The 72,089-nt window shown below is 39.4% G+C and overlaps 2 protein-coding genes across 3 annotated transcripts; both read right to left on the bottom strand.

Annotated features, from left to right (window-relative positions):
* Positions 1 to 2,891: 2,891 nt before the first annotated feature.
* Positions 2,892 to 41,786, bottom strand: sh3yl1 (SH3 and SYLF domain containing 1). 2 transcript variants are annotated; one of them, XM_036542840.1, is made up of 11 exons: positions 41,689 to 41,786; positions 26,622 to 26,732; positions 25,093 to 25,206; positions 21,898 to 21,962; positions 20,198 to 20,310; positions 18,696 to 18,824; positions 18,348 to 18,498; positions 15,926 to 15,992; positions 15,461 to 15,514; positions 4,701 to 4,772; positions 2,892 to 4,056 (listed from the first exon to the last, which is right to left on the bottom strand). In XM_036542840.1, coding segments are annotated over exons 1-11 (1,077 nt in total). In that variant the 5' UTR covers positions 41,690 to 41,786; the 3' UTR covers positions 2,892 to 3,856. The 2 variants fall into 2 exon arrangements, with proteins under 2 accessions (XP_036398733.1, XP_036398734.1); XM_036542841.1 differs by lacking the exon at positions 4,701 to 4,772.
* A 21,509-nt stretch (positions 41,787 to 63,295) lies between these two features.
* Positions 63,296 to 66,598, bottom strand: alkal2b (ALK and LTK ligand 2b). Its single transcript, XM_036541543.1, has 6 exons — positions 66,556 to 66,598; positions 65,723 to 66,039; positions 64,996 to 65,049; positions 64,836 to 64,916; positions 64,339 to 64,408; positions 63,296 to 63,311 (listed from the first exon to the last, which is right to left on the bottom strand). Exons 2-5 carry the CDS (start codon positions 65,982 to 65,984, stop codon positions 64,344 to 64,346), a joined length of 462 nt encoding a protein of 153 aa, XP_036397436.1. The 5' UTR covers positions 65,985 to 66,039; positions 66,556 to 66,598; the 3' UTR covers positions 63,296 to 63,311; positions 64,339 to 64,343.
* Between the last annotated feature and the right edge of the window lie 5,491 nt (positions 66,599 to 72,089).

The raw sequence follows: 72,089 nt of genomic DNA on the forward strand, positions 1-72,089 counted from the left end.
ATGGAAATTAATTATATCGAACATCTGTTATACACTATATGGACAAAAGTATTTGGCCACACCTGTTTTTCAGGGTTTGGGCTAGGCCCCTTATCTCCAATGAAGGGCAATCTTAATGCTTCAGCATACCAAGACATTTTGGACAATGCTATGCTTCCAACTTTGTGGCAACAGTTTGGGGAAGGCCCTTTTCTATTCCAACATGACTGTGCCCCAGTGCACAAAGCAAGGGCTATAAAGACCGGTTTGATGAGTTCGGTGTGGAAGAACTTGACTGGCCCGCACAAAGCCCTGACCTCAACTCCATCGAGCACCTTTGGGATGAACTGGAACAGAGATTGCTAGCCAGGCCTTCTCATCCAACAGTGCCTGACCTCATAAATGCTCTACAGAATGAACGGGCACAAATTCCCACAGAAACACTCCAAAATTTTGTGGAAAGCCTTCCAAGCAGAGTGGAAGCTGTTATAGCTGCAAAAGGGGGACCAACTCCATATTAAAGTATATGTATTTGACTACAATGTCATTACAGTCCCTGTTGGTGTAATGGTCAGGCGTCTGAATACTTTTGTCCATATAGTGTATTTCTATTTATCGTTTTTGTTATCGTTTTGTCGCCCAGCCCTACAACTATTAATTACAAAAGGGGATGGAAAAGTAAAAGCATTTTAATTGACTATTACAAGCAGGGCTTACGTTGGCTAACCAGACTAAGATGTCAATAAAAATGTATGCCTGGTTTCTTGAGGCAGACAGTGGATGGTTCATGCAGCACACTTAAAAAGTTTATTTCTCAAAATTATGTTGTAGGTTATTCCCCAAACACCTGAATAGTCTTTCCAACTTTCCCTAATGAATTTAAAGTGGGAGTAACACACGTTAACTCTGGCTATTTATTAAATTAGCGAATGTTAAATTAGCGAATGTTATCATCCAAAGTAGGGGTCGACCCATGGTTTTTTCAAGGCCGATACGATAATGATTATTGGTGACAAAAAGAGGACGATAACCGATATTTCAGGCCGATATTTGAATGCTTTTAACATTTTTTTTTTTCCGGTGTGAAAAGAAATAGGCTGTGACAACATGGACTTAATTACAAACCCTCTTTAATTAATCATATGTTTTCAGGCATAAAGTTAAATAAAGAGCAAAAAGACCAAATGAAAAACTAAAAATTGCAATAACTAAAATGACCACATTTGGCATTACAGGTTATCTGTGAGGGTTACATTTGAGCTGCAGAGTGTGTGTGTGAGGGTGTGTATGTTTGAATGAGAAGGTGTACTAGACTGGCCTACTAAAAGGGAGCTAATATTGACATTGTGGGTAAATTTCTCTATGATTATCTTATTTTGGCTACGCAATAGAATGCCTATTGTTATCTCAAAAGCATTCAGTTATCTGATCAAACGATGGCAATCATTGCATCAGTGTCAGGGCTCCGCCCCCTTAAGCCGTGGTGCTTTTGTTTTCCTTGTGTTCCCTCTCCGCCCTGCTCCCCGCCTGGTCCCCGCCCACCTGATTCCCTCATTGCCTGCACCTGCCTGCCTGCTCACCTGCTTCCCATCTCCTTGTTACCCCAGCCCTATATCTTCCCTGCGTGTCTCTGTCTTGTTGTTAGTTCGTTTCAGTGTGTTTCACCTGTCTCGTCCCCGCGCTTTATTTCCCGAGAGTTGTTGCTACATTGCCGATCCTGCCTGTTTCCTGACCTCGATTCCTGCCTGCCGTTTTGGATCTGATCGCTGCCTCTCACCTGCCTGATTCCTGACCCTGTTCTCCCTGACTCCCGATTTTGGATTTGCCCCCGGATTGCTTCTCTGTGTTTCGAACCCTGCCTGTCCCTGGATTTACGAACTGCCTGTCCCTTTCTATTATCGCCTGGAACCGGAACATCCTGCGGTCCGCGTTTGTGTCCCGATCTCCGGCGCTAACAATAAGAAATAAAACAAATTGATACATCATTTAGGCTGCATTTTCATCATAAAGTATAAAATATCCTATTTCCATTCCTTGAGTAAACAGGATAGTAACTTCACTCGGCTGAGTACATATTGTACTTTTTACCTTACATTTTTGGCATTTAGCAGGTGTTTATGTCCAGAGCGATTTACATCAGTTACAGTATAGTCTTTTTTTTTTTTTTTCTACAATGTTATGTATCGATTTATACAAGTGGATATTGTGGGTGAAGTACTTTGTCCAAGGGTAAAGCAGCAGTGCTCCAGTTGGGAATTGAACTGGCAACCTCTTGATTACTAGTCCTGCTCCTTAACCACTATGCTACACTGCTGCTCTGTCCTTCTATCCATTGAAAGTAAAACATTATTGTCATTTTGACTCTCAGCCAAATAATTTGATAGAGTGCTTGAGGAAACATGTTTTAACAAAGGGGCAGATGATAGATCCTGCTTTTCTTCAGATATTAAGTGAAACATTAGGTTTAATGGTTAATTATTGTGGCAGCCACACAGTCAATTTACAGAATGCAGCATATAGCAATGGTTTATACAGGAACACAAAATTAAAATGAAAACCTACACTATGACACCCAGGATATCTCTGATATCACCACCTGATGACTTGTGTTGTCAGAAATCTTCCATTTTATTGGTAATCTGTTTTCTGTAGTCTAGTCATATCACATAGAATAACAGAGGGAGGCAGGAAAGGTTTGGAATAAATGAAGTATCTTTATTTGAATGTCAAACACATACAGAACCCTTTCAAAATCAGAATTGATATGTAGATTAGTGCAAACAAATCACATCTCTTTCACAAAATAGATATTGACATAATAAAAACATTTTAATTACTGTCACTACTACTTTATAGTTTTTTAAACATATGGCACAAAACAACCCTTTTGGCCAAGAAACAAAGTCCTAATTGTTAACAATTTAATTTGCCAAGCAGTAGTTGCAGTGCATAGAGGGTAGAGGTGAGGGAATTTTATTCCTTTTTAATATTCGTCAATTTGGGAAGCAGATCCTCTTTTGGTGGATTAAATGAGATCTAGGGTTTCTCTCGCTAAATCTTCCTTAGCTTGACTGTTCAAAAGTTGCATATATAGGAGGCTGAGATCTGAGGAAGCCTTGCAGAAGTACTGTAAATATGTTTTTATCACATTACACCCTGGGAAGATGTTTGACTAGACTAGTCCAAACAAAATCATTCTGTGTTGATGCCTGTGGACAGCAATGCATGGCTCCATTTATAGATGCCATCATGAGCAGCTGCATAGCCAGGACTGAGTGCACTACTTTCACCTCTGTTCCCACTGGGAATGATCTGATCTGGGATTTTGATTTGATTAATCACAATTAATATAGTACTGGAGTTGCATCCACAAGCTATTTAATTAATTTAAGCTGTTACTTTTGGGCCATTGTCCATGACTCAGTGAGATGGATGCTAATACCACTGTACTGCTGTAGATAAGAACAGTATTAGCAATGAAAATGGAATGCCAAAAGTCAAGTTGGGCCATGTAATCAGACTCTTAAAATATTTGTCCCATTACAGCGTATTATTAATATCATTAAGTGTAAAACCAATCATATAAATACACATAGACTGAGCCCCAAATGGATAAACCACCATTAAAGGATAACATGCTGCTTAAATATTTAGAATGCGCTGAATATGTAAACATATTGATGCCATGTAAAACCAAAAAAGAAAAAATCATTAAAAACACCACAAATGATCAGAAGCTAACTCTGGTACACATCCCAAACCCATTACAAATTGCATATTGAGGATAACTGAAGACCCTGACCCAGGATCAGTGCTGCTTTCTCAGTTATAGGATATAAAGTGCTGGGCTGCCTGACCCAGGCTCAGTGTAACTGTCTCAGTTATAGGATACAAAGTTTGCAGGGAAGATGCCAACCTGCCCCTGCAGCTGACCCTCCCACCAATCATAGTGCGAGTCAGTCTTGGTGATCACCGTGATCCTGTCTCCAGCGTTGAAGCTCAAGTCTCCTGGCTGCTGGGCCACAAAAGGATGCACTGCCGTGACAACAAGTGGGCCACTCGCTCCTCTGCTCAAGACTACAGGGTGGTCATGTGACCATAGAGAGTGAAATATCAACAGGTTAGCCAGAGGATGTCATTCCTCAGAAAAAACTATTCAGTTTATGCTGCCATATTGGTACACCTGTTGCTAGACAAAAGTATGAAACTTACTATAAGAAAATTTCTGTAAATGTGTTGGAAGTTCCATTATGTAAGGGACAAGGATAATTAAACTCCCCTTTCCACTCTTTACACTTCTTTACTGCTCACTCACATATCTCCATACTAGCCATGAAACAACAATGATTGAACAACAATGATTTCTTATTGTTCAATATTTCTTAATATTTTTATTCTGTTTTGTTTAACAGTAGCGTGAACCAGAACCCAATGACTGAAAAAAACAAAATTTCATGAGATCAACAATACACCAATGAAACACTAGAGGGGAGCGCTGCTTATTTAAAACTTCAAATACATCATGAGAGGAGGAGTTAGAGGAACTCAACTGAAGGCCTAGCAGCCAGAGGTGGGGAAAGTCCAGGTGCAGAAAGTACTCCGGGTATTTGTTCCATTTACTTGGATTTTTAGCTGTACAGATCTTCAGCCAGAAGGGGAACTAATTAGTGAAATCAGTTGGATCAGTGCATTAAGTGGAACAAATACAAGCAAGAACTTACACTTTTGAGGACTGGAGTTTTCCACCTCTGCCAGCAGTCCAGCCTGAGAAGGCCATGCATGGTGTTTAACTCCTGCATTAAGACGTGCATGTAAAAGATGAATATTACGGTGGCTAGCTGATACCTGCCCACAATTGCAACTGCCATCCTTAGAGAGAGATTCTTCTGACAATTTCAAATGTCAATATGCATGAATACGCATATTGACATTTGAAACAACAAGAGGAATTAATTCCTCTTTCAATGAGCATTACATTTAAAGGTTGTGTCTTTGGGTTCCCATTTCTCTACATTTTCAAACCATCAATACCATTCATTCCTTCAATAATCAGTCCCTGCAACTCACCCTGCTGATAAAGGCAGACTTTGACATATACCTGCTTCTTTTTACTGAAAACGAACTGTTTTCGGTAAAAAGAGAGGGAAGAGTACAGGCTGTACCTCATTAAAACCGAATATACATACATAGGCACTTTATGCAAAGTATTGCATAGGATCATATAGCCATTCCCCCAGCCACACAGATACATGTGTTCAGAGCTGCTGAGACTGGTAGAAATGTGGCATCCTAAAGATTAAATGGGTGGCAATGGCAATCACTTAAAATTCTATCATCTGTGACAGAAAAACGTGGCATCAACACATACTATCACAAGAGCATGTTTCTGTGTAAGGACTGGTTACATTTCTTATTTTGTAGTTTTACAATTTACATTTCAAAAATCAACCTAGTCAATTATTTTCTACAGGTTTCTTTCTGTCTTTAGCTTGTTACATTGTTATGGTAGTTCAGAACAAAATTTGCAGAATTAATTTTACCAATACCAAAGCATACACTTGCCAAACGAATTATAATAACAATAATAATATAAAAGAACATTTTTTTCATTCAAAAGTAGTACCTCTGATACAGCCTCACAAAACCCAAGTATAAAATTCAGCAACAGAATTTCATTGACAAACCGCTTCATATTACTACAAACTTTAACTCACTCAAGTTACTGCTTTGTAGGCCACCAAGCCTCATTTGCAGTCATCCATTAACAAAGCAAGATTTGGCTCCCCACAAACCTTAACACAAGTGATACAGGCAATAATGGCCTTTGCCCCTCCTGTCTCACTGACCTCTCACACTCATTCTTGCTGTGTGTTCAATATGCATATCTATTTCTACTACTATTCCCTTATTGGCATTGAGCAGATGCTCTTATCCAGAGTGACTTACATAGGTTACAATTTTTATATGTTGCCCATAGCTGAATATTTACTGAGGCAATTCTCAGTTAAGTGCCTTGCCCAAGGGTACAACAGCAGTGCACAGGGTGGGGAATTGAACCAGCAACCTTTCGGTTACCACTCCTGCTCGTTACCACCATGCTGCACTGCCACTATTAAGGATAATTTTATTTGCAATATGTGCAGCTTAAATGCTGGCTTGAAAGAGAATGGTGAATTGGAAGCACACATCCATACCTTGCATGAAATCTGAGATAGCAAGATGTTTTTAGACTCTTTTGCAGTACCTGATTCATCAGTTAAGTCTTTCCCCTTGTAGAGGTCTGACAGCCTTCACAGCAAGGTGAGTGGGTTACGGACTGGAAATGTAATCAGAAATGTAAACGCCCTGTGCACCACCAATCCCCTGATTTACTTTTCCCAACAGCAACACACCTGCTAAGAAACCTATTAAAAGAGCTCTAATAATTAGTGACTATTTTGAGAGATGTAAAATTAGCACTCAAACGATCATAGTTGGATGTATTCCTGGGGCCAGAGCAACTAACATCGAAGCAAAGTGCTAGCTAAAGGTAATCAGTCAAAGTCTTCAAAAACTATTGTACATAAATGTACTAATGATATCCATGAGGCAATCAAAGATCAACAAAAATAATATTAAATTTGTATGCGAATTGGCCAAACAGATGTCTGAGTCAGTAATATGCTCGGGTCTAACCGCCACTTGGCAAGGTGATGACGTCTACAGTAGATTGACTGCACTTGATCATTGGCTGCTTGAGTGGTGCCCCCCTAACCAATTGGGCTATATAATAACTGGCATTCCTACTGTCCTACACAGATGTCTGCTAGTTCTCTTGAACCGCTGCCCAGGTTTCATTCTATTGAGACAGTGTCCGTTTCCTGATCCTCCAGAAAACAATTTCTCAAAGGTAATCAGGGGCATTTGTTTTGTTAATTGAATAAAAATTAGAAACTGTAAAACCTTATCTAATACATACAGCTAATTGAATCTAAACATTGGATTATTCAATATAGGATCACTAACACCTATGGCAGCATGTGTGAATGAACTAATTACCAATTACCCTTTTAAAATCCCTTGACTGATGCTTCACCAAGACCTGGTTAAACCCTGATGAACAGATTGCCTGAACCTGAACAGATTCAACCTCACCTGGCTGGTTAAGGGGATGGGGTTTCTGCTATACATGACTCTAGACCAGTGGAACTCAGACCACAGTTCGCAAGCCGCATGCGGCTCTTTGATGACTATATTGCCGCTCTTTTAAGTCTCCAATTCTGCGTGTGCTAATGCTTTTTTAACCAAGTATTTCACCAGATATTGACTGAGACACTTGCAGCAGTAACGTTAATAATCCAGTTTCCCAATAAGAGCAGCCTATGACCTCCACTCTCCTCCTCCTTCTGAATTTCCAATTAGAATTTAGCTCGGGGTTACGTAACGAGCCATGCACACAGCATGTCAGTGAGTGGAAAAATAGCTAACTTGCTAATGTGCAAAACATTGATCTAAAATGGCGAAAGTAACCAAAAAACGCAAATACGAAGAGGAGTACACGACATTCTAAGAGGAGTGGGAACTGGAATTTTTCTTTGTGTCCAGTGGTGTGGGCAAGTGCACTTGTCTCCTTTGTGATAAAAACAATTTTGCAGTTCAAAAGGTCCAATTTACAGCTGCATCACGAGACTAAACACCCAATGTTCAGTACTGATTTTCCTATGGGAGGGGGAGTAAGGACCAAAAAAATTTAAAAACTCAAGACTCAAAACAACAGCAATCTGTACAGAAAACGTTTTTTCAAACGTTTCAAACGAAAAGCCAACAGCAGCATCATTGAAAATCAACCATGAACTGATGAAAGGTTGAAACCATACACAGATGGAGAAGTGGTGAGGATAGGATCTGCAGCTGAAGTTATGACTGTAGCTGTATAAATTAGATAGTACTGTGCCCTCAAACAGACTTTTCTCTCAGCTGAGAACTACTGTCTCATTGTGGAACTGTACACATCCTGTCCCTGTACTGTCGCTATACTTACTGTATGCACTTTTGTACATCGCTTTGGACAAAAGCGTTTGCTAAATAAATAAATTTAAAATATAAATGTAAATGGTGATCACCAGTGAGCAGCAACAAGTATTATTGAAATAAAAATGTGAATTGCATAACACTGCACGATTATGATTTGTCATTCCATGTAAATTGGCTATTAGTAGCCTTATTATGTTAGCTTTGTTTAAAAGGTTGGGTGAGGGGGCATATTTTTGTAATGTGGGTCTTTCCAAAAAAAAAAAAAATTGTCAATGTGGCTTCTGAGTTGGCAAAGTCTGAGTATTGCTGCTCTAGACTGTGTGTTACCTGGCTATAATTTTATTTAATCTGTGGTTGGTTGGTTGTGCAGTTTTCCAACAGTATGTGCAGAACTGTTTATCCTTGCTGTAATTTATAGGCCACCTGGACCATATACTGGCTTTCTGAGTTTGCTGAATTATTTTCCAACTTGGTAGTAGGATAAAGCAGTGCTAGATTTTCTAGTGCAAAGACTGATCAGCAGCACACCTATGGTATCTCTTGATCAACTAGTGATCTGTGTAAATGCTACCTTACACAAAACATTGGACACTGTCACCTCTCAAAAAGTAGTCATTTTAATGTAAGAGGCTAGTGACCTGGTATATTGACTAGATTATGTCTTCATAAATATAACGCTTATGTCTTATATAAGCATGCTCTCTCTACTGCTAGATTATCATATTTCTCTACCCCGTTAGAAGATGATGAACATACCCACAAATACTTGTTCAATACTGTTACTAGACTAACAGAGACTCATGGATCAGTTGATGCCCTGCATTCCAGTAGTATGAACTAGTAATGATATTACAAATTTGTTTCACAGCAAAATTATTACAGTTTTCCCACTGACCATAATATAAGTTTGATCCCACTGGTCAAAGAAACACGGATTAAAAATGAAAAACTTTTTGGTTGCATAAGTCTGCACATCCTTAAATTAATACTTTGTGGAAGTACCTTTTGCTTTGATAACTGCAGTGCATCTGTTTGGATAAGTCTCTACCAACCAAAGATTAGACAATTTTCTCCTTCTCTTAGCAGTAGAGTCCAAGTTCACTTAAATTGTGAGGAGCCCGCTTAGGAACAGCTCTTACGAGGTCAGTCCCAAGATTTTCAACAGGGTTGAGGTCAGGGGTGTGACTGGGCCATTCCAGGACATTGATATTCCTTTTTTTCAGCCACTCCACTGTGGATCTGACTGTGTGCTTTGGGCCATTAACATGCTGAAAGGTGAAATTCTTCCCAAACATCAGCTTTTTTGCAGAGGGTAGCAGGGTTTTTTTTTTGGCATTTTATACTATTCCTTTTCCCCTCTATCCTCATCAAAGCTCCTGTGCCTGCTGATGAGAAACAGCCCCACAGCATGATGCTGCCACCACTAGGGATGCAATGGTACACAGTATTTTGTCGAACTGTTCGGTACGCCCCCTACGGCTCAATACGGGCCTGTCATTTCCCTATAATTTCCAAAACTTGCTTGGTACCGTACCGTACCACATTACTGGTTACTTCCGGTGCCGCGTGAGTGGCAGCCTGTTATGGCAGCTCGTACTCTTTTCTACTTTTTTCTTTAGTTCTTGGTGTGTTTTTGGTTTCACTTTGTGTAATTTATTGTTACAAACTGGTACATTTAGCAAGAACGTAATTATGGATGTACATTTGGCAACAATCGCAGTTTATCTCTTGCTCTTCTACGGACTTTTGGACACGGCGTCGGGGGAGCCATTCAACCACGGCTCCATTGTTTACACTCGTGATCAGCTGTTAGCTCTGAGCCACACACGACCTCTCTGCTCGGAGAGACCGGCGATCCCCGCAGAGATACGGTGAAGGAGAAGAGGCTGCAGAGCTGGAGTTAAGCGTTGGGAGTGGAAAAGACGATATAAACCACGTATACTGTCTGTCATTATGGGGAACGTAAGATGTCACCCTAACAAGATCGAAGAGCTAACGGCGCTTACGCGGCTGCAGAGGGAGTACCGCGAGTGCAGTCTCACGTGCTTCACTGAGACGTGGTTAAATGAACTTTCTCCCGACTCTCTGATTGCCCTGGATGGCTTTCAACTTGTGCGGGCGGACAGGAAAGCAACAGAGAGTGGTAAGAGGAAGGGCGGGGGTAGTGCTATGTTTATTAACGAGAGACGGTGCAACCCGGGACACATTAGTGTTAAAGAACAACGCTGCACTAGAGACATTGAACTGCTAGCTGTTAGCATTTGGCCATATTACCTCCCGAGGGAATTCTCGCATATCATTGCAATAACTGTGTACATCCCCCCCTCTGCCAATGCTGCTGCAGCCTGTGAGCTCATTCACTCTGTCGTCTCTCAGCTTCAGACAAGGCACCCCCAATCTCTCCTTCTCATCTCTGGTGACTTTAACCACGCTTCTCTGTCCTCAACTCTCCCAGATTTCACCCAGTACGTGAAATGCCACACCAGGGACAATAAAACTTTGGACTTACTGTATGCAAACATCAAGGATGCATACACCTCAACCCCCCTACCCCCGCTGGGTCGCTCAGACCACAGCCTTGTCTGTCTGCTTCCTGACTACACCCCTCTTGTGAATAAACAACCACCTGTAAAAAGGTCTGTGAGGGAGTGGTCTGTTGAGGCAAGGGAAAGACTGAGGGACTGTTTTGAAACAACAGACTGGGAAGCACTCTGCAGTCCTCATGAGGAGGACATTGACAGCCTGACTCACTGTATCACGGACTATATCAGTTCTGTGTGGATAACGCTGTGCCTTCCAAGGAGGTGCGGTGTTTTCCCAACAATAAACCCTGGGTGACCTCCGAGATAAAAGCTCTACTGAATGAAAAGAAGAGAGCTTTTAGATTGGGTGACAAAGAGCAGCTGAGGAAGGTCCAGAAGGAGCTCAGACAGGTCATCAGGAAGGGTAAGGACAGCTACAGGAGGAAACTGGAGGAGCAGCTGGAACAGAACAACATCAGGGACGTTTGGAGAGGACTGAAAAACATCTGGGCATGGAAAAGGAGAGGGGGGAGACCAACCCATTGGAGTTAAGGACTGGGCAAATGAACTGAATCTGTTTTTCAACAGATTTGATTCTGCCCCCACTGCCTCAACCCACTACCCTGCACCCTCTTCACACCGCCCCGGTGCCCCTCAGGGAATGGTGCTCTCTCCCTTCCTCTTCACACTCTACACTTCAGACTTCTGCCACAACACCAGCAACTGCTACATCCAGAAGTTCTCGGATGATACAGCCATCGTTGGATGTGTGTCTGAGGGGAATGAACTGGAATACAGGGAGGTCATCAAGGACTTTGTCAGTTGGTGGAGGTCAACCAGCTCCACAACATCATCAGCAAGACAAAGGAGATGCTCGTGGACTTTAGGAAGAAGAAATCAACAGACATCACGCCTGTGAACATCCAGGGTATGGACATCGCGGTGGTGGAGAATTACAAATACCTGGGTGTTCACCTTAATAACAAACTGGACTGGAGAGACAACACTCATGCCCTGTACAAGAAGGGTCAAAGCCGCCTCCACCTGCTGAGGAGGCTGAGGTCCTTCGGAGTGTGCAGGGCTCTCCTTAGGACCTTCTATGACACAGTGGTGGCCTAACCCATCTTTTACGCTGTGGTCTGTTGGAGAGGGGGCTGTACGGACAGGGACATGAAGAGACTGGACAAGCTGATCAGGAGAGCAAGCTCTGTCCTGGACTCTCCACTGGACTCTGTGGAGGAGGTGGGTGAGAGGAGGATGCTATCCAAACTGGTATCCATCATGGACAACACCTCCCACCCCCTGCGCGAGTCTGTAGTGGCCCTGAGCAGCTCCTTCAGTGAGAAACTGCTTCACCCACAGTGTAAGAAGGAGCACTAACGCAGGTCATTCATCCCGACTGTGGTCAGACTGTTTAATAATACCATTGGGCAATAAACCCCATCACTCAGTAAACCAATACTATGGTGTAGCTCTCAATTTTCTACTTCACTGATCATATATAGGTTGCACTCTACTTTTTTTACTTTTAATGTACATATATTTACTATTTTACTATTTCTACTATTAATTGATTCTGATTTCTTATATATATATATATATATATATATATATATATATATATCATTTCTTTGCTTCTTTTGTATTTTTGTATATTTTTTTTAACTTATTGCACATTGCCACTTTTGCCTTTCTACCTCTGTCTTAATGCTGCTGTGACAAGTGAATTTCCCCGCTGTGGGATCAATAAAGTTCTATCTTATCTTATCTGTTACCGTGACCCAAAAATAGGGATTGTGTTAGACTGATGGTCTGTGTTGGCTGTTTGGAATTAAGGCCAAAAATTTGTCTTGGCCGTGTTAGTCGAAAATATGGCATTAACTACCACTGTTACGTACTCAGAGCTAAAGAGGTTGGGCAACTCTGTCGGATAAAGATATTTTATTAAGACATGGATAAACCATAACTTCCTCCCCTACACATGGTAGTAAGCCCCATGTCCCTTAGAAGTAAACTATCAAATTATGTCTTAAACCTAGATGGTATCTCAATAGGTTCCTGTGCTACCATCAAAGACCTAGGTGTTACCATTGATCCAGACCTCTCACTTGAAAAGGATATAAAAATGTCTGCAGGTCATCACCTCTGGAACATTTGTGTGCTAAAACAAATTTTATTTGATACTGTGAGCTAGTAATCAAGCAAGTAATCTAAAATAAATGTGACTTTTTTCTTTGCTATAGCAAAATAAGCAATGCTTTCCTTGCCTGTCCTGACTACTTTTCTGTACAGGAAGTCAGGCTCTTTTTTGTTGCTAGAGCCATTGGATATTTTTCCTATGGCTATGCTAACGCCGATAGTACAGCACATGGTACAATGCATGGCATTGTCCATATGAATACCTACTGCAAGGCTCATGGTAACACGGGCAGCATGGGCAGCAGTGTAGCATAGTGGTTAAGGAGCAGGACTCGTAACCAAAAGGTTGCCGGTTCAATCCCCTGTGCTGCTGTACCCTTGGGCAAGGTACTTAACCCACAATTGCCTCAGTAAATATCCAGCTGTATAAATGGATAACATTGTATGGAACTGTAACCTATGTAAGTCGCTCTGGGTAAGAGCGTCTGCTAAATAATGTAATGTAAACACAGCACTAAGGCCTGAAAGGAGGTGTATGAAATTAAACAGTCAGGAATAATTATATTTAATTTGGAATGAAAATAAAGTCAAAAATAAATATGGAACTGTAATACCATTCTATTAAATATCAATAACAGAAACAGAAGAAATGAATGAAGCCAGGAAAGGATTCTTCAAAAAAAAAAAACACAAAACAAAAAGCCCTTGTGTTGCTATATGTGAGAGCAATTACGAGTTACTCAGATGCACATATTACTTTGACTGCTTCTGTAATCTAATCATAAAAGCTTTCAGAACATTGTGTGGAGTTTTGGTGTGCTTGGCCAGAAAAATACTTTGTGCTATGCAGATTTTTACAGTGCAAATAAAATTGCAATAATCCCTGTATTAATGATGTGCATGGCTGCGACAGTCTCTCTACATGGCTAGTCAGCATGGTCTTATTCAGGTACCCTACAGATGCAGTTATAGTTATTCACCTTAGACACTGGATTCCTATCACTGAAGAATCCCAAGAGAAGTGAGCAAACAGAATTGGCTACCAGGATTCTGCGCTCACTGCATGATTCACACAAAACAGTCAGTCAGTGGGACTTACTGTGCTGCAACCTTTATACTGTTTTTTTTTTTTTTTTTTTTTGCAGATCACACACTTCATGACAAAAGGCCTTTGATTCTCTTGTCCTGAAATACACTCCATTGCCTCCTTTAAAACATTAACACAGCAGTACAATAGCTGGGGATCTTTCCACTTAACTACAGTGCCATACCTGCAGGTGATTAGCTAATGCCTTCTCTTTATGTGGATTATGGATTAAATGGATTCCCTCGAGGCATGGAAAGAAAGTAGTGCAAAACATTAAAGCCCGTTGACATTTTAAAATTATAAAGAGGAAGGAAACTGGTTGTCTGGAACATCTGATATTGCATATATTAGTGGCAAGATAAATGGGAGTGAGCAAGCAGGCTTTCACATTACCTGCAAAGACTCTTATTCTTTACTTTTCGGGGTGAGGCTCACTATGTGTGCTGCCAGTGAAGGCAACACCATACTGAAAGTAACAAAACCTCTAGACAGACTCCTGCGAGAGAGAGCTGCTGCACCCACAGCATGTCACTGCTGGTTGTCCTGGGAGAAGTTTTAGACTTTCTTGTTTGCCTACATAGAATAGGACTACATCTTGGTAGAATATATAAGGGTGCTGTTAGGAGTGGTGAACTACATCTCTCTTACATCTGCTCATTTCTCTCCATAGCAGGCAGGTTGCATTACATGGCTGTCACTAAAATCACAACTCTAGCACTGTCCTACCAGACAGGCCAGCAAGAACCTATATGGGTGAACATTGGTGTAGAGTTGCAGACCTTGCAGATCCATAACAGAAAACACAAGTAAGGAATCTGCATCATAATACACATGGAGAAAGATTCCACAGTGATGCTGCAGTCAAAAGTGTTTCCACAGGGATATGTAATGCATTAAGCACACACTAGTTTGGTTCATGTGCTCTTGATCAGAACAAGGTGAAAAATATTTTATGTTAACTTCAGAATCTGAAGATAACCATAGATTTTTACATTAACATCACTGCATTTTGTGTAGCATTTTTAACATGCAGACAGAACATGGGCTGTTCTTTTGGTCAGTGAGGGCATTCTCTACTGCACTGTGAAAAAGTATGCTATATGAGTGGCTGTTGACAAGGGCAGAGGCTGAAGTTTCCTGATAGAGAGGAGATGGGAATTTATCCAGTCCCTGGCCGAGTGACTCACTTTCCATTCGCCCAGCTCACTACAATCACTTCACTCTACAGCATAAATCTTAAAGAGCAGCCTTACTTCAAATATTCATTTTACCCCAAATGTTTCATAGTGAGGAAGGCCTTTATGATTTTTTATGAAGGCATTGGCTTACACTTACAATACTTTTCTCAGGATTTCACAGCTAAAACATGACAATCTAGAGCAGTTTGTAGACTATTTCATTGGTAAAGAAAACACTATAGAATCAGGAGTTAAGTTACATCCCCATTATATCAGAAATCTTCACATAATTTTGTCAACAGACAATACAGACTTTGCTGAATGTAAGTTATGCCACATCCTTCCTGATCCTCCTACATTTCAGACAGCATGAAGTTTAAACATAATATATTTTAATAAAAAAAATTAAAGTAAGTAAATTGGCATTTTTACTAGAGGCTGTCTGGGTTGGAGATAATAAGGAACATTTAATTGGTTTTCAACTATAAGATGATAAATGTCAAGGACCGAAATTCATGTTGCTGTCATGTCACTGTACTCACCTGCACTCTCTGATTTTAAGGAAGAGATACTGGGGTAGACAGATGGTCTTACATCTGGAATGCAAACAGAGAAGTTTTCTTTGTCAAACAGAAACACAGACAGCAGCCACATGTTTACAGTGACTGACTTTCTAGAACACAGATGTCAGTAATAGATTCCAATTACGGTTTCGAAAAGAATGGGCATTGTGGTGGCACATATTCAGAATATACATTCTCCGTTCTATATGTGTTCTTTTCAAAGTAGAAAAACATCTATAAAATATGTATTCACTATGACATCTGCCTTCTATGAAACTAAAGAAACTGCCACAAAATGGGCATCAGAAAACATGAGACCCGAGCAATGAGAGTTGGACAACCTTGAAACGTGCCTGTAGAGATATAATGGCCACATTCATTATTCATTATTATAAATCAGGAGAACAGGCTGCCAAGGGGAGAAAGTGGATCCCCCATGCCTACCTTCTGCCCTCAGGCTGGGTGTGGGCGGCTTGGCGGGGGCACGGGGTCTCGACGGAGGCTCAGAGTTCTGGAGGACACAACAGTAAGTCTAGTACACACATAAGAGGACTTCCACAGGACAACACACATACATCATGAATGTTAAGCGTAGTCAGAATTTGCTCTACATATATGACCTAATACATCACGCTGTACTGGCAAATGAGGGGCGGCAATGTAGCATAGTGGTTAAGGAGCAGGACTTGTGACCAAAAATTAGGGTTGCCAATTCGATTCCCCACTGAGGCACTGCTGTTGTACCCTTGGGAAAGATACTTAACCCACATTTGCCTCAGTAAATATCCAGCTGTATAAATGGATAACAGTGTAAAAAAAACTGTAACCGATGTAAGTCACTCTGGATAAGAGCGTCTGCTAAACGCCAATAATGTAAACGCCAATAATGTAATATGAACACTCATATACACACACACCTTACACTATGGAATGCATATGCAAATGAAAACACATACTCTGTACTGGCACTGTATATCAGAATCAGACTTTATTGGCAAAGTATGCTTTTACACATACAAGGAATTTGACTCCGGTTCCAATGTCTCTCATGGTGCTTTCATACAATGTCAAGGTGACAACATGCCATCCAACAGTAGTGGTACAACAAACAGTAGTGCAGGACACACACATGGAATGGAGGAAGGATGGAATGAATGGGGTATATAAAAATAAACATGACTAGATACCGTACAATAAGTGAACGGCTACTGCACAATAAGTTAAAGTGTACCTGAATGCAGGCTATGGATGTGTACAACTATAGCTGTACAACTATTGCACTGTGAGCACGCAGTACAGAGATGTGGTTGCAACGTCGTTCGTTTAACAGTTCAAGAATGTGATGGCATGTGGGAAGAAGATACTCCGGTGTTAGCTTGTTTTGGTAGCTAGTGATCTGAAGAGCCTGCCAGAGGGAAGGAGTTCAAATATGTGGTGGCCAGTATGCGAGGGGTCAGCAATGATTTTACTTGCTCGTTTCCTGGCTCTGGTATGGAAAAGATCTCGGAGTGTGGACAGGTTAACTTCTTCTCCAGTTGTGATGGTGTGCTGTAGTCTGTTGACGTCTTGTTTGGTGGAGCCAAACCAGACTGTTATAGAGGTGATGAGGACAGACTGAATGATTGCTGTGTAGAACTGGACCAGCAATTCCTGTGGCAGGTTGAACTTCTTCAGCTGGTGCAGGAAGTACATCCTCTGCTGGAGCTTTTTTTTTCCAATGGAGATGGTGTTGGGCTCCCACTTCAGGTCTTTGGACGTTATAGTTCCCAGAAACCTGAAGGTCTCTACAGCTGAGACAGCACTGCCTAGTATGGTGAGGGAGGTCAGGGGTGTGCAATTGATCCTGAGGTCCACCATCATCTCCACTGTCTTGAGCATGTTCAGCTCTGAATTGTTGTGGCTGCACCAGAGGGCCAGCTGTTCAACCTCCCGTCTGTATGCAGACTCATCACAATCTTGGATGAGACAGATGACTGTTGTGTCGCCTGCAAACTTCAACAGTTTGACTGTGGGGTCCCTGGAGGTGCAGTCAGTTGTGTGAAGAAGGGGAAGAAGTGTGGACAGAATGCAACCCTGTGGAGCTTCAGTGCTGACTGTCCGGGTAGTGGATCTGAGTTTCTCCAGCCTCACTTGCTGCTTCCTGTCTGTGAGGAAGTTGGTAATCCACTTACAGGTGGGGGCAGACACAGTGAGTTGGGAAAGTTTAGAGTGGAGTAGTTCTGGTTTGACGGTGTTGAACACCGAGCTGAAGCCCACAAACAGGATCCTTGCATAGGTCCCTGGTCAGTCAAGGTGTTGGAGAATGTGGTGTAAACCCATGTTGACTGCTTCATCTATGGACCTGTTGGTCCAGTAAGCAAATTGTAGGCGGTCCAGCAGGGGGTCTGTGATCTCTGTTAAGTGGGCCAGTACCAACCTCTCAAAGGACTTCAGGACTTCAGAGGTGAGTGCAATAGGCCTGTAGTCATTAAGTCGTGTGATACAGGGTTTTTTGGGTACTGGTATAATTGTGGAGTGTTTGAAGCAGGAGGGAATTTCACATAGCTCCAAGATCCTTGTGAAGACAGGAGCCAGTAGGTCAGCACAGACTTTCACACAGGAGGGTGAAACTCCATCTGGGCCTGGTGCTTTCCTGATCTTTTGTTGCTGAAAGAATCTGCAAACGCCCTTTTCACAGATTCTAAGTGTAGCCTGGGGGGAAGGGGGTTAGTGTTGTATGGGCAGGATGAAAACTGTTACAGGTGGGGGCTCGTGGGGGCATAATTGTTGGTGCCAGGTGTGAATTGGAGTGGGTGAGGGGTGTGGCCATTGTCTCTTTCTGAAAATATTGCTTCTCTGTAGTGTTGTGACAGTAGGAGTGGCTCACCTTGGTGGATTGCCTCAGGTTTTTGCGCTGCCATTCACTGGTATACTTCTCCGTGTAGTCTTCCAGAATGGTGTACAGATCCTGAGCGGCAGGGGGTGGCTCCACCTCCCCATTCAGAATGGAGAATGCACGGATGTCTTGGGAATAAAACCTGCCAGACACCAATCCTGATTACATTAGATACTTTACAACAGCTGTGTAGGTCTACATGGACATGAAGCTGATGTTCCTAATCAACCAATTATTTGAATAAGAAACAATCAGCTTGCACAGCATTTTGCCAGTTCTTGTTGCTCATCATTTTGACATGGCAGTGTTACCAGTAATGGAAGAGAGAGCATTCCTCACTTTCTGTTGGTCTCTTTGCGCTCGATCAGATAGGATCCCTCCAGCGACACGCCAGCAAACAGGCCACGTGACTTGCAGTAGGTGAAGACAGCGGCAGTGCTGCGAAATGCCACATCTGCTTCAATATTCCTGCAGCAGGAAGAAACACCATCACATCCAATGTATAAAAACACTAATACTTCCAGCAGCAAACACATCATACATGCTCCAAAAACACTATGCAACAAAATACCACAACATCTGAAAAATTTTTAAATTGAAATCCTAGGCCCTTCCTCCATTTTATCCAAATATGACAAATTTCTTCCTTTTTCTTAACACGCTCATGCTGATGTGCCATTATTTCTTCCAGGCATTTGTAACATTTACATCATTTGCACTTCCAGTGTGACTCAGATATGAGGATTCCTCATTTTGTATTATCGCACATACAGTACTTCTCCATTTCCATTAAAGAGCTAAAAATCCTCTAACATCGTCTAACTGAACAAAAATGCAAATGAACACACAGCCATGTTAAGTGAAAAGGTGGCATTAAATTAAAAGGGCATAGTACTTTTCCAAAGCTTTGAACTGGGAAATACTGTATATATAGTAAAATGGCACCAGTTGCCTGAACTGTAAAATCAGCTTGTGAACCATTTGCTGGCAATGAGAAATCCGAGACATGAATCTGAGAAAGTTAATGTTTGTCCTTTTAACTTGATTTATGAAGAATGATAATAACATACAACAAGTGCCTTTTTCAGTTTCCTTCAAGAACCAGTTCCAGGTACAATTATGTCTGGGCATGTTCAGCTTGAAAGTAGTTAAGAATCTGTTAAGATTATGTTCTTCAGACTAACTAATATAAACAAAATCCCCAGCTGCACAAATAAATACATTGGCACCTTGTTTTGAAAAAATGTGGAATGTGATATTTAAAAGCCATGCTGTCACTATAAGTGGTTAAACTGTGTTCTGGGCAGTGTTCCAGTATTCCTGCACTAACATGAACAAAATCATTAGCACTTGTCATAAAGAAATGCCTTTCCATGAATCCAAACAAGTTGGATTATCTATAAATAAAAACAACCTTTAATTCTCCATGTCATCAGGTCCAAGAATTAAAAAATGTGAAACTACTATATGTTAGCCCAACCATAAAAAACAAGCATTCTTGATGCAAAGGCTTGGAAGACAGGATTGTCACCTGCTCAAAAGATACATAGTGGAGCTGCTCCTGCAGAGTTTGCTATGGAGGTGGATTTCACAGGAACTCAACATCTACCCACCAGGGAGTGCCATAACCTAGTTTATAACCGTTTATGGAAACTGAGAAGGTAATTGGCCAAACCTGCATTTTCCTAGTTGTATTCTATATTATATGCCATATGCATTACATAACATACCATAACAGTATAAAAGGCTGACTGACATTGTATGCATGTAAAATGGATAAACTCACTTCTGTTACAGTACCGAATAACTGTATGAGATAAAAAGCTGCTGCTAAGCCTTACCTGCCCAGCGGTCCCACAGCTACAGTGCAGTTCCCTCCCAGGGTCAAGTTGCCTCCTTTGGTAAAAGCATCAATGGCCCTCCTGTGATTCAAGATGATAACCAGATCTGACACCTATTCAGAAGAAAATACATCAGTGCTTGACGGATGATATAAATAAACAAGACACAGAGGGAAATTAACAAGGACTTTTATCAAGGTCAAAGTCATAATCAAAATGAGATATGCGATATGCGAGATATATGAATGTAAAAGTTTATTGGATATGCTGAAATTAAGTCTACATTAAAACTTTACTGACAATCCAGAAATAATATAACATATAGCCCCAATCCTTGTGCCGACAGCAGAGCTGCAGCATATCATTGAGTGCTGAATGCTCTGCATAAGGGAGTCAAAGCAGACTGTGCACAGTGTGTTCCCATTATCTATCCTGTGAAATCACATCTTTCACATGAACAAATGTGCATGTCATTGTCCCAACAGTGACATTAATCTGCCCTTTGAAAGTGCTGTGTTTGTGAGGACAACAGATAGGCTTTCATTTATTGTTTGCGTTCATGGCAATTTAGACAATGAACACATTTCACCAATCTGTGGTGTGAAAAGCAAACCCCTGAGTGCCACACTGATGTAAACAGCTTTCTACTGGAAGCCGATCTTTCAGCACCACAGAATTCAGCAGGGAAAAACAATAGTTTAATCAATGGCTTTGGTAGCTGCTATCTACCTAACAAGTGGTGTGCAACACAAGACTTGGAACAGATTCACAAACCGATTGTGACTCATTTTGATTTATGGCTTTTAAACAGGATATATAAATGGCATTAGATAAAAGGTGGTAACAAAGGAGGTTTCATTAATGTAGTGGTTTTCACTTTATGTGAGCAAAGACTAAAATGGATCATGACTTGGACATAATTAGTTTATTCAGCAGTCTCATTACAGACACTTTAAAGCGAAAATAATGAGTCATCAATGATGAGTCATGAAAGAGCAAGCCCTGACCCAAAGCATACTAATGGTCCCCCGGCTTCCACAAATGACCTCATAAAAGATCACCCCGCCCCCGACACACACTGGAATCCAGTACTTTCAAGATTGATTTTAAGATTTCATTGATCAGTTTTAAGGCAAGGACTTAGTGCCACGCAGTATATTCTTGGTCACTTAAAAGCTTACACTCCAGCACATTCTCTTAGATCTTCAACAAAAGATGTCACCATTCCAGCCATAAGAAGAGATGAAGCATTTTTCACCCTAGACACAATTCTATGGAGTAACCTGCCAGATTCTATTAGAGCTGCTGACTTTGTCTTAATTTAAATTGCTCTTAAAGGCTCACTTATTTAAAACTTCTTTTTGTTTTATCATTTTTCCTTAAGTTTATATTCTTTAGTGCTATTGATTTGTTTTTAGTCCTTTATCTGTATGATTTTTCTTAACTGTGGAACATGCTTTGTGTGACATGTAAGAACACACTTTACTAATAAAGCACAATCACAAAATAAACTGCTTTAAAAAGACTTAAAAATTGGGTTTTGTGGCCTGAACTACTGCAGCATAAATACAGTACACTGTGAATACATTCAGCCTTTTCTTACGTTTTTCATCTACATGCACAGTGGCCCATGGGCTCCCTGGCATCATACACAATGTTGAGGTTCATATCAGCCAATGACTATAAGTAGGCCAACTTACCTCAACACCGATCTCAAACCCTCCACCAAGACCAGCGATACCAATAGCAGAGGGAGCAGACCATCCTGATCAAAGTAAACAAAATTTGTGTTATTAATGTACTGAAGGACTATGGCTTGTGTAATTCTGGTATGAACAGTCATTGCTGCAAATGACTGTAAATTTTGCTATTAAGGAAAATCTCCCATCACTAAACCTTGTCAAAATACAATTGGATAATAATTGAATACAATAATTGAAGTTTGTCCTAATTTATTCCTGTGTGTGTGTTTTTTTAAATCCCATAATTATACTGCAAACTAAGCCAATAGTTCAATGTTTTTATTTACTTTGGCCTTACATTTTCAACAAGTTAGCAGTTACTGCACTGGGCCACCAGGAAAAGGATAAAAATCTTTAGCTGTTCCATGACTGTTCAGTACTTTGCAGAATCCAGTTTGTTCTTTGATGGAGTTTCTTGTCAATAGCTGAATCTATTCAACCTAATAGAACTCTAAAAAAGACTTTGCTTGGTATAGACAGCAGTGTGATTTCATGCCAGTTATCACATTCCTGGATATTGCCTTTTTAGGGATGTTGATAATTAGACCCTTTCAGTCTTCAGGGTTGGTTCCACTGTTCCAGATGTTGTTAAACAGGGATGTTAGAACTGTCCTAGATGTTCCAAGATCTACTTCAAGAATTTCTTTGTGTACCAATGCCAATGCCAGCTGCTTTTCTGTTCTTCATTGCTTGGATTAAATCTTTAGCCTTTTTAAGTGATGGTATATGGATGTTAATGTCCAACATGGTTGGCTGGTTCATCTGGCTCAGGAAGACTTAGAACTCCCTGTACAGGCTGCACCCAGCGTTCAGCCTCTTCTTCGTGTGATGTCATTTTCCTGCCAGATTTACTTCTGATGGGGACAGAAGGTTTCTTGTTCTTTTTTGCACTGAGGTTTTTTGTGGTTTTGTAAAGAGCACTCCAGATTTCCCCAACGGCTTATTCAGCTTCCTTAATTAAAGTACTTTAATTAATTGTCTTGCCTGGCACTTTTCTTTATTGTTTTTTCCTTGGAGTTGTATGCGTTGTGTAGATGGGTTCTGATCCTGGGTGATTTAGCATATAGAATCTTGGCTTTCAGTGCTTTCCACTTGTTTTTTATTTGCCACGTGCTAGATGCCATCCATTCTTTTTGATTCTTCTTCTTAGTGGCCATGATTGTCTTAGCTGACTCAATACAAGTTGTTTTTATGGAGTCCTTGTGCTGTCCCACATCCAGGTTTTCAGCCTGAACCACATCTCAAATGAACACACTCTTAATGCGAAACACTGGTCCACTTTCTCTGACATGAAACGGGTAAACTGTGAAAAAACCTCTCAACTTGTGTAAATAGCAACATGAAATTCTGCATAACGCCAAAATAGGTTAAAGGTCACCTATGGCAGTTCTAAGAAAGTTCTTTGCACAAATCATTTATAAAATCAGACTGTAAAGGCCATTGACTTGAGTGTGTATTTGTAATACCCAACTACACACTCTTTTTCAAAAACTGTTTTCCATTGAATATGGAATACACTTTAAGATCCAAATTCAGATAATCATGTTACAGCACGAGTGTAAGCAAGTGAGTTAAAGATAAAGTGAGACATTTTTGACAGGCAGAATATGCTGGCTTCCAACCTTTACGACTGGGAGGCCATCTCTCATACTGTATGCCACATGCTTTGCATTCAAATTAACTGCACAGAGATATTTAAAAACCTGTACTTTCTGACATTGGTGTAACTGAGGTAAGAAAGGTTCCATCCTGATGATCTGATGATGAGTATTTCAGCTGGTTCAAACTAGAATAAAGTATTTTGCATCCTGGTTTAAATGGAATATGATATATTCAACATGAATATGATCATATCCTAGCTTTGATATGAACTCTACACCTTATGCCTTATGTACTTTCACTCACCATCTCAGGCATTTCTATGATTTAGGGTCCTCCGTGTTTAATTTACAGTCTAGATTCATACAGCCACCACCTCTCACAACTCAGACAATTATAAAAATAACTAAAAACCAACATACTTTAAATGACAATAAGTTAAATCTCAGTTCTGTCCTGAGAAGAACTCTCAAGATTCCTTACTGTCTGAGAATTCAGTGTCATGTTAATCTAGGAACTGAATGGAATTTCCCATGGTTTGATTGATTAGTCAGTTATTAAATTTCCCCCCACAATTACAGTTAGGTTCTTCACAGAGGTCAGTTATTTTTACAAATACAAATTGTGGCAGTGTCTGCTGAATACACAACCAAACAGTTAAGTAAACTAACTAGACTCTGACTTTAATATCCGCAACTATAAGGTTACTATCTATGTCTATAATATGAAATGGCTGAAAATCTCAGCATAAGGAAGTAAGCACTAGAGCAAAAATATTACATTAAAGAAAAAGTAGACATTAACCAACGAGTTCCTTATTGATACCCAGCTATGATAAGTGATTTGAATAAGATGATTTCACAACAGGTACACAATCCACACTTCTGTAATGGTGGGGAAAGATGGGTAACTTCTCAGTTCTAGAACAATACCTATAGCCATAATCATTCAGATTTGTACCCATTCCATTTTTACCATTAACCGTAGAGATCACCCAACTTCTTTCATGTGGCTTGTCTGCTTGACAGACGAAGAGAAAAGTCTTTATAGCATCTAATTCCTAACTACCGCTGCAGCATCAGAAAAGAAAGATGGCACCATGGTGATTATCCACTTATAATTTTAACACAAAAACTAAATCAACAACAACCACATTATTAGGATGGCCTTGTAAAGAAAACCAGATGGTCTTGTCCACCATCATTAAATGAGTTAGCCAGCTGACGTTTTAGATTATTGAAGGTTAGCACTGCAAATCTAGGTCTGATGCCAATTATCAGAATAGCTATAAATGGTCGTTTCATTTTATTTATTTATTTTTTTCCAATTTCAATAATCAGACAAACTAGATGTATCTTTTCTCTCTAACAAAAATTGGAAGTTACATTGGATGGTACATACACAAACACAGCTCACAGACATGCATTTAGTATACATGTATATATGTATTAGCCGTCAAATGTGTCTTTGCTCATCCCATGTACATACACAAACAGTAAATCCGAATGTAAAATACTATTCAAAGATAGTAAAAGTGAGAAAGTCTCGACTCACGTCCATCAGGCAGCCGTGCCACCACAACGCCGCTGCCACCTCGCGCTGTGATCATGAAGCCTGCCTTGATGACTGATATGATGGCCAACCCCTGGGCCTTGGCGATGACATGTGCTTCACAAGAAATGGATGATGCCATGATTAGAATCCAAAGGGAGAGCCATTCACTGTATGCTCCTGTCTGCTAGAAAGGACACTATACTCCCCTGCTTTCCTTTTGCAACCATAAAGATGGTTCTCTTTTTAGCCTGATGAGCCACACTACTGATGGTCTTCTTTTTCCTCTCAAACCCTAAAGCTAAACCCCCCAGTGGCATCCCCAATATTAATGTAAATTTGTGAACTTTTAAATAAAGAAAAGTTCTGCAAATAAAGGAGTGTGTGATGTAGATGATCACAGACACTAACATTTGGCTCCAATTTACTGACATCATTCAAGTCATAGCTACTGAGAGGAAGACAATCACAATTTTCTATTTTTTTATCAACATAGTTGTACTATGCAAGCAAATATCTGAAAGAGACACTAAGACTCAACTAATTTATTTAAAATTTAAAAAGCATCTTATCATAAAACTAATGTTGCGTTCATTTTGATTTCAATAGGCACGCTCTCATCCCACCTCCCACACCCTCCAACAGTTAAGAGGAACACACAATACTTCATAATAAATGTGCATTTGCGTTATCTGCAATTATAGCCAATTAATTTCACACAATGGAAATAACTAACAACTTGCAGTTATTAAGTCATCAAACCTGCCCCAATGTCTCACGTTTCACCAAATGATGAATAAATACAATTCATGAATCAGCTCTTTGAAAGGCGAGCTTGAGTCACACACTTAAAATAGCAGCATCTGTATCAACATATGAATGATTTGTATGACTTTCCTGCTCCTGTTATTTTGCAAATGACTCACCTAAACAGCTAGTGCTTTTAAATTCCTTCAGCCCTGAATGTGATCATTCTGCTCTGATGAAAAGATATCCAACACAATGAAATAATACCATGGAAATCCTCAAAGTTAAAAATGAGAACAAATCCCATGGGACCAGCACTGAAGCTGCCATTAATGCCATGCTTTGAGCCAGCCTGTAAACCTCCATATATGACAGCAATTGCAGTATTTTTGCAGGTCTGCATGACTGTTGTATCAAAACAAAACATGCATGTCAGGCACTCCCAAGCCTGTGTTGGAATTTAAATAATCAACAAGAAAGTATGCTTGGCACAGGACTCATTTCTCAGAGAAATGCAAATATGACATCAGGGGACAGATATGTGCTTTCTCAATTCTGTGACAGACATGATGCCAGGAATGGGTGCAATCCCGATGACTTGGACTGACAATCTCATTAGTACATGGAGTTGGTGACAGGTGGTGGCAGGCTAGGCATGGCAGGATTAACCCGTTCACACCTCTCTTGTAAGTAGCAGACTACTGCACATGCCTTGGACTCACTGAGGGTGGATACCCTTTGCTTTGAGTCACCCTTTGATATTTAATGATGATGAGTGCACACACCTGGAATGAGCTTGTCAGGTCCAGTTCTGTTTGAGATTTCGGTGAACTCTCGCAGGATTTTGGCAGCCTTCTTCGCTTCAGACTTCAAGTTAGATGGTATAGGATTATTCACTGGGAACACAAACATATCACACACAGACCATTCACTGTAAACTGTAACAAATGAATAATCTTAGGTTTCAAAAGCCACACTCGTGTTTTCATTAAGTGATTCATTTGGATTCATTACATTAACCATAAGAAAGTGCTTTCAGCGGTTGGAAATTTCAAATGTGTAAGTTTTTAGGTGCTTCAACAGAGCACCTCAATCTGCAGTTGAAAAGTGGATCATTGTTTAGTTCTTCCGTGAATTAAAGCAAGAGGTAAACTTCAAATTCATATAATGTTAAATACGTTGGGCCACACCTAAGCAAGATCGATGGATTTCAATTTGCACTGAATCATTCCCTCTCCAGAAATGCATTACTGGATTAAGTGTAAAGATCAAACAGCCAGAAGGTGCCCATGTGTGAGTTGTTTTTGGCTTTTGTCCCCTTTTGTGGTTAACTAGGGAGGTGTGCTTGAAACGTCACTGTCAATGCAGTCTTTCCAGTTAAAAATTTCAAGAATAACCTGTCATGTCGAAAGAGCAATTCTCAATCACAACTGGACGACAGCTTCTTAATAAAGAACCCGTCATCACAAGCTGCTCCAAAGAAAGGATTTCAATCAGTGGCAACATTCATCCTGGGTTTTCACTGGTTGGTTTCATGACAAGATTAACCCCAAAGTAGGTTGTGTTAGAAAGGACAGTGTTATCTTTCCTTCAGCCAGACAGTCAAAAATCGGCAACAGTTCATTGCTGTTTCATTACAGCAGCTACAAACAGATGCTGACCTCTTTCCATTCTAAAAATATCCATTCTCTTCCAAGTACACAACATTATTAACATTATCTCCAAACTCTTACCCTTCACCTCACCAGAAACCTGAACCTCAGTTAATTTCGTTTCATAATATTCCTTTTACTTCAAATGACTATACTCAATACCCAAAAGATGAAAATTATAGTAGGAATGTTTTGATAAATATGTAGGACAATGAAGAGCTAATGTTTTCCATCAGAAAACAATTCAATTTCTCATACAGAACATTTAAAAATTTCAAGACACAAGCCAAATTTTCCAAAATTATGCTTCACAAAATAAGGCCCTTTAAGAAAATGGAATTTACCATGAGGAAAAAAATTAAAATGAATAAGTTGAACCCACATCTCTGAACTTCAGAATTTCTGAACTGGACTGTCAATTGTTACACAAACCACATCAGATCACAATTGATAATGATTTATAATTTAAACAATTATATATATATATATATATATATATATATATTATATATATATAATTTAAATAATTTATATAATAAATTTATATAAAAAACAGAAGTTATAACGTTTTTGTCAACTGAGTCTTAATCAAATGTTACACATCTACAAAAAGTAAAACATTGACCATAACTATGTTATACTGTACACAGACCAATGTGACATCCCCTAAGATTGCAATGTCATGAAACCCTGTCTTATCTGATCAGAGCAGCTTCCACTGATCCTCTTTCTACTGTAGCAGATGTATGAGCAGGAGCATGACTCGTCTTCTGGAACATACAATTGTGTGTATGTGTGTGTGGTGGGGCAAATAAAAGTTCAGAAGCTGGGTTATGCAATATGAAAGGAATACAGCACTGAGTCTTTACACAACTGCAGAATGAAATCACAACACAGAGCACTGACTAAAAATGGATTTTTGATGAAGGTCAGATTGACCTTGAGAATGGTAAAATACTGGTACTGAAAATTCAAAAATGTCTGATCCTTGAGAGCTCAATGATAAAATGTTGAGTCTACACATCATGTAGCTTAAAAGCCTATAAGTCATGACAAACACTATTCTGTTCCATCCACGAAGTCTGAGCAGAGAAAATTGGGACAGAAACCACCCTCTTCATTTAAAATTAGTAAAAAGTAGTGCTTGTGCCTGGTTTACAGTACTGTAAAAAAGTTCCTGATAACTCCTCACACATGCAAGTGTTTAAAGAGCATTGGTAAATGCATCTGACTTGTTTCACAGGTTCATTCCCCCTCCACTGTTTACCCCTACTTCAAAATGTAAAATGGGTGCTGTACTGGGACAAGTCCTGTAGTGGACTGCAAGAGATCCAATGAAGACTGGATGATTAGCGTATCTGTTATTGATATCTAATTTGCAGCTTACAGATGCAAGTGTCACTAGGAGATGCTAATTGTTGCAAACCATAGCTGATGGATATTCACACTCATAGTCATCGAATGATACTGCCCAGAATATCCACTGTCTGCACCACAAATCTAAGCCTAGGCTTGGGGCAACTGCCCTCAGCGGCTGAGTTGTTCGGGAGCACAAGCTTACTTTTATGGTGTGTTTCCACTAAGCAGTACAGTACAGTTCGGTTCGTTACGTAACGGTTTGGTACGGTAAACCCTGGTACGGCTTGTGTCTCCACTGCCAACCGTACCCTACTTAATAGGCGGGTCGTATGCTGGATGGCGATTGCTGTGTCAGCTAGGTAAGTAGCGTGACATCATAAAAGCGCGCGAAGAACGTAACACAGCAGAGACGGTTGATGAACTTTTGTGTGTGTATTAGGGCTGTCAAGGTTAACGCGTTAGCGCTCGTTCGTGATTAATCTAGAAACTTTAACGCGTTAATGTTTTAACGTAAATTAATCATATTATCAAGTTTGACCGCGACTTCTTTCCGTAATTCCAGCGCGGATATTTACCTGGCTGAATTACTGAAAGGTGTGGCAAATGCAGATGTGCTGAACGGCAAATTTCATTTTAAACTTTTCGCATGTAACTTATTTGTTATGGTATGTAGTGCGTGTTAACTTATATAGTTTGTTATGTTTTCAATTGCCTTAAGTTTCTTATAGATTTCAGTTACCATTTGCTATAGTTTTAGAGTTAAATTGCCGTTTCCTCAAAGCCAAAATTAGCTAGAATTTCTCCAATCTAGTGTTCTAATCGCACCAGTTTTAGCATATGCGCTAAACGGATAATCACACCGGTGTGACCGTATGCGCAAAAGGGTTAAAACGAAATTTGCGTTTGCCACGCCTTTCAGTAATCCAACCAGGTAAATATCCGCGCTGGAATTATGGAAGGAAGTTGCGAACGAGCGTTAACGCGTTAACGTTGACAGCCCTTCTAGTTTGTATTCACGTTGTCGCATGGAAGTGACGACTCTCTGTCAACCAATCAACGGACGGCAGTGGGTGTAGTTCCATCCTTTACAAACCATACCACCGTGCTTGGTACCCCAACAGAAGGGTACCAAAAACCAGTACGGTATGGTACGCTTATTTTGGTACGGTTCGCAACTTTTGATGATGGAAACACAAATAATTGCGTACCGCACTGTACCGAACTGTACTGTACTGCTTGGTGGAAATGCACCATTACTCACAATTTAAGTCACATGAGTTCACAAGCCAATCACTGCCTTCACTGGCTGAGTGGACAACAGTAAGCAAATCATTTTGTGAGATAAAAATGGTGATGTGTCACAGCATATAGTTTGCTGGCAGGACACCAAGCAATGTCACTAGCAGGTGAAGTGGATTATTAATTTTTGAACCAAATGTTTAATCCTGTCAGTTTGATCTAGACGATGTATCAATGAGTGCCCACTATACTGCAGATGATGCAGCAACAAACGTGACTGGTTAGTTAGCCAGCACATGTGGCTACTTAAAGTTTGGAACAAGTATATAAATCTGAAACTCAACCTTCAGGAACTTTCTACTGTAAACTGAGAACTGTGTACAAAAAGAACATTTTCCAGTCCCTTGCCAGTCATTGTGATTTTCATTGTTGATTTGTTTCCATTAATAACCCAATAAATTTTTTTTAATTTTCAAACTACTCTTACTCTTAGAGTACTGAGTACTAGAATACTGTTAGTAGTAGTAGTAGTTAGTAGTAGGGAGTACTGTTGGTAAAAAAATGTGACTTTTCTTCTTTTCAAGTTGGTTTTCATTCCTAGTTTACAATCAGAGCTTGTATGCAAATGAACTCCCCAATGCCCAAAAAGAGAAAAGAATTTGTTAATTTGATTTTACCACAAAAATCAAATTGTGCTGGAATTAATTTGTGCAAAGCAAATGAACCACTGCAGAGGTTTTTGCACATAGAAAAAAGTCAATAAATAACTTGAACAGCCTACCACTCACTGAAACTGTAACTAGTAAACACAGATGTGACTAATCCTTGGCATGTTGCTATGAGGAATCCTTAGCATCTCACTGCGTTTATCTGGAGCTGGTGCTGCAGCACACTTCAGTGTTGCTTCTGAAGTGGATACCCAAATATGACAATTATCACAGGTTTGGCAGCAGCTGATCAATTCTTCAACACATGTGAGAATTTCAAACCTCCAGTATTAGAAGAGTAGTGCTAAGATTCCGGCAGTCCAGGTAGCTTACTATATGGGAGTATATAATGTGGGAGAGGCTCATTGGGGGTGGAGTTTGCCCATATTGAGGTAGTGTTGCTTGAAATGACGGTGTGTCTCCTTATATTCCCTGATATACATATTCTGACTTGAGTCTGTTTTCTCTCCTTGTGCACCTGAGTGGCCACTGTGTGTAACAACATTGTTGTTACTAGACAGGCAAAGTCCATAATTATAGAAAGACAACTTTCTATTTGGCATATATCAAACTTTACATTTGAACCAATTAACCCAATTTGACAACCCTGCATAATTAGTGTATCAATTAAATGTTCAAAGTTTAGTTTAAACATGATATGTCTCTCTGAGGTTTGAGTGGAATCCATCAATTAAAGAATATTCAATTTTACTAAACTGGTGAAAAAAATTAATTTGAATATGCTAACATGCTCATATGGCACATCTGCACAAACACGTACACACATGCGTGTGAATAATGTCATGTCATATGGTGTTCTGCAATATCAAATTGTCATATATCCTACAATACATGCTCTGACATTCCTGAGATAAGTGAATTGGTCATAAGATTTAGGTTTTCTATGAAAACAACAAGCTAACTAGCAAATACAAAAGGGAATAATGTGATAACACACTGTAATGCTGTCATTTGAAAAGGGAGATCAACATGACAACAAAATTCCCAATGATTTATATGTCAGCCAGCAGCAGACAGGGCGCAGCACTGTGAAATATTAATAATATAATAAGTATAGTTGTTATTGTAGAGGGACGAAATAAACAACTGTTAAAATCGTCCCGACAATGACTCCTGACAGTTAAACCTGACTTGCTTCTAAACTGAGAAACTCTGATATGGCAAACTTCAGGATGTGTTAAAGTACTACTTAATCTGTCAAAAGATCATGACTATGACACATGAAACAATAGACACAAGTTGTCATTCAAAAAAAATGACAAGTTTACCTATCTTTACCTATGCTTTCTTTACCTATGCTTCCATCTCTCCCACAACAATGAACTAAAGTGCTAAAACTTTACTTACAGTTTCAACATCTTACAAAAAGAGTCGAGGTACTGTAGCGATCTTCCTGAGCTGTTAATGGTGGTTTTGTTGCTGCATTTCAATTTGTCAGAGTCTGTAACCTTCCCCATTCCTGTTTTAACTAGTAGTAAAAAAAAGCAAGATGTACTCCCCTCAAGCTGCCAACTTATCAAACTTGATAAGGGTGAAACAGACTGACAACTGGAAACAACCTGCCTCAGGGCCTATCACTAATAATCTAAAACTAGCCTCCTGCCTATCCCCTGCCTACTTCCAAGAACTCATCCAGCCCTACACACCAGCCCGACCCCTGCACTCAGCAGCAACTGGACGCCTTGCTCCCTGCATGGTCAAGGCAGGAGGTGCTTGTTCTGCCAAACATCGGCGTTTCACCTACATCGCTCCCCAGTGGTGGAACGAACTCCCGGTCTCGCTACGGACAGCTTCTTCACCCCAGTCCTTCAGACGGGGCCTGAAGACGCACCTCTTCAGACTCTACCTGAACTGACCCAGCACACAATTGCTGCCCCCCCCTGTCGTAAATTGCTGTGCTTTTTAAATTGTGCTTTTAAATTGTCTCTTGTTGCCGCCTTTACCCTGACGCTCATTGCGCCGTTTGAAGTTGTTGAAGTCCGCCGTTTGAAAGTGTATCGTATTAGTTGCCCTATAGGCTGTAATTGTACAAATCTAATAGTACTGTGTCCTCAAACAGACTTTTCTCTCAGCTGAGAACTACTGTCTAATTGTGGAACTGTACACATCCTGTCCCCGTACTGTCGCTATACTTGCTGTATGCACTTTTGTAAGTCGCTTTGGATAAAAGCATCTGCTAAATAAATAAATGTAAATGTAAATGTAGCCTTGTTTAATTTTACATCTCTAGCAAACAAGTCATTTTTAATCAATAATTTTATTATCACTTATAAACTTGATTTTATATTTTTAACTGAAACCTGGTTAGAAAAAAATGGCAGTGCAAAAATTCTCATTGAGGCAGCCCCACCAACTTCAGTTTTATGGATGTTGTTAGAGCTGGTAAGAAAGGAGGCGGAGTATCCGTTTTATTTAAGGATGTATTTCAGTGCACGCAGACATCATTTGGAAATTTCTTATCCTTTGAATGCCTTTCTGCTATACTGAAATGTTCCCCTCGAGTTCTACTGCTAATTATTTACAGGCCGCCAAAATACTCTGCTAAATTTATTGAAGAATTTGCTGAATTAATGTGCATTATTTCTACAGACTTTGACCGTATAGTGATATCTGGTGAGTGGTGACTTCAATATTCATATCGACAACTCCAACGACAAGAGTACTAAAGATCTTCTTGCCATGCTGGACACTTTTGGACTGTCCCAGCATGTGAAAGGGCCAACACACAGTGGGGGACATACATTGGACTTGATTATCACCAAGGGTCTCAATATTTCAAATGTTGATGTAATTGTCCATGCCTTATCTGATCTGTGTATTTTTTGATGTGTCCATTACCCCTCACATCCATATTATAGATAAAAAACTGTTAAAAAACAGTTTATCAATGAGAATACTAATGCATTGTTCTTTGATCTCTTTTTCACCAACCCTTACTTCAACCTCTGTTAATGATCTTCTAGATAATTTCAATTCTAAAACTGTTAATATTATTGATGTCATTGCTCCTGTTAGGGTCAAATCAATCTCTGGTAAGCAAAAAGCACCATGGAGAAACGCTATATCTGCATAGTTTAAACCCAAAAAAGGGAGTGTCGAAAAGCTGAGCACAAATGGCGAAAAACAAAACTCCAGATTCACTATGACATCTATAAAGACAGACTTCATAATTACAATTCAAAATTGAGAAGTGCTAGACAGTCATATCTTTCTAATATCATTAACAGGAATATTAAATAATAATAAATAAATAATACACACATTCTATTTGCTACTGTTGACAGGCTAACAAATCTTCCGCTATCAATAGCTCCTGAACTCCTTTCCACTAATAAATGCAATGAGTTTGCCAACCTTTTTAGTGATAAAATTCAAGGCATTAGACAAGCCATCCATACTTCCATGTCAAACAAAACAATTGTACCACCACCACACCCAGAAAAAAGTACTTTGGTAAACATGGCAGAGTTCTAAGCCATTGATTTCAAAATTCTTGTGGAAATTGTATCACATCTTAAGCCGTCCACCTGCTGCCTTGATCCTCTGCCTACAAGCTTCTTTAAAAATGTATTTAATTGCCTGGCGACAGATTTACTACAAATAGTTAATTGTTCTCTCCTATCAGGCAATTTTCCAAAGTCTTTGAAAACTGCAGTTATTAAGCCTCTATTAAAAAAGCAGCCTAGATACATCTGTAATTAGCAACTACAGACCTATATCAAACCTACCCTTCATAAGTAAAATCATTGAAAAAGCTGTCCACCAGCAACTTTACAACTTTTTAACCTCAAATGGCTCCTTTGACAATCAGGATTTTGGCCCCATCACAGCACTGAGACTGCTCTTATCAGATTTCTAAATGACATCCACTTAAACACAGATTCCGGAAAAATTTTAATTCTAGTGTTGCTGGATCTTAGTGCAGCTTTTGACACTATCGACCATACAATACTGTTAGACAGACTGGAGAACTGGGTTGGAATTTCCGGCTCAGCCCTTAATTGGTTTAAGTCCTATCTGCAGGACAGGGACTACTTTGTCTCCATCGGCAACTATGCATCAGAGCGAATCAACATGACGTGTGGAGTCCCCCAAGGTTCAATCCTCGGGTCTCTTTTATTCACCCTTTAAATGCTGCCATTAAGCAAAATTATGCAAAAAAAATTGCTTACCATAATTATGCGGACGATACCCAAATTTACATATTTCACTGAGTGACTATGGTCCCATAGACTCGCTGCTTCAGTGCATTAAACAAATCAATGACTGGATGTGCCTGAATTTCCTTCAACTAAACAAAGACAGAACTGAGATAATTGTCTTTGGTGCCCATAAAGAAAGGCTGAAAGTCAGTGCCCACCTTGAATCTCTCTCTCTGCACACTAAAAACCAAGCCAGAAATCTAGGCGTAATTATGGACTCAGATTTAAATTTTAATAGCCAATAGCCACATCAACTGAATAACAAAATCAGCCTATTATCATCTTAAAAATATAGTGAGAATTAGAGGATTCATGTCCAAACAAGACTTAGAAAAGCTCATCCATGCCTTTATCTCTAGTAGGTTAGATTACTGTAATGGTCTTTTTTCAGGTCTCCCAAAAAAAGCTCTCAAACAGCTGCAACTTATTCAAAACATTGCTGCCAGAGCTCTAACTAAAGCCAAGAAAATTGAACACATTACACCAATTCTCAGATCTCTCTCTCACTGGCTTCCAGTTATTGACTTTAAAATACTGTTGGTCGTTTACAAATCACTCAATGGTCTAGGACCAAAATACATCTCTGACATGCTTTCACCATATGAACCCTCTAGATCCCTTAGGTCAGCTGGGACTGGTCAGTTAACTATTCTCAAAGTTAGAACTAAACACAGTGAGGCAGCGTTTAGTTACTATGCAGCACATAGCTGGAACAAACTTCCAGAAGGCCTCAGAAGCGCCCCAACTCTGACCACTTTTAAATCTAGAATTAAAACTTTTTTTGTTCTGCATTGCTTATGCACCATGACCTTATTCTTGTTATGTATTGTCTTACTTATCAAATTTTAATTATTTGTTTATTCTCCCTTATACAGTGTATTATCACTTTTTATTTGCTTTTTATTTTATTCTGTATTTCTTATGTAATGTTTTTGTTCTGCACTGCCTATGCACCTGATCTTTACTCCCTTTTATATATTGTCTTACTTTCAATTTTAAGTCTGTTTATATGTTAAATTCTTGTTTATTCTATACGCTGCATTACCTCTTTTTATTTGTTTTTATTTATCTTGTTCTGTATATTCTTATCCAATGTTTTATATGCCTTGTGTGAAGCACATTGAATGGCCTTGTGTACGAAATGTGCTATATAAATAAACTTGCCTTGCCTAACAGTACTGCAAAGACAGGTGAAAATAAAAGACCATCTTGGGGAAAGAAATTTCCAAACCATATTTGGAAAGAAAATTTTGCACAGTAACAATGTCAGTCTTTCTATTAATTGGTTCTAGGGCTGTGCGATATGACCAAAATCTCATATACCGATATAGGTCATTTCATATCCCGATAACGATACATATAACGATATAGCACATTTTCCGTAAATTCAAAGAATAGTTTATATAACATGACCACATGGAAAGGCCTATTTCTTATTACATTTTGAATTATATACTCGACAAATAAAAGGAACTTACTCATATTTGATTATTTTTCTCCTTTTATTTAGAACCTTTGTGCAAATTTTCAATTAACCCTTTCGCGCTTACGGTCACACCGGTGTGATTAGCGATTTAGCGCATATGCGAAAACTGGTGCGATTAAAACACTAGATTTGAAAAATTCTAGCTAATTTTAGCTTTGGGGAAACAGCAATTTAATGTTAAAAAAAATAGCAAATGCTAACTGAAAACTATGAGAAGCTTAATAACGCTAATGAAAGCATAATGAACCATGTAAGGTAACAAATAGCATAAAAATAAGTTACGTGCAAAAGGGTTAAGCATGTAACAAAATATATATTAATGTATAAAATATAAAGAGGTAAACAGAAAACACTTTTCAATTACATTTCTGTGTCACATTCACTCTCCTCCATGTCTGTTTGTGTTGCCTTAATGCAAATTTCCTGCCTGCATCCGTGCCGTGTGGAAGAACGCAAAGCGTCAATCAAATGACGAAAAATATTGCCGTAAAGTGTGTGATTTGCGACACAACGAAATAAATGATAGAGCATGATATGAAAAAATAGACGTTTTTCAATCGTCACATGATATGTATCATCATATCGCACAGCCCTAATTGGTTCATTTATCTTTGCATGCGTAAAGCAAAAGGTTTATATGGCATGCTCCCCATTCACACATACAACTTCAATCATCTGCCCTGGTCAGATGCATGTTTGAGTAATTTAAATTAGCAAAGCAGTTGGCAGTTTCATCGGCATTGTTTAGTCTGGTGATACTCAGATATCCCCAGTGTTGAGATACAGAACACCAGCTTACAGGACAGAACACTAAAAATGTAACGACATAAGGAATGTGCTTCATAACAATCGTGCTTTGAAAGTCCTGACACTGACTTGAACCTTGAGGTTGACCTGCCCATCCCATTTTCATCAACCATGAGGTTCTGCTATATCACTATCTTTCAAAATCTATATCTTCTTTCCTGACGGTCACATACACTATATGGCCAAAAGTTGGACATCCCTCCTAATTATTGAGTTCAGGTGTTTCAGCCTCACCGATTATTAACCACTTAAATGCAGACTTGTATGCATTAACCACCGATTATTATCACCACTTAAATGCAGACTTGGATATAGCTTGCTAAATGACCAAGTGAATGAAATGAAAGTTATGCACAGAGACCTACCTATCTAGCGATCAAATATCTAACATTACAGACAAAATGATGGAGGAAGTTAAATCTGGCAAACTGATTCCAAGGAGCTGGAACATATGTAGTATATGACTGAGGAAAATTATGAGAGCCTATCATGTGTCTTAGTTAGCCAAGGAGATAGTCGGCCAGCCCACGTCTCCCTCTCTTGGAACATTATGCATGCCATCCATCAAGTTATGGGCTGGTGGAGAAGGTTAAGCCATAAAATATTTGTCAAGAACCAAATAAAATAAAAAAAAAATAGTTAAATAAAATAAAATAGAATAAAATAGTTACTTTAATTTATAGATCTTATATACCTTGTACTTTCTAACACAGATGCAGCTGCATAGTTACCCTGAAGTGGCTGCAGGACTGTGGTTGCGGCAGTATGGTACAGGGGCAGCAGGAGGGGGCTACCCTAGAAAAGGCTTAGCTCCTATATAGCATACCCAGGAATATTTTGATATAAGTGTAAAAAGTAGAAGAGAGAAATTTCAGACTAAATTCAAAACTAAATTCAATTCAATTCTGATGTAAGGAAATATTATTTTACACAAAGAGTTATCAATACATGGAATAGGTTGCCAGGTCATGTAGTTGAGGCAGAGACCCTTGCTGTGTTCAAGTCAAGACTTGATGCAGTTTTGGATACTCTTTAAATTAAGAAATGGCGAGCTTAGTTGGGCCGAATGGCCTGTTCTCGTCATCATATGTTCTTATGTTCTTATGTTCAATAAAAACTTTGTTTAAGGAATCAAATAATATTTTTCCTGTACCTAACTTATGATGACCCTATGTCATTGACCTCTGCAATTTGTTGTGCGATTTGATTTATATAATTGCAGCAGAGAGATCATTCCTCTATAAGTGTTGAGTACAAGAGTCTTGTTTGTTGGCTGGTCTAAATGACCATATCAATGTCCCATTTGTGAGCAGGCCTAGCAGAGATAGCATCACCATTCAGTAGCCCAGTTTGTGTGTGAGGTCAGCATTTTTTGGAGGGGAATGGGATGACTGGTGTGTTTTGGCATGTTTGCCTTAAGCAAATGTGTCCTTTTTTCCAGCATACAAAACTAAATTTATCCTGTGAGTGCTAATATTGTAATAATTACTTTATCTGAAGGCATGGCAGAGTGTGCACATCAATTAAATGAGCTGAAGAGTGCCCATTGGTAAATCCAAAGGATAAGTTTTCCGAGGTGACTCTTGTGTGATATGGCTACTACTGAATGAATGTTTGATTGAGCTTGTCCGTAACAGTGCGTATAGCCTATTGAACCATCTTACCAATATGCTTTTCAATAACAGAGAAGCAAGCCCATTGCGTCTTTCTATGTTTAGTAGGGCTATTATCATTTTTAATTTTTTTTTCAAAATTCATTAGCACCCACTATAAATAACTTAGTTACACCATAGCAACCCCAGTCTTGCATGCTTGGTGTCACCACTGGGATGGCATCATATTATCACACAGGACTCATAACCCAAAGGTAGGCAGTTCAATCCTCCAGCAGACAATGACAATAATTTAAAAACAGGCCACTGCTGTTGTATTGTTGGGATAGGTGCTTCACCTGAAGTACCTCAATAAAATAAAACAGCTGTATACATGGAGAACAGTACTGGACTTATTGTAAACTATATAATTCACTCTGGATAAAAGCATCTGCCAAGTAAATATAAAGTCAGTTAGTCAAACATAATGTCTGCTAAGCAAATGTGACATGGGGGATCCAGAGGAATCATTTGATGGCATTTGACAACTGAGAACATTAAAACACAAACTGCCATGCCGTTCTTGTTTTCCAGTACCAGCAGCTGCTTTCCACATCTGTGATTACGGCAATTAAGCTACTTTAGTCATGAGTAGGTTGTTCTGGATCTGTCTTAAGACAGCTTAAATCTCATTAAATGGATAGAGAATTTTTTTGCAAAGGCTACAGAGTCTACACAGGTATGCAGTACATGTGGTACTTCACAGAGTTCCATCATTGGCCCTGTCATATTGCAATTACGTACTCTCATTGGAGGACACTGTTACTATACACAACTGTATATTTCTATATCTGAGGTACAAATCACATGGTCAAAGGTATCACTGAATGAAAAGCTGGAAACAAAGGATTTAGAATACAATTTTTGTCATTACTTTTGGACATATAATTGCTATTCATGCAGGTATAGAGAATGAATTAGCTCATAATTAATCAACAAACCAATAAACAAAACAAAATAATAAAAACAATGTTAAATGCAAATGCTTGTGACACTGCAATTATTTCTTAATTTACACTTTGTGGAGAAAATGACAAATCAGAGATGCATCATCGACCATAAACAGGAACAAGTGTGGTCACCACACACTTTAAATACCATTAATACAAATCTTACCCACACACATACATGCCATATGTACTTAAAATTTAAGAACCTTTCAAATGTCACCTCTATAGTTTACACTGATACTGTAATAGACTCTTACAGCAACACAAGTGTAAGGTTCTTCATGAGAACTCATCTTTTTAAATATTTTATTGCTCAACTGGCTCTATAGGTAGGCTTCTGTAACAACACATTACAAAATATACTCAAACTAAAACCAGCTATGTAGCATGTGTGTGCGCGCATACATTACAGATGCTCTGTGTGAACCAGGACCACCTCTCCCTAAAGGCTGGAGCTACTATGTGTATAGGACGGCAGTGTAGCATAGTGGTTAAGGAGCAGGACTCGTAACCGAAAGGTTGCCGGTTCGATCCCCGCTGGGCCACTGCTGCTGTACCCTTGGGCAAGGTACTTAACCGACAATTGCCTCAGTAAATATCCAGCTGTATAAATGGATAACATTGTAAAGAACTGTAACCTATGTAAGTCGCTTTGGATAAAAGCGTCTGCCAAATGAATAAATGTAAATAGGACTGATATGAAAAACTGTTACACAAAAAGCATCACCATTTAAGATGCAGGACAGTCAGTTTCAATGAAATCTTTACTCCAACAGCCATGTAGGACCAGTGATTACAGATGTCCATGTGTTGCTGCACTTTCTACGTAAACTGCATAGGACAACAAGTCAAACCAATCAAAACTGTTCTTCACAGCAAAAATCTATAGTTTGTTCAAGTCAATAAGTCACTTATCTCATATGGTAGTTCATAAACTCTGGCTTTGCTGGAGCCACAGTCTACCATCACTGCAATCCCTGATGCAAAAAACAGTGCCAACCACTGCCTGGGACAGGTGAGCATGCTTAGGATTTCGCTGATATATGGGAGACAATACGTCCACTTTTGCAAGTGAAAATGCACTTTATTTCATAAAAGGAAAGAATGCAACTGTAGTACAAAAAAGAAGGAAACGTCACGATTAAAAAGTCAATGGTATATAGTTATAGAGCACAGTTTGATTCTAAGAACAATGCTTGTGTGTTACATTTAATTTTAAATATTATGTAATATCTTACTTACTGTAGTAATGTTACATAGTTCTAGACTAAAAAATGCTCGACGGAACCGTTTCACTGCCCTCGTATTTCTTTTAACATACCATAAACTATCTCTTACGTGCTGTATGGTACACGTGCTTTCAAACTTCCCAAAATAAATGTCCAAGATACAAGCAACACCACCATCAATATATGTAATACAATTAATCTGTTGAGAATGTTGAACGACTGTTCCAAATAACATTAGCTACTGCCTTTTCATCTAAACCGGTCTGCCACAAAGTGTGTCCTAAACTTTTCACAATAAATATACATGTCTGAGAGATTCCAATTTTTCCTTTTAGGCAGCCCTGTTTGTGGGGGAAAAAAACGTGATAAACCAGATATACATCTCGCTTTACACGCTCAGTGTTCATGTTTCACACATCGACTCAGACTTGGTAGACCTAAGAACCTTATTCTCGGTAGCATTATAAATCCATATTTCGGGAGTTTAACAGAAAGGAAAAGGTTCCGCCTAATATAGACTACCAATTTAAATAAAACCAACCACTTACTTTTCAAAAACAGGCTTCGTCTTGCTTGTTGACGCGTTTGTTTTCGTTTCAACTCCTCACACCTTGTACAGGTAAGGTAACTTGCTGTTATACACCTGCCAAACCTGTTGCATTGGTCGGTCATATAAGAGGACCCAATAACTGAAGGGCACATATGCATTATCCGCGAATTTTCAGTCATTTAGACTTTAACTTGGACTTTAATTATTGTATTATTTGTATTTTTTTCACGTAAAACATGTTTTGTTAGACAAAAATTCGAGTGACACAGTGACTTTTGAATCAGGCATTCTTTAGAGCTACAAATGAGGGAAAGTGACGCTATTGCACACCGGCAGCTAGTTTTTGATAGGACCCCAGAAAACGGCAAGATGGCTGCGAATGGTGAGAAGTCGTCTTTAGCCGTATCTTTAGCTGAGAAAGGGATGTATGGATGAAGCAGTGGTGTAGAAGCAGTTAACGAGTGAGTGTGGTTGCTTATTATATAACATTAAATAATATAACATTAGATATTCGTCACGTAAGGCCGTGACTAAGTGTTCCATTGCCTGGAATTGACTCGAGTCATTCGTTACACAAGGTACTACACATCATGGATAGTAAACCTAGTCATTGGCAAATACCGGTACACGCCTTCATTTTCAGTTGTTCAGCAAGTCGGTAGTTTGTTACAGTTCTGAATGACACCTAAGGGCAAAGCCCCCCCCCCCCCCCCCCCCCCCCCCCCAACATGATCGTTTTTGTATACAGCCTCGTCAGCATGTACTGTCAACTAAATTTACTTAACTCCCATGAGCGTCCAATTGACTGTCATTTCATTCATCAGACATTTTTTGGTGGATGCATAATCAGCGGTCGAGTGCCTAAGTTTAGAATAGTCAGGGAGAGACAGGGGTATCCACTTCAAGATGTATTTAAAATGTAAAATGATGGGTTACATACTGATGAGTTTAACATTTACTAAAAATGTATCAAGTAATGCATGCTTATACACGTTGAGTGAAGATTTGGTTAAGATTAAGTGATATGAGCATTATGAGTTTTTAGTGAGAGATACATGAATGTCTTTCTGATTTGACATTCATTTGAAGGGAGACCTATCCACAAACTGCACAAATCATCATACTTTGGAAAATCTCTCTAGAGCATGGTTTCTGAGAATGTGATAGCTTGCAGTGTTACTTGAAAATCCTATTGCATCAGTCCTACTACTGACAGCAGCGCTGTCAAATGGTGTTTATGCAAAGCATTCACTGGGGTGCTGATGGATCAGAAGTCTTCATAATGTTACATTTATATTTTTTGCAATAAATTACTACAAAATGTATGCTGTTTTGAAAGTGTGTGTTGACAATTTGAGAAAAAACTTTGATGAGTATATTAGCACATTCATCTTTATTTTCTACATATTTTTACTGAAAGGAACTGAAAAATGATTTTATTGAAATATATTTGTAGGGAAAGCATATTCTTTCAGGATGTCATGCAGAAGTAATTCTTGCATGAATTAATGTGACAATAAAAAATACTCACAAAGTACTTATGTCATAAGTCTCCCATGTTGAGAGTTGATCCAGTACACCCAAAGCTTTTATTGTTCTGTCCCCCTTTTCAGTCTGGACATGTGGTGTAAGCATGCCATGAGCAAAGTTTGTTTCTATGTCAGTCAATTCACACTGAAGGCCCATTTTTACAGAGCTGGGGTGCACAAAATTATTTAAAAGTTCTGTGTTTATCTATTCACTAGCTGTATTTTAGTATGATGTAGTGGCATGTGGTGGCAATCTCAATCTTGATAATTTTGTTTACTGGAAATGTAGCCTTTAATAAGGCCTCCACACTACATACTCTCCCTAAGTTCCTCTTTCTTTGTTTCTCTTTAGTTTACTTTTACAGTGTTGATCCTGTCTGCTTCTGCCTACAGCGACACTCATCCAATCAGGGCACACAGAGAGGAATCAATGGTCTATGATGATTTGGTGGGCAGTCTACCTGTGCAAATGGGAAAAGAATGGGTGGCACTTGGGGAAGGGTGTATTTTTCAGTTTGAAATATTTATGTTTGAACTGTCCCAAGATTATCCACCTGGAATGTCATACTTTTCTTGAATAGGAAAATTTTGTGAGGATGTTAGTGGCAGTTATACTACTATATACTGTACAGACGTATTTGAACTTAAAATTTTAGGCATTGTCAAATAAACCAGCTGTTAATAATATTCATATCTACATATGTGTAATATTCATACTTAAGCAGTAAACTCATTATTGAACAACTATGACACTCCTGAAAAGGATGATTAAAACATTATTACCCTGTCCAGCTATGAGGTATCTTCATTCAGTGTATGGCAAATATACTTAAAACTTGCATATTTATGAAACATGGAAAGAATATATAGTAGAAATGGCTTTAGATTCAGTTTAACATTTAAACTTGTGGAAGTAAGTATATTGTGGATATGTAGTACACTTTGAAAAATATCGTCAGTGGATTTTCTCCTCCTGCCATGTCCAAGGGCAACAAATTTTGGGAGTGAGGTATGTAATGTAATGTAAAACCATTTTGATGGTTGTCCCCATAGGAACAGTATACAGAATGTAGGGAATTGCAAGCAGTAAAATCTTAAAAGTACTCAGTAGCTGAAATACAGTAGCCATTATAGGAACATATTCCTTTATTTTAAAGTGAACTTTATTGTCAGTTCTCCAATATGCACAGGACTTACTGAGGATTGAAATTGCGTTTCTCTCACGCCCACGGTGACAATACAACAGTTCGACACAGTGACACTGAGAGACAAGAACAAGAATTTTCACAGAAAATTTGGAGGATGAACCCCAAATCAAATAAATAAATGTGCAATTAACAATAATAGATAATTGAAATCAATTCATTTAACAGATATGTAAATAATTACATAGGGAAGTGAATAATTGAACACATATTGAAATAATAAATACCTTTGAAGTAAATGAATGTTGAAATCTGTTTCTGAAAATAGCATTCACCACCAGGCCTTTTTAGTTTAAATATCCAATGTGGCACCACCTGTTTCAATTGCTTTCACTGTATCCCTTATTTCACTGTACATATTACAGACCTCTGCTTGTCAAAGCAAGTAGGCAGGATTAGGAAATGTATTGGATAAACAATGTGTTCGGCCAGCCATAGCCATGGGAACATACTTGTTTTACTGAATACTATAGCAATGACATCCTAGTCAAGTCAAGTCAAGAGAGCATTTATTGTCAGCCCATCCATATACAAGTATACAATAGGGTTGAAATAACGTTTCCCTGGGACCCATGGTGCTATATTCAGACAGTGAAAGACAAAGACAATATAAGGTACAAAGCATTAAATCAATATATAACAACATAATAGGTACAATAAATACAACGAAACAATAAATAGACAAAATAACAAGACAATAAATGCATAAAGGTTCAGGCAAAAGTGTGCAAGTAGCAATTGTAAACAAAATTACAACTGGCAAATACACATTTCTTAAAGTGGCTATGTGCATTTGAATTTTTTGGGGTGTTCAATCCCAAAAATACGGGGGGGGAGCAAGGAGCTGAGGAGCCTAACTGCCTGAGGAAAAAAACTGTTGCAGTGTCCATAAAGTTGCTGTGGATTTTCTCTGCATAGGTGCGTTTTGCCTCCCCGATGGCCTGGGAAACAGTTTGGCTCTGGCTGTGATGAGAGCCTCCCTGTCTCCAGATTTAAAGGCAGCATCCCTGGCGTTCCCCAGAGTGCACACCTCCATGGAGAACCAGGGTTTATGGTTTGCTGGGGTGGTGATAGTTTTGCAGACAGTAACATCCTCAGTGCACTTACTAATGTAGCCAGTCACTGAAGCTGCGTACTCCTCTAGATCCACTGAGCTGCCATAGGTGGCAGCTTCTCTGAAAATGTCCCAGTCTGTCTATACAGTACTGGAGTGCTGATGTGGCTCCCTGAGGCCAGGTTCTCACCTCCTTCACGGCTGGTCTGACCTGTTTTTTTATGGATCTGTAGGCTGGAGTCAGTAAAATGGAGATGTGGTTTGAGTGTCCGAGGTGGGGGCGGGGTGCAGCCTTGCTGCTGTTGCATCCATAAGAGCACTGTGTATGGAAGATGCAACAGAAAGAAATATTTATCTTGCCATAAATGTCTTACTAGCAATAGCCATCTTGTTAACCAGCTAATTCTAGCAGCAGCAAACTGTTTAGATACAGCAGAAATACTATGGTAGACTGCTAGCCATCTGTTTAGTTACTGGCTTCTTTTCACTGGCCACTGCTGTAGTTGCTTTTGCTATCGAGCATCCTGTTTTGCCCAGAAGTCTTCCATTTAATGTTTTATGTGAAAGGATTCATACACATTATATATTTGATTAATATTTTGTATACAGAATTGAGTGTACCTTTACTCTTGTAAAGGGTGTGTGATATTTTAGAGGCTACCCCCACAGGATGTACACTTTCAACTATCCACTGCTGTCTGCTACCACTGAATGTTGTCCAACTTTAAGGGCCTTAATGGATCAGCCCCCGATACATACAGGACATGATCAAGGCCTACAAGCCAGTAAGAGCGCTGCGCTCTGCTACCTCGGTTCACCTCTATGTCCCAAAATACAAAGGCAGCATCTCTCGGACCCGGCTACTCTCTCCATACTGGTGGAATGAGCTTCCTGCTGAGATCCGTCTAACAGACTCCGTGGATGCCTTTAAGAGAAAGCTGAAAACTCATCTTTTCAAGCTAGTCTACCTTCCTCTCTATCTATCCTATCTATCCCTATTCTCTATTGAAATGAAGCACTCTACACTAGTTTAGCACTTAAGTTAGTATCTTACTGACCTCTTGTAATACTTCTCAATAACTACTCTTATTACTTATGTACTTATTGGAACTTATTGAACTGTAGAGTTAGATTAGATTAGATCTCAAGTAAGACCTTTGCTGTGTGTACGCCATGACACACATTGAATGAAATCAAAAGAATCTATGAACCCTAGTTTGTCTCTACTTTTAGAAGCTGAAACATTGTCAATATGCAACTTACCAAGTATTGGACTGCTCATATTTCAGCACTTCCCTAGTTATGAATTCAGAGAATTGTGACATAATTGATAAACTCACTCAATCAGCTTTTACTTGGCATATCAACCTTTCCAGGTAGATTATCACAGAGCTTTACAGAACACAATTCCTGAGGGAATAGAGAGGGAGACTAAATCAGCAATTTTTCCATTTTTCTGTTATTCGCTGACCTCTTGCAAGTTGCAATCAGAATAAATTCCTGGGCGCATGTGAGAATAACATGTAACTTTCATGAGTGACTATTGAGTCATTAAGTAACACTCAGTCTGCCATAGAGTGGTGAAAGGAAGGATATGGGGGGATACTGTGCTCTCAGGGCTGTGAGGGGATGGTAGAGGGTCATAGAAAAATAAACAGAGGTGGACACCCCGACTTCAGAAAGTAAAAGTCCTACTATGTATTTGTTCTAGCCATTCACTAAACAAGGAGATTTCACTGATTAGCTCCTCTACCTGGCTGAAGAGGTGTGGTGTAGTGCATGGGTGGAACAAATATGTGGCAAGACTTTTACTTTCTGAAGCCGGGGTGTCCACCTCTGAAAATAATGGCGATGGGCTTGGTTAGATGAAAACAGTAATGACGGACAAACGTTCGGTGTATGTTGTCACAAATTAAACGAGCCCGGGAGCTGCTTTGCACCGTGTGTTCGAAAAAAATAAAGTATGGGACAAGCGGCAAAAGGTATTGTCTCAGCATGATACAGATCCCTTACACAAAGCAGCTGTTCGGGCTCTTTGTTACACGTCAACGTTGCCGGGAGCTGTGGCCACTGTAGCTGCTGCCATTTCATCCATCCAAGACCGTGTGTGCTATCATAAAGTCTGCATTTATAGGGGATCATGACCTGTCTTTCAGGATAGCACCAGCACTAGTTAACTTGTGCAAAACATCACACAAGAGAACTGCGCTCTCTAAAGTTAGCGTGTTAAATACACAGGCCAGCTACCTATACACTGACGACATTGCCTGTCACATTAGGCAATGTTTAGCGCACAAGCTGTCAAAACAGATGTTTTCACAGAACGTTGACGAGTCCACAAACCGCAACATGTACAGAATTTTCAATGTATTGGTCCGGTTCTATGATGAGCCCCCCCCCCCAAAAAAAAATAAATAAATAAATAAACATTTCGGGCTCAGAAAAAATTGTTGCTTTAAGTCCTGAACTCTGAATCAGTTTTCTTTCATTCCTTGTTTACGGTCAACCATCTGTCAGTACTCCGGCCCCCTAGCTGTTGTTTTGGTGTTCTCCCATTCTGTTAATGTGGTCCATGTGCTTTTGTTTACTGTTTTCCTTGTGTTCCAGCCCTGCCCTGCTCTCCGCCCTGTCTCCGCCCACCTGATTACCTGATTGCCTCCACCTACCTGCTGCCCACCTGCATCCTATCTCCTCGTCAGCCGCAGCCCTTTATATTCCCTGCTTGTCTTGGTCTTGTTGCCAGTTTGTCTCGGTTTTCATCCTTTTTGGACCTGTATTGTCTGGTCGCTGCTGCTGCTGCTGCTGCTGCTGCTGCTGCTGCTGCTGCTGCTGCTGCTGCTGCTGCTGCTGCTGCTGCTGCTTTCGGTACCAAATTCTGCCTGACTTCTGACCTCGTTTCTGCCTGCCGCCCTGCCTTGATTGCCTGATATGCCCGCCTACCCGGTTTGACACAGCCTGTTTCTGTTTTTGATTCTTGCTCTGCCTTTGGACTGCCTGCCTGGTTTTCACCCTGCCTGTTCTGCCATTACGCTCTTGTCCAATGATTCCAATAAACCCGCCTGGAACCTGAGCACTCGTGGTCTGCGTTTGAGTCCATGCCTGAGCCCTGATACCATCGTGGTGTGCCACAAAAAAGACCACTTTCAGTTTAAACCAAGTATCAAGTGTAGTATATGGCTAAAATATGGTAGAAATTTGTATATTTGTGTAATGCTTCCTTTACCACAATCCTCCTGTGACTTCCCATGGCCTGCTCTGGGACAGAGTAGTTATTATAAGCCTCTACCTGTGCATTAGTTTTATGTAGGATATAAAGAAAATTAATTGAATGGTTCCAAATCTGTTTTTAAAATTTGGCAGGTGGATACAAGTACACAAATTTATATCTGGAAACAACCATGTAAATGATGAAGATGCTTTCAGGTTGAGGTAACTATGTGGAAGGCAATCCTCCAGCTTTACACAAGTTAGCACATGAATGGTGATCAATCATTTAATTAAGGTTGCATCATACCTCAGTTCTGTGAGCACAGTGCTTTTTACAGCTTTGGCAGACCTGTCTTTTCTTTTTTTCTGGTGGTGGATTGATACAAGTTTGAAAGAGGTTAAAACAGCCTTCAATTTAAAGATGTAGTAAATGTGGTCTTTGAAAAGAATGAATGAACCTGTCTGCTCAGCTCATCAAGACAATCTTAACATGTTTGATAAATTTTAAGCTTCATGTATTTGCTTAGTACATGGATGTGATCGTCTGAGGCTTTGACAGTGTGTAATGTAGTGTTGTGGGAAATGGCACACTTGTCTACTGCTGTTCCAGGTAAGAGTGTTACAAAAACCCTACATTTAGCCTCTACCTTTTTACATTACATTACATGCATTTAGCACATAATCCTATCCAGAGCAACTTCCAGCAGAATATAACATAAATATATCCATTCAATTTAAATAAGCAACAGTGTCAGAGCAGGCTAACAACACTCCTAGACCAGTGAGTGTGAGCATAACACTATTCAAGCCCTACCACAAGTTAATTTGTGTAATGTGTCAGAAACCAAGTATACCACAATACAGCAGTCCCTAGAACACAGAATCAAAATACATCACAATACTGCACATAAAATAAACATCAAATAGTAGAGGTAGCAGGGGGTGGGGATTGAAGTGGGACTGAGATGCAGTCTGAAGAGGTGGGTCTTCAGTCTGTGTCAGAAGTTGGCCAGTGATTCCACTGTCCTAACCTCTGTGAGAAGTTCATTCCACCACTGAGGGACTAGTATAGATAGGGGTTGTGTCTGAAAAGAGCTACCCCATCGGGTGGGGAGAGTCAGTTGCCCTGTAAATGCAGAGCACGGTGATCTTGAGGGAACATAAGGTTTGAAGAGTGGCCCCTTTCACTGTCCTTTATGCCAGTACCAAGGTCTTTAACTTGATGTGAACAATAACAGGAAGCCAATAAAGTTTTTGTCAGTGTCACTGACAAAATTGTGTTGGAGGCAGCCCTCAATCGTTTTCAGAATCTGCTGACTTTAAGATGTTTTGGTCAACAATGTGTTAACTGTTAAGTATTTGTCTAAATGAATTAATGTGTAATAGTTGTGCAAGAGCATATGTGTGGAAGGCCAGTCAAAAGCATGGGCGGCAGTGTAGCATAGTGGTTAAGGAGCAGGACTCGCGATTGAAACGTTGCTGGTTCAATTCCCCACTGGGGCGCTGTTGTTGTACCCTTGGCCAGGGTACTTAACCCACAATTGTCTCAGTAAATATCTAGCTGTATAAATGGATAGCATTGTCAGTTTAAAAAAAAAAAAAGGTGTAACCTATGTAAGTCACTCTGGATAAGAGTGTCTGCTAAATGCCAATAATATAATGTAATAATGTAAAGGCTAATGAGCCTTAGCTGCCTAATGGACAGAGCCTTTAAACTCAGGTGTGTTGCTGCTGCTTGGGGAATGTGTTTTTGACCGATCAGTTCATTTTGTGGCTATGGCTCTGTAAACATGCTGGTGCCTGGTATGAGTTTTTCATTATTTGTTTTTGTTATATAGATGCTGCACTGACAAACACTGTTACAAACTTTGTGTCATGCACAGTGTAATCAAAATTATGAGCTGCTGTAATCCAATACAAACCTTCATTTATTCTGATTGGTAACACATGAGGGAATGAATGGGGAAAGTCAGGGACAGGCAGAGGGAGACTATGCTGTGAATGATGTCTGGGCCCAGAGTCTACCTCTGGCCAGACTTTATAATAATGATTAGCATTTCATTAATAAAATTATTAGTCTATTGATTCCATTTAGTTAAAAGGGGCAATGCACAATAATTAACATGTCAGCAATTCTGTCATTGCACAAAGTGCTAGATTTAGCTGCATGACTAATTTTCATCTGTACCTTAGCAGGCAAACATGTACAGGTACAATTATAAAACAACTGCAAAATACAAACATAAAAGGATAGCATCAGATGTTATCCTTTTATGTTTGTATTTTGCAGTTGTTTTATAACACTGAGTTACCTTTAGACAGATATTAAGCATAGATGTGAAGCATGGTAATTGATGCAGTTTCTCATTTAGATGTGTTACAAAAACAAGGGCCATCAACTGAGAGGGCAGATCAGTCACCGCTCATAGCTGCTCTTATTTTTCTGTCGTAAATTTTTTGTTTGTTTATTTCTTTTATGGGCAGATTATGCAGAATTGTTTAAATGGCACATATTTGCAAATTTCACAAAATCTACATTTACATTTACATTTATTCATTTAGCAGATGCTTTTATCTAAAGCGACGTACAAAAACGAATACAATCACTGGGACAATAAAGTACCGCTATACTACCTAGGCAAAAATACTCTAAAAATACAAGGTAAGAGATAGAGCTACAAGTACAAGCCGGGCTGCAGTGTAGCATAGTGGTTAAGGAGCAGGACTCGTAACCAAAAGGTTGCTGGTTCGATCCCCGCTGGGACACTGCTGCTGTACCCTTGGGCAAGGTACTTAACCGACAATTGCCTCAGTAAATATCCAGCTGTATAAATGGATAACATTGTAAAGAACTGTAATCTATGTAAGTCGCTTTGGATAAAAGCGTCTGCCAAATGAATAAATGTAAATTTCTCGGCAAAGCCGAGAATCTTAGATTTACAAGGTCAGAATGGCAAAGGTGTCAGTCCAGGTAGAGTCTGAAGAGTTGTGTCTTCAGCCTACGTCTGAAGGGTTGGAGTGAAGGAGTTGTTCTCAGGGGGGTGAGGAGTTCATTCCACCACTGGGGGGGCGATAACGGAAAAGCAACGTTGTGAGGACGTTGTGGGCCTTTCGTTCTGTTGGTGGGAGGAGTGAGGCGTCCGGATGTAGCAGAGCAAAGTTGTCGAGCGGGTGTGTAGGGTTGGATGACGTCTCAAAGGCTTGTCAAGGCTTTGAAAAGGATCCTGGCTGCGATCGGGAGCCAGTGGAGGGATCTCAGTAAGGGGGTGACGCGGGAGAACTTTGGGAGATTGTAGATCAGCCTAGCAGCTGCATTTTGGATGAGTTGCAGCGGCTGAATGGTGCAGGCTGGGAGGCCTGCAAGGAGGGCGTTACAGTGGTCCAAGAGGGAGAGCACGGTGGCATGGACAAGCAGCTGGGTGGAGCAGGTGGTCAAAAAAGGGCAAATCCTCCTGATGTTGAAGAGGAGGAATTGACAGAAGCATGTTGTCTGTGAGATGTAGTCAGTGAAGTCCAGCCTATTGTCGAGGGTGACACCCAGGCTCTTCACAGAAGTGGAGGAAGTTACTGTGGTGCCGTTGACATCTACAAAACTCGTTATATTGGCTGTTTTGTTTTCTGTCCAAAGACTTGAGAATTTTCTTGAGCAGGTATTTTTGTATGTATCTATGTTCTCAAGGAGCAGAAGAAATGAGATAAAATCATAGAAAAAATCATATTCATCTTAGCTGCACTAGAAGAAGATACAGTTTTGGTGCCTTTGGAGTTTTCAGTCTGTTTTTTCCAACAGTATCATCAGAATACATTTGTATGTCTGCAGTAGGGTGCAATGAAGGCAAACCGTTAATGTATAGGCTAAATAACAGTAGGCCGCCTGTTGAACAGTTAAGAGTTAATTGTTTATCATTAGGAACAGTTAAGATTTGATTATTTATTACCCATCAAACTCTGATTTCTGTTAATGTCATCCATTTCAAGGCATCAGGGAGAAAATTAACATAATTCAACCAGTATGTGAAAGTCAGCCATTGATACAAATGGTGTCTAATTAAGATTTCCTAATTTTTCATAGTAGAGGGACACCATGAGAGTAAAATCCAGTGGGCAGTGAAATTTGATAAAATCTTGAATGGGGGCATTATGGGAGAGGTCCCCTCGCTGCAAGGTGAACCTTCTGTGCAAAAGAAGAAAAGGCATTGAGATACGAGTGAGCTGTTCGCGTCTAACACACCACATGGGCTGTGCTTACATATTACTAGCAGTTCTACTGGAGAGCTGCATCTGACCCTGCTCAGAGTAATTTCTGTCATTACAGATCATTATTGTTGTTAGCATTTTTGTTGTTCATGTGTTATGTGTGTGCTTGATTTTTACTGTTAAAACAAGATGTGACGAGTATGTATCTTGAATTCAGCTGCTTATATCTCAAAGAATTCAGGCTTTTACAAACTGATAATTTTTTTAGCCAGGCAAAGTTGGCCGGATATAGTACGGTAGTTTTGATGGTATCTGTGTACTCCAAATCTCAGCTTGTGATCAAAAGAGACTGCCATTCAGCTTTGCCTAAAATGCAATCAAGCACTTCTGTGGGTTTCATATCCTCACACAACCAGTGCAGGTGCTTTTTAATGTGTCTGATTGGAAATATAAATCAAATTCACCTTCTCTTGGGGAAAAAAATCAAGTTTATATATTAAATTTGTAGACAATATTTGGTTGGAAAAATTGGACCCAGCACAGACTAAATGCAAAAGATGGACTTTATAAACCTGGTATTCTGTTTTCAAACAAACACATGTGTTAAATATTTGCCAGCAGGTGCCCTTGAATGACATCTTTTCCAGGCTTTTCAGCAGTTCAGCATGTGAAAACTCCTGTGTGGGACTCTTTCTGTTACTTTATCTGAAAAACTCTGCCAAACAGGCTTGGCATGTGTGCTGTGACAGTCAGCTAAAAATGAAGTTAACCAGGTATAGTGCATTTGTGAATCACTGAACATAAATTACAAAGGAGCAGCAGCACCAGGATCTTCCGTGTGAGAGGACACAAGCCACAGCTTACAGTGTACAGTCACAACACCTGCAGGATGTGCAAACCTCAGACATGGAGGTGGAGATGAGACACACTTACTGCTGCAGTCAGGACTTCATATAACAACCCCAAGCTGTCAATCATCCACACCCAAATATGTGAGAAATGCTGCAAGTGCCTTTTGCTGCTTTCAGGAAGCAGTTGAAAGCTAAATCATGTTTTAATGTAGAAACAGAATAAGTATATAACTGTTTTATTATTTTCCAGAAGTTATTGAAATGCTAACACCTTTGGATTACTGCATTTGTTTTAGCTACTTGCTTGTCCACGCCACTCAGTGCTACCATCATTTTATACAGGCCAGTACTCATTTGAAATGTCTCAATCACTTGCATATTTGGCTATATGTTCCTCACAAATTGAAATTTGTCTCTATTTTGCATCATGACAATGTGATGCATGCATTCCTCTGAGGTGATTCTTATTAGCTGTCACCAGCAAACAGCTGACAAACTTTGTTATGATGAATACTTTTATGCTGTCTTAACACAGGCTTTGCAGAAATGTCCTCTAAAAGCTAAATGCATATGCTTTGATGATGCTGCATATCATGTTTCTGTAGTGAAAAGCAGTGTAGGGAAACCGAGGGTTAGTCCTCCAGGGTGGTCAATGTTAACATGTTAACAACACCTCAGAGCAAGTCACATGCCTGCCCCTCAAAAGTATCCATTTGTTGACAGAAGTCACTAGGGTTACAGGTGATAGTATCACCAAGAGAAATGAATTCAAATATTCAGGAATATTTTTGGGCATGGTGGTGAGATTAACTGCATATTACTAAAACATTTATATTTATTTACATCCAACTACTGTCCCCTCAAATCTCCCTTCCAAATGGAAAAAAAGCAACTATGGGGTTAAAAATGGCAGGGCTTTCAGGGTCAAGGGTCAAAGTTCAGTCATCCTATAACATACCAAGTAAATTGAACAGTTCAGTTCAACTGGATAAATACAACTTCAGCTATTAAAACTGTTGATACCCTCTGGCATTAGTTGACTTGCACAGGCAAAGCAATCATTGCAGTGAATTAGTATTTTACAAATACAAACAATAGAAACAATGAGCACATGTTTTAACTGACTGATCTCAGGACAGAACAAAAATAAATATTTCATATTGTGTACATTTTTACAGAAGTAAAAATTTTCTTTTTTGCTCATTGTATTGTTAGATTGTCTGCCAGGCATGCTCAGGAAATTTGAACCTCACTTGCCTGATTAGCTGGGTCTGGTGGTAGATGGGAACAGAACCGTAAAAGGAAATGCAATAGAAACAAACTAGAACTATACCAGCTTTTTTGTTCATGGCTTGTGGACCCAGTTCTGTCTGGTTCTGTTTCCAATGGATGAAGAAGAATTGCTGACATTTTTCCTTATAGATGTTCTTATAATACTGTAGACAAATATTTTACTGTCAGTTTTTTTCAGCTCTTCCTTTAGTCTCTGTATGCATCCTTGTGGTACTGCCAGTGGGTGGCATTTGTTTTTGATGACTTTCTGACAGTCTTCCTCTTACACAAGTGGCAGTCTGGGCCTTAACTGCTGAAAACAAGCATGAATCTGACCTCTTAAAGGGCTCAGCACTCGAGTAGCTGTTGGTAATTTGTGAAAGGCTGGAAGGTCAGGGAGAGGCCTTTGCTGGACTGATGACCCCCCTTTTCTTCTTTCTTCTTTTCTAGGATTTAAAAGGCTGCTGGGAGTCAGTTTGCTTTGAAGGCGAGTGATTAAATGAATTAGGTGAATGCTTCATGACATTTTTCAAACTCATTAAAGCCAATTTATATGTCTTAGTACACACGCACAGTGTATGAGTAAAGACTTCATTTTTTTACAGATTATTGTCTTTGATCCATTTTAATAACCCTGCAAATCCTTTCTTAAATTGAGGAGTGTGTGTCTCTGAGATTGCAGGAGGTTTTAAGGGCCTGTTAAATTAAATCTTTTGTTCTAAAAGCTTTGTATGATAAAACACAGTAGCAGCCTTACTCACTGTCACTTACTTTAATTGCTTGATTCGTATACCTAAATGATGTCAGGAAGTCATGAACGATTGTGTGCATGTATTTTTTGTTAACTATACTTATAATATAAATAAATTACATTACTTATGGTGCTTTTGTTTTTGCAAGTATACTTAAGACACTACTACAAATACTTACGTGTTTTGTATTGGGTGATGTTGGACTTTATTCCCAGCCAGTATTCCCAGAAAGTGACAAAATGCAGTTGCTCCTGAAAACATCATTGAAACAGTATGTGATGGGAGTAATTACACTCAGACACTCATATGTACACAAAATCCTATTGACACACAAAGATAACATGATTTGCATTGTTCTTAGACAGTCTTTTTTATTCACGTTTTATTCACAGCATTTCCTTTAGAATATTGCAGAAAAAATCTAAATGAAAGTTTAGGTTTTCTGCTCTTTTTTTGTATTTTAAGGGTACAGCTGGTTGTATGTTTTAAGTGTGTGCACTTGATGTACACTGTACATTAACAGTAAGCAAATATCATTGAAATTTACCAAAGCACATTTCTAAAATTTTGTCTCACAGGTAACATAATTCCTGTTGCAAGGACTCCTAAGATGTGTTGGAAAGGCCATAACATGTGTATCCTCATGTACCTCATTGTAAATTTTAATGTAAGAGTCGTTAAAACATAACATTCAAAGATACATTTTCTTCCATCGTGTTTGCAAATTGTAACATGCCTGAGCGTACAAATGATGAAATATACAAAGGATAATGTTTAGGTATGCCAGGCATGTCATTAGTGAAAAAAGAACTGCTAAAAAGAAGAACTACACTACATTGAATCATGTTGTTTTTACTTATTTTGGCTCCATTTAATGACCATATAATTCTGACATGAGCATTCATCTCCCCTGACTGACTTGAATAAATCATTTCAAACTCTCTCTCAGAATACTTTGCACTGAAGCTTGCTTAAAAGAGGCTTTGATATGTTTTTGAGGTCAGGATGGTCTACCAACATAAAGCCACTGGCAAAAATGTGCTTAGCTTTCATAGACATTTCACTTGTTGATGTCACATCAATTTTAAAAGCAAATTGCCAGTCACAATAACCTTAAGCTTTTCAGTGGCAAATTACAGACTACGTTGTTACTTTTAATGTTTCCCAATCATGTGCTTCTGCAGATCCGTTTGTAAGCAGCTTATGGAGTGCTTTGAATGCTTCATGTCACTTAGGGAGGAATTTATTTTTCAATGTGTTTTTAACAAGGGTGAGAAAGAGACAGACCCAGAATGAGCATTTTTAGAGGAACATGTATGGAGACTCACACAGTGGGAACTGCAAAGGAGGTGCTTGAAATTCATTTCAATCAAATGAAATTTTATTAGTTAAAGTGCATTTTTACAATGGAGATTGTCACAAAGCACTGAACATACAGCATCATGCATTTATGCTGTTATGTAAAATATTGAGATACACTATATGGACAAAAGTATTCGGACGCCTGACCATTACACCAACAGGGACTGTAATGACATTGTATTCAACTACATATACTTTAATATGAAGTTGGTCCCCCTTTTGTAGCTATAACAGCTTCCACTCTTCTTGGAAGGTCAGGCACTGATGTTGGACGAGAAGGCCTGGCTCGCAATCACCGTTCCAGTTCATCCCAAAGGTGCTCGATGGGGTTGAGGTCAGGGCTCTGTGCAGGCCAGTCAAGTTCTTCCACACCAAACTCATCAAACCATGTTTTTATAGCCCTTGCTTTGTGCACTGGGGCACAGTCATGTTGGAATAGAAAAGGGCCTTCCCCAAACTGTTGCCACAAAGTTGGAAGCATAGCATTGTCCAAAATGTCTTGGTATGCTGAAGCTTTAAGATTGCCCTTCACTGGAGATAAGCGGTCTAGCCCAAACCCTGAAAAACAGCCCCATACCATTATCCCTCCTCCACCAAACTTCACAGTTGGCACAATGCAGTCAGGCAGGTAACGTTCTCCCGGCATCCGCCAAACCCAGACTCGCCCATCTGACTGCCAAACAGAGAAGTGTGATTCGTCACTCCACAGAACACGTTTTCACTACTCCACAGTTCAGTGCTTTTCACCACTCCATCCAACGCTTGGCATTGGACTTGGTGATGTGAGGCTTGCATGCAGCTGCTCAGCCATGGAAACCCATTCCATGAAGCTCCCACCGCACAGTTTTTGTGCTTACATTAATGCCAGTGGAAGTTCGGAACTCTTCAGCTATGGAATCAGCAGAGTGTTGGCAACTTTTACGCACCATGAGCCTTAGCAGTCGTTGGCCCTGCTCTGTGATTTTACGTGGTCTTCCTCTTCGTGGCTGAGTTGCTGTTGTTCCTAAACACTTCCACTTTCTAATAATATCACTTACAGTTGACCGTGGAATATCCAGCAGGGATGAAATTTCACGAACCGTCTTATTGCAAAGGTGGCATCCTATCACAGTACCACGCTTAAAGTCACTGAGCTCTTCAGAAAGACCCATTTTGTATCACAAATGTTTGCAAATGGAGACTGCATGGCTAGGTGCTTGATCTTATACACCTGTGGCAATGGGTCTGATTGAAACACCTGAATTCAATAATTAACAGGTGAGGCCAAATACTTTTGTCCATATAGTGTACTTTATGTTGTCCTCTGATTAATATTTGACAGTTATTTTTCTGGCAAAGGTCAGGTATAGCTGATCACTGGCGGTATAGGCATGGCTCTGCATTGTATTTGTTTTTTGCTTGAAGACATAAGACCCTGTAAGTTTTCTTTCTGCCTGATCGTTGAAACGTAGGGCTTATATACAACATGAATGGGAGCCCCCCTCAAAAACCAGGTTGCTACTGCTAGTGGTGTTGATGGGTCGGCAGGGGGCGGTCTTCTCTTTGACCAAAACATAAAACCACTGCCCCTGTGCAGTGATGGGGAGAATGGGTTATAGGGGGTTGGATTTCAATTGTAATGGCAGAGGTACAGTCCTCTAAGCAGTAATTCCAACACAGACCTCAAGCACAAAGAGACAGTGCTATCACAACTCTGACAGTTGGGCAACATGACGTAAGTGAAACGTGGCACAGATGATCAAAGTGGCAAGTGGACGAGAAAGGTGTAGCCATGTCCTGGTCAAACAAGATGATAACCTTTTAAAGTGCCTGAGATCTGTTAAAGGAATTTACATCTCACTGGAATGTACTATATCATTTTCTGCCAAACCACAGTAAAACATGTCATAAAAAACAATGAAAAACTTTTTGTTTCTATTCATTTTGGCTATTCATTTTGGCAAACATACAAGGCATTTGAGGTCATTGATATTATTTATTAAACTTTCCTGTACAGAAGCAAATGCTTTGTTTATGTATGCTTTCAGATATGAGTTCTTTTTGCCATATACAGCCCCTTGTGTAGCAGGTAGGTTTGCTTTGCATTTGCAATGTGTCTCTCTCTCCTGTGGCCGCCACCCAAAGCAATGGTCGGACCAGCTCTGCTGCAGTCTTGGCAGTCAGAGGCAGGCTGGGAGTTCCCCACAGTCAGACTCAACACAGAGCCCTTATTAGTTGACATACATATAGTGCTCACATGTATTAGTCATGAGATTGTAGGAGTTTATCATCATCTCCTTGCTGTCAGTGACAGTTTCAAACTGTGGGACCTGCATCTGGGGAGTAAACTATTTTACACTCCAACCCCACGCCCATGTGTACAAGGAGATATTTTATGGACAACCCTAATTAGTAAATAAAAATGTTGTGTCCGTCTCTCCTCTGATGTGTTCATTCATTTTAATTTATCAGAGATAGAAGTGAAACATGCCACTGTGTTTAAGCACTTGTGTATGTGTTAAAAGCAGTTGTTTGTGATATTTTTGCCTGAAATGAGAATGTTTGTAATCTTCCTGCAATGTCTATACGCTCACGAGCAGAAGAACTATTCAATGTCAAGGGAGATGCTCTATGACCCTTAGATGTTTGTGACAGTCACTGACTGGCCTCATAAGTTTCTTTTGGACTGTTCTGTCCAAAAGTCTGTCCTCTGTGTAGTTGTTTGATGTTTGTGTCTCTTCAGCACAAGAGGTCCCTCTCTGCACAGAGTGATCTGATTCAGTGGGAAACTTTCAAGAATATCAGACACACTTTCAGACACATCTTTAAAACACATCTTTTGCCTGTCTGTTCTCCTCCCTGAGAAAGTGTTTTCATGTTTTCACCTATCTACCCCAGCCTCCCTTCACACACAAGGTCTTTGAGGTGACACACTGTGAGATCCAAATTGAATGTATTGTGGACATACTTCAGGGTTTTCCTCTGTGATGTACATGATTGAACCAAGGCTTTTTCTTTTAGCTGTCTTTTTATTGAATGGCACTTATAAAGCATTAAGGCAGAACTATTACTGTGGCATATCCTGACAGACAGATAGTGGGGAGCCCTGTGCTTGTTCATGTTAAATCCTTCTGTGCAAGCCACACACCATGAAAGTGTATTGCTAACACATTCCAAGCAAGCCTAGATAATGCAGATGTTTGGGAGCTGCAATATCTTGCTACAATAATCAAAGAATATACAAGAGTATATTCCTCATCTGAATTCATTGGGTATGATTATTTGTCATGTATTCTAGTTGTTTTCCAGTGAACTGTGAATCAAGAAAAACCTTTTGAAATCAGTGGTGTCAGAGACAGCCAAAATTCCATAAAAAGCCATATTAGTTATTAGTGATACATGTTGGCAGCATAGGAGAATTAGCCTTTACTTTAGTCAGTTGTCTACATTAAAACAGGACTTCAGTGCTAAGACTGGTTTAGCATTCAGGTAATAATTATTGCAAAGTACAGCAATATGCTGTGTTATTGATTGGACCTTGCAGGTTCTCTATGCCATGTATAACACATATGTATTTTCCATTTTACCAATGGTAAAATTTGGAAGGAATGTTTCTGAACGGAGAGGAGATGTAAGGCTTGGGGCTATTGCTGTTCACACTGATGCAGTAGGTCAGCAGTCTTATACATCACATTAGATGCATCTTCACCAATTAGAAGATTATAGTGTCAGTGAAATGAATGAATGAAATGAATCTTTACAGTTAATCATTGTAAGTAAAACATTTTGATATTGTTGCTAATGTTATTACTAGGCATGCTACTAGGCATAATTTTGAATTTGTGAAATCTGAAATTGACAAAATGTTTGGTGGCCCTGAGAACGTACCTTTAAATCAAATTACCACTTCACTTAGATTAAAACTGGCTAGAATGTGTCACGTCTAGAATTGTTATTTGCTTTACTCGCTCTGTCCATTAGTCCCCAACAGTAATTTGACAGAGTCCTTCATAAAACAATTAGTTCAAATCCTTGTTCCTATTAGTGTATAGTCCAGATGTAACAGTATCCACTGAATCAACTTCCTGATTGATCTGCATAGCAGGTATGAGAAACTTTTGAAATAGGTCTGTTACAGTCAAGTAACAGTAGTCATACCATTAACAGGGACAGTAATCTAACTGAAGCTACTGTCTCTTTGTATGATCTGTATAATTTGCTTGTACTGTTTTTAAATGATTCAGAAACAAAGAAGTAAATATACAAACTGTTCAAAACATACAAAATGATTGCTCACTTGGGGCTCACAACAAATGAATGATTATTAAGATTATTATAAGGATTAATGGACAAACCATTAGACCAACCAGTAGATTAGCTATCTGTGCTCAGAGCATTTGATCAGTCAGGTCTTCCTCAGACAGCAAAAACCTACTGCCCAAAGAAGACTTGCTGCCCTTTCAAGACCTGACCTTGTCTAAATGTTTGCCAGTATCTGACCTAAAATTTGTTGTGTTTTGATAAAAATGACTGGTTATTATTCATGGGTGCTCACCTTTTCTCTATATGGTCTATGCGTTTTTTTGTCAGACAAGCAGTCTGTGTGTTAATCCCATATTAGTTACACAAATATATCTTATAAAATACAGTATCCATAGATATATTCCATTACTATTCACATAATGTTATGAATATTGTGAAACCGAACAGTTGCTACATGACTGCAAGTCTTTTGGCCACCAGTTGAATAACACCTTCCATGTGACCTGGGCTAATGTTTTGTCGATAGCAAATCTAATATGGTTCACAATCCATTTTATGTTGAACTGATAAATACTAATCATATTAGGAATTATCAGCAAATGTATTGCTTATGGGTTTATATTGTTTCAGGCTTGCTTTCCTTTCACAGTTTAGATATTTATAAAGCTCGGTGATAATGTTTTGGAAAAAAAGTGTAAAGTCCAATATAGTGGCTGAAACATGTAACCTTAAGACCCCATATTGATGTTAAAAATGCTTTTTGGCCTTGTAAAAGGCCAAGGTCTATGATCTACTCCCATAACATTACAAACCAGCTTTAATTTTTAAAATTTTACAACCATTTTGCAAAGTGGTGGCTAATGATTTTCAAAATAATTTGAACAAATAAATCATTTAGAATAGTTGAACGCTAAACAAATAAATGTGCCTATATTACTACAGTGCTTGTCCAATAAAAACCAAAAAGCTGACACGTCTGTATCAACAAAGGGTCACACTATCTGAATTTTTTCTACTCTTTATGCCAGAGACAAACTTTCCAAAGATATACAGAATGGCAGTACCTCTCCCTTCAAAACAGCATTTTTTTCTGGTTCAGGATGTATAAATCATGCTAATAGTTTTAGTTTTTTCAGTTTTAGCATTTATTTAAATATTTCATTTAAATATTCATTCCTCAACACCCAATTGATATTATATACCAAACACTTTCATTTGTAGTTCATATATTTCATATTTACAATATTTATATATTGCACGCTAGCTGTAATATTTATACAGTTAATGTACACATACAAAAAAACAATGGTTTGAAGATATAAATATATATACATATAATCTTATGTACCACATTCAAAAGAGTTTCAGGGTAATTCGGATGTCGTTTTACAGCATGTAAACTTCGGCCATTCATTCATCTCTGCTAAAGGAATAATATCCCGCAAAGACAAAAAGGCAAATTGTCATGCATTTCATAATTCAATCATGGGATTCATTGAAATTGTGACATTAGAGATATGTGGCTGAACTGTGGTTTTTGATGTAATAGCCATTGCTGAGAGGAAACTAAACCAACAAAAAACAACCTGAAAAGGCATGTTGGACAACACGTGAACATGAAAGTAGCTTTTTGTATAAAAATAACTACTTAGTGTGGTTTTGGCAGCAGGACATTGAGGTCTTGAATCTTCTTTTTCAATTAATGTAACTTCATTTGTAACGTGAATTAATAGCAAGCTCATTCAGTGCTGTGATGTGTATGCAGACAAAGCTGACAACATACAATTAAGTCTATGGATGTAATCAATTCTGTTGCAAAAAAAAAAAAAACTATCCTCACAATAACACACAGTGTGACATTATAAACAGATTTTTGAATTCAGTTTGTTTCCCTGTTTTTCTCCAAGGCACTTTTTCTTGAATCTGTATATTTTCTGGTTCCTTTGAAATCTGAGAGAAACAAAAGCGACATTTGGTGCTGTTTATACTTGGCCACATATTAAATTCTTTTCTTACTATGAAAAATGATGAAATGTTAAAAGTTTGTTATAGATATGTCATGTCCCACTCATATTTCATATATCATGCTTCAGTATGCACATATGGTTTATGTCTGCTCTGTTTCACACGTGACTGATAACAAGATAGGATTTTTTTTTCTGCACCCAAACCTTGCTTAACTATGTCCTTCTGCTTTATGACTGCATTAAATCAGCATTCCAAATACTGAACCAAAGAATTTAGAGAAGCAGAAACTATTTGGTACTGAATACCAAGTGAATTATTATGCTTCAAGACATAAAATTATATACAGCAGCTACAGCTATAATTTTTATGGACCAGAAGAATAAACACCTTGATTTTTCTGTATACTGAAGTTTTCTATAACATTAACACTGAGTTTTCCTCACCCCACTTAAAAATCTGTATGTCCAATTGCAGGGATATACAACAGCAGACAAGAAAAGTAAATTTCATCTTTAACTGGAGCAAATAAGAAAACTTTTATATTCATGATTAAATAAATAAATACCCTCATTTAAACCCATTAAACATAGATTTGATGATGTCATTGTTTACAGTTCTTCATGGGTTATACATAGAATGGTGCATGGTAGATTCTGAGAGATAAACCATGACAATTATGACTAAATTCATAAACAGCCCTGAAGAGGTGAGCCATATCTGAATGGTACCTTGTAAAGCAATGTAAAATGACTAGGGCAAAAATACATGTAGACATATACTACTTCACCCTCAAGAAAACTTGCAGCAAAAACTTTCAATGTATGAATGGGTCTTAGAAAATTGTATAATTGTTATTGTTTTGTTATAGTTATGAGTCAAAACAGAAAGTCGCTATTTAAAAAAAATCAGTCAAGCAGAAAGTCAACTTAAACTTTAAATTGTAAGCTCGTCCTACTAGTGTTTCAGTCCATACATGGTGAATAGTAGATTAGGAAAACGCATCTCTTACTTGAGTTAACCTTCCGTGCATCTCTGACTCCCTGCTAACCTTGTTAAAAGTCTGGCACAACGTTTGTAATCTGAAAAAGAAAGGTAAGTTTACTGAATTGCAACTAAAAAAATGTGTAACATGCACCATCAGAGAACATAACACAGTGATCACACAATTCCTGATATGAATTTATGGGTTTAATGGGAGTCATAGGATCAAGGCAGTGAATGAGGTAAATGAGGATGTTTCCATAATAACAGAAAAATAAAGAAAAAGCTATTATAAATGTGTACAAATTCAAATATGTGCAAATATAAATGCCTATGATTATGAATGCTTACAAATATAAGTGTGAACATATGACGTATATTTACCTGTTCACATAGAGTCAGGAGCATATCGATAATGTAACCTCATTTCATCCCTCACCGGCACTTATACTAGCGTTACTATAACGCTAGAATTGCTCATATAAACAATATGAGGTCAGTGTACAGCAGGGCGGTGGCACTTACATGCTGGTATCGTGCAGTCTCTAGCATTGTGATATAGTCTGTTAAAGTGTTTTCTGCACTTGGGACTAAAGTAAAGAGGACCTAGAAGAACGAGATAAACGACAAATTAATAATCATTAGAGAAACGTTCAACAAAGCTTAAGTCGGTGAAATGTCTTACCTGTCAGGTGTTGTAAAAACTTTTCTTTCTGTCTCAGATCTCTCGGAAAGACTTCTGCCATAAGGAAAATAAAAGAAAATGCCATTCAGTTGACGTTTCCGCGTGCGACGTTATGGGTTGTGTTGTTTAACTTCCACACTCCGTCAAATGGTACATAAACTCGGAGTGTCCCAGATTCTCGGCCTCAAGGAAAAATAACTGGAAACCTTTCTGATGCAAAATAACATTGAATGCCAAATGTAAACTGGAATCACACTCTTCGGGAAAATGCGGAAATTGTTCTTTTAATTGTTGTGTTCCGTGACCGTTCGCCTACCTCTGATGGCCTTAAACTATATTCTCCCTGAGTACAAATCACATCACTGACTAATACATGCATGTCCATGGTTGCAACATCTTATCATCGTAAAGGTGTTTTAGCTGTAATATATTACATCTGTCAGATTAATCTAAAATCTATATATATATATCGATATATATCTATACCTATGAACCCGGAAACAGGACCACTGGTTAAGCATCCAATATAAATCATCTCCCTCTTTGCCACAGCGGGGTGGAAACTTGTCAAACACACAAAGTTCAACAGTATTTATGGGAGATAGGTGTCGTTGACATTAACTATACTAAAAAAAATCAACGCTGCCTTTTACAATCTCACACGTTACACAACGTCACCCTGCGGCGCGCTTGTTGCACGTACAATGATCAATTGCCGTATGCTCACCAAGAACGTGATCATCAGGATAGGATTTTAAGCTGTGTACTTCCTCTGCATCGAATGAATAGTCTTGTTTGGTGGAGGAATATTTCAGGTCGTCAGTGTCGTCTGGCCGATGCTGCTTCACGTGTCTTACTTTGTCCATTATCAGTTCGAAGAGGCTTCTTCCGTCCCTAGAGTTCGTGGGAGCAGCGTTCTGCTTGCTGTGTCCGGCGGTGAAGATCAACAGTATAAGTCCCATATAGACAGGTGTGCGCTGTGCACTCATCGCTACTGAAATCTGAGAATAGAAACCCCTCAGCCCCGCGTCGTCTCTTATAGCCCTGAAACACAATAATAATTTAAGACGAGGGGGGTTCTTGGCGTTAGACCAAGTTTTCTTCATATGAATTAAACACATATCCCGTGTTGTTGCGTTGGAAATGAATTATAATTAACGATAAAGCTGTAATCAATAAAAAAAATCCAGGCATATATTCCAAAGTTCTATCAACGATTTCAGAGAGGAGTGTCACAAGTCCCCATCTTATGTGAGTTTATGTGACGCCTGTAGCCTATTTAGTTTTCCCTAAATGGAATAAGATAAAATAATACACTATGACCATATAGATTCTATTGTGAACAACCTTAAACAAACAATTAATCCATAACAAGTGAAGCTGTAGGGCGAAATAAATATAACGCGGTCTCCTCATGCACCTTACTGTATTACTTAAAATAGGAAAAAAATCCTTCGAAGTAAAGTTGCACGCCCGTTCGTAACACCTTGCGCTGAAGGTTAATATATCCAGAAATGAAGCATCATTTCAGAAAATGACAATTTAGATGTATTCCTTTACCTGTATTCCTTTTCGCTGCAGATATATGTCGTTATATGGTGTAGCGGACCTGCAAGCTTATTTGAGGATTATAAATATTACTGTGACCCGAAATGAATAGAGCCTGTTTTCGTCGCCGTGGTGCCGCAGGTATTTCCGAGATCTTTCTCCGCTCCACCACAGACCGGGGCAGGTTCTTATATACTTTTGGGATGCGACGGACTGTTCTGGCCTGGTTGTTTCGACTTGAGGTGAGAGTAAAAATAAATCTTAAAGGAAACTTTCAGTGCATGTAGCGATGAAGTTTGTCCCAGGTCTATTTGCATGGGCTCGATCACTTTTTATTCTCTTGTAGACGTAAGACTCTGTCCCGTGTGGATTACCCTGGCATGTCTTTAATTAAAAACGCGTTAAGAGAGTTCGCTGAAAAAGTCATTTTATTTTCCCAGTCATCGTTCCATTCTTCTCCGAGCAGAATCTTTTTTCCTCCCACCACCTTTTCGTAGGTCCGTTAAAATTGGAAAGATGTGTGTTTACCAGGAACGTTTTTCCTTCCTTAAACGGGAATCTCCGGTGTCTGACATGAACATTACGACAACACGCGGGTTAAACGGTAGTTTATCTCTTAATGTTCTTGAAGAGGATGCCTCAATCGATTCGTGTTTCACTTACATTTCAGAGCAATGACTGGAACTCCAAACAGAAAATATAATTATGAGCAATTATGGTAAGTACCAGAATTGGAGTAAGGAAGAGAAACACGTTTGCAGTAGGGTTCGCAACAGCAGCTAAGATTTCACTTTACAAACCGGACTGAGTAGAACGTGCAGCCTGCGTCTGCCAATATTGGTTTCGTTTACTTTAATTTGTGTACCACTCCCTTTAAGTAGGCTAAAGAAAAAAGAGCAATCTCCTCCCCCTTCACTCTCATTTAAAGATAATATTGTAGGACGTTACTCTTACATTATTTCCTCACAAAATAATAATCTAGATCACACATCTTGTCAGCTACTATTAAACACAAAGAGGTTGCAGAGCATTACCTGCGATCAAACGAATAACCACATTCGATGGATATCTGAGCTCAACACTGCCACTTAGTGAAACTAATACAAATGTCATAAAATCTAATACCACAGCCTTTTAAAGCCAGACATTCCTCAAATCAGATTTCAGTCGCTGTAATAGATATTGAAGTGTTTTAGTAGCCCCTGCCTTTTTACTTTTCAAAGATTTGAAAAACACTTAAAACAATACAAATTTCAGGATCGTCTTTGAGGAGTTTTTATTTATACATTTAACAAATTAATAAAAGTTTCATGAGGAAAGCTTACTGAGAAGTTTGGACAATGCTTAGTGGTAGCGTACCGCTATGCACCTGAATGAGCGGTCATTCTCATTGACGGCACATTAAACCGTACAGTGTCTTTCTCAGCAAATAGTCTTTCCTTTTATCTTCCTTTTATCTACCATTTCTTCGATTACTTTATTTATATGATGTAGGTAATTCCCGGTTATCGTATTTAGATTCTCTGCTCCTTCTACCCTTGTTTTCTCACCTGTATACCTGTATTCAGGTGTTAGAGGTGGACAGAGCAATCCATAAGCAGCTTCAGCTGCCTGATGTTATTTGCCATGAAAGAAATGCACACAATGCTGGTGTGGAAGTTGGTAAGAAGTCTGCCTCAACAAGCTGCAGATTTTCTAAACATGCAGCCATAAGAGAACAAGTATCAACAAGCGTAGGGTTACCATCAGCCATATCCCAGCTGTAGTTTTTATCTGTTGAGATGTCACATTCTGCAGATGTATTCCAAGTGTCTGTTAGGTGCTTCTTTGGTTTTGATTCAAACAGAGCATGAATCATTAATATTATTTAACCCAAAATGTTTTCCAGGTTCTATAATGCTATGGTTTTTTTTTATTAGTTTTACTAGTTTATCATTATACAGGTGTTGAATAGTAGTTGTCTCCCAAGCACGTCTGTGTAGACGTTCATATTGCCCCCTAGGGGCATATTATGGTATAGGGAATGAAGTTAGGTGGCTTGATCAAGTTATTCAGCCACGTGTTCATAACAATCTCCTGTATTTGGGTGGAACTGTGTAAGGGACACTTGGGGGTTAGTAAATATAATAAAATATATGAAGATTTTCATGGGAGGGGGGCAGATGAAACCCTTCTTAATGGATACAGCAACAATACCCCACCCGGGATGTGAACCAGCAGGCCTTTGGTTACATGTCTGGTTCCCTTACCACTACACCACACTACTGCACAATGAGTTCTGTACCACACTGCTGCGTAAAAGTTCTGTATTACACTGCTGCACTATGATCTCTGTACCACACCACTCCCCTATGACTTCTGTACTACACAACTGAACTATGAGCGCTGCACCATACCATTGCACTATGAGTTCTGTACTTCACCTCTGCACTACAAGCTTCAGTAGTCTCTTGATGACTTTATGGACCACCTATTTTGCACTCTGCTTTGCTTATTCTCCCTGAAACAGTAGAGGGAGAGGGAAAGATCTTGCCTGTTCCTAATTTCAGCTCTGCATTCTCATTCCTTTCAACTCACTTGACTCTGCCAAATGCATCTCTCTGCACTCCAGCCTCCATGATCTCAGCAAAACCCTCCAGACTTCTTCATTTCTCCTTCATTCCTCTTTTGCCTCCTCCTGTGTCTTGGCTGAAAAAACTTCCTCCTAAACTTCAACAGAGGTGCTGTTGAAACACAGCACACACACACATTATTCCTTTTCATATGCCTCTATCCCAGTTCTAAAGCTGAGCTCTCTAAAGTCACACTCTGTAAAGGGCATACAGAGCATTCAAGCACAGTACCATTGATGAGGTTGTTTTCCGTCTGAGGTGAACTGCTACATGGTTTTATTGGGCTTCCTGTGCAGGTCTGGAATATTCTGGAAACATATGAAAAAATACTGATAACTTCCAGACCTGGGAAGTCTGGAAGAAGTATGTAAAAGTCCAGAGAAGCATTTGAGTTTCCATATCGTTGCTGTACTCTGGCCACAGGTTCAATATGAATTCAACATTTTCATTCATCATTCTAGGATGTAACTATACAAACCACACAAATATAGATCAATCTGTATCAATCACTCTGCAGCACTCTGGGGTTTCTCAGCATGGGTATCCCTTGCTTTCAGAGGGGCACTGATGCAAGAGGGATTTTAACGGGGGGGGGGGGGGGGTGTTGATCAGGCTAGAAAGAGGGGCGTCACATACTGAACATCTAATGCAGATAAAACAGGTTTGACTGTACTGGAAGAAACTAAAATGTCCATGCTATTTAAATTAAGAAAATCAACAGTGTGAGTGAAAGGGTATGAGTCTCAACTCAACTCATGGACAGTCTCTGCCTTTGGTCAGAGCTGAGATCTCTTTTTGAGCTGAACATTTCCTTGAATTAAAATATAATGACTTGAAGCCTAAGCCACCAAAGCATAAGTCAAAAACCTCTGCTGAGCAGGTCTGGGAAAAGTCAGGTTTTTTGAAATGGGAAATGTGCAGGAGCCCATGTTTCCAGCACCATTACTGAAAGCACAAAATGTGCTGTTTGTGACTCCCTGTTGCCTTAATTGGTCTAAATAATTGATATGTGCCCAAACATATTTGGCAAAGTAATTCCTGAGCTTAGAGCACATGGAAGAAAACCAACTGATGTAAAACTATGAGTCACTGACTAAATGAAGAGATTGTTCCAGCAACTGGTGACAGTGTTGCCGCTCTCCAGGGCCTATTCAGCTCCAATCTGTGGTTTGCTCTGAGCTCCCAAAGTGGGTTCTGACCCCCTCTCTGCTTGCTTCCTGTATCGTTGTTTACCAAAGCACAGGAGACACATCAATTCCTGTCTCTGGCTCAGCTTCTCCTCCACAGCCTATCCTGCTGAAAGCCAGCCCTCATCAGCTCCTCTCTGCCACCTCACTGCTGTACTAAACAAACAAGTCTTCACATACGTTTGGCTGCAGGTTCTGATCCTGAAATCCACTGAGCTTTTTTCACCTATTAACTCATTAATATCTGCTCATACCTTCTCTCGGTCATCTGTTCTAATCCACTGTGACCTGTTTCCTGTTGTGTTCACAGGGATAACACAGGGCTGGCTTTGGTCTCACACCCCTCCAATTAGACACAGAGCCCTGCCACTTATCTCACAGTGGTACGTCAGATGTCTTCACTAGCAGCTGGTTCACTCACTCACTGCACCACTCAAACACATTCAGTACACCACCCAAACACACTCCCTATACCACCCAAAACACACTACACCAACTAAATACAGCCATTACACCACCCAAACACACTTACTACATTAACTAAATACACTCCGTACACCACCCAAACACAATCACCATACCAACTGAATACCCTCACTATACCATCTAAACACACTCATTACACCAACTAAATGTTCTCCCTATATCACCCAAAAGCGATGACTACCCCCCCCCCCCCCCCCAACACTCTGTTACACGGAATACAGTCTGGCAGTGGTGGAGAAGGACCTGGGCATGCAACCTGAGCATGGTAGGTTTCATTTCATGGAAGGGCATTTATTTATTTGTATTTTTAATTTCTTATTTATTAAAATTCTTTCCCCTTTTATCCCTATTTTGGATTCACCAATTTCATACTAGACTTATTTCACCATGAAAATCCTGAGCACTTGTGTGTGCATGTTACAATCGCATGCAGCACTGCAAGTCACGTAGCGCACTACAGTGGAGTGGGTGCTCACTGGAGGATAGGTGCTATTCTGCTGATGTCATCTTAGCAATTCACAGTCATCTGATGAGTCACAGGGTCCCTGAGAGCATCAAGATAAGTGACCCCTGTTAACTTATCTGCCCTTATCCCTACGGAATGAAGCCAATTTGTTTTGCCACCAGCACAAATGATCATCATCGGTTGATGACCTGGCTGGGGTTGTACTGGAGCCACAAAGCTCAACTTGTGTGCAAGGTGAGGGCATCAACTACTGTAACCACTATATGTAATTATGTGTACTGTATTGAACAAATCATAAGCCTTATAGATTGTGTGATGATGTACAAATTCCAGGTATCCTGAAAACTTAATATAGTTTTACATGAGACAGGTAAGAAACATGACCAGGGATTTATTCAAATAAAATATTATATCAAGTATTCTGCCAAAAAAATAGCATTCAAAAGATTATGGAGCATTTTCTTTTGTAAAGCACATGGTTATCGTGAGTTTGAAAACAGCACCTGGAGAAATGTTACTGAAATGGGCTTGATGCATTTCACCAGCGTCCTTGTTTCACCTGTGTGTTGGGGCTAGTGCCCCATTGTGTGCAAGATGCAGGGACTGAGGAGTCAATATAAGCAATATAAAGTCAGATGAACTGTCATATGCACAGAAAATCATCAGACCTAATTTCAAAGTGTTAGCGAATCATGCGCTAGCGAATGATGAGAAGCCCGGCATTTTGGGAAAGAAGGGCTCTTTGTAGAAGGTATGGATGAAAAAGGTCCTTAAGATAGGGAGGGGCAAGCCCAT

The sequence above is a fragment of the Megalops cyprinoides genome, chromosome 12 (assembly GCF_013368585.1).
Source record: "Megalops cyprinoides isolate fMegCyp1 chromosome 12, fMegCyp1.pri, whole genome shotgun sequence".
In the NCBI taxonomy this organism is placed as follows: Eukaryota; Metazoa; Chordata; class Actinopteri; order Elopiformes; family Megalopidae; genus Megalops; species Megalops cyprinoides.

What these genes read in the sequence shown, in the direction of transcription:
- sh3yl1 (XM_036542840.1), bottom strand. An exon ending in ACCTGACAAGCTCATTCCAG is followed by an intron (nt 25,207 to 26,621) that starts GTGTGTGCACTC and finishes TTTCTTGTGAAG; the next exon opens with CACATGTCATCGCCAAGGCC. An exon ending in GCTGTGGGACCGCTGGGCAG is followed by an intron (nt 18,825 to 20,197) that starts GTAAGGCTTAGC and finishes TTCCTGCTGCAG; the next exon opens with GAATATTGAAGCAGATGTGG.
- alkal2b (XM_036541543.1), bottom strand. Translation starts at nt 65,984, where the DNA reads ATGAGTGCACAGCGCACACCTGTCTATATGGGACTTATACTGTTGATC. An exon ending in GTTTTTACAACACCTGACAG is followed by an intron (nt 64,917 to 64,995) that starts GTAAGACATTTC and finishes TCGTTCTTCTAG; the next exon opens with GTCCTCTTTACTTTAGTCCC. An exon ending in AGACTGCACGATACCAGCAT is followed by an intron (nt 64,409 to 64,835) that starts GTAAGTGCCACC and finishes TTTCTTTTTCAG; the next exon opens with ATTACAAACGTTGTGCCAGA.